The sequence below is a fragment of the Triturus cristatus genome, chromosome 4_1, assembly GCF_964204655.1.
Source record: "Triturus cristatus chromosome 4_1, aTriCri1.1, whole genome shotgun sequence".
In the NCBI taxonomy this organism is placed as follows: Eukaryota; Metazoa; Chordata; class Amphibia; order Caudata; family Salamandridae; genus Triturus; species Triturus cristatus.
In genome coordinates, this window is record NC_140585.1 from 377,883,676 (window position 1) to 377,955,764 (window position 72,089).

Genomic DNA, 72,089 nt, shown 5'->3' on the forward strand with positions numbered 1-72,089 from the left:
CTGGATCATGACCGCTTATAAGATCACCTGGTCGTACTCCTCCCTTCCTGATGCCCAGGGCAATAAAATAGAGGGGTGACTGAGCCTCTCCCCTTATGGTGTCCCCGTGTTTTTAGCTCAAGTCCTAGCAGGGGAGCAACATTAGGATGCTGTCTCCTATATGACGCCCTGCGTGCGACATGGCCAGCTGCATTTTGGTGTTCTATTGAGATCAAACCCAAATGACTCAGTACCGTAAGGCTAAAGTTAACTGTATGAAATAACATTACTCATCACACTGTATACATCTGTAACCACAATATTCTAAATTTCCTTGTGTGGATTTACTCTATGTAGCACAGTTATTCGCATCCAAGGTGTTCATGAATGTTGATTTACCAAAATGCCAGGGGTAGCGGAAGTGACATCACTTACTCACCTTTTGCGCCCTTTTGCCCCTCCCTCGATGTCACAGTATGTGACATCACAAGACCTTGGGGAGCATGATCTGCGTTCTGTTGCCCCTTTGCTTTTGGGGCACTGCCTTTTCCCTCCTCAAGCCCTGGTGGGACTGGAGTCCCACGGACCACACACGCCAGCACCTCCAGCATTTTAGTGGCGTCTACCAACTCGACAGGGGACTGCTAATCCCAGAGTCCAATGCTCCCGCTGCAGGTGTCACCAGTAAGGGAGCGGCGCTAAATCAAGATCGCGCATAAAAGCGCTGCCTCTCCCCCGTGGCGCCGGACGGACCTTGCCCGTTATTGACAGGAAGAGGCAGGGCAGGGCCACCCCTCTTCCACCTGCTGCTTCAGGAAACCCCTTCGGACGGAGAGGTACTGAGTGTTCGATCCTTCCAATTGCTCCCTGTTTTAAATTGCAGCTCAAGGCGAAAGACTAGAATTGGAACTGGCATACCATAACACTTAGGGCCTCATGTAGGTCGCCAAATACCGGTCGGTAACGGCCGATTTTCGGTAATTATACCGTTACCGACCGGTATTTTGGCTATTGGTATGTAGGGGGACAATTTTTGGATTCGGAATTTACCGAATCGGTAAAATTACCGAATCGGTAAAATTACCGAATCGGTAAAATTACCGAATCGGTAATTTTTCCGATTCGGTAATTATACCGATTCGGTAAATTCCGAATCCAAAAATGAGATGTAGGGGGAGTGTGTGGGTGTGTTTAGGAGTCGGTATTTACCACCAACTAATAGTTGGTGGTAAATAATTAATGTATGTGTATCAGCATTTTACAGCGCTTAGCAGTGTGCAATGTGGCAGACATACATGCCCTTAGGGCATGTATGTGTGCCACATGTGCACACATGGCCGAATCAGGGGTGCAACAGGGTGTCAATGTGACACCCTGCCACCCTTGCATGTTCTCCACAATTACCGAATCGGTATTTACCGATTCGGTAATGAGGCATACCTTCCCCTCAATGGGAAAGTATGCCTCATTACCGAATCGGTAAATACCGATTCGGTAATTACCGAATTGTAACGAATCGGTAAAAATTACCGACTCATTACCTACATACGAGTTACCACTTCTTAAATACCGATTCGGTACGGATCGGTATTTAAGAAGTGGTAACTGGTATGCTACCTACATGAGGCCCTTAGTATTTCCATTATTCTTAAGGTCTATCCATATGCTGATTGAATCCCTGTCTAAAGCTTGGTTATAGTATATACGGGAGAGCTTGTGAATACATTCTAAGTGCTGGTTTTATATTTGATAAGAATGGAGAAAAGAAAGACTATGGAAGGAAGTGGGGGCGGTGGTGGTACTGGTAGAGGTAGTAAAGGAAAAAAGGCCAGGAAGGTAGTTAGACATGCAGGTAGCAATTGTGTTTTGGATCGCAGCGACACTCTCATTGGTGAGTGTGAGGATATACTAGTAGCTGAGCCAAATGTGCAATCAGTTAGGGATAAGTCTCCCCATAGATCTACCCAAATCACTATTGGAAGCCCAAATCGCCATTCTGCCATCCCTGCTATGTTCCTTAAAACACGCAAGAAAGGGCACACTATCACCAATGACGAGAGTAAGCAGGGCCCAGGGAGGTCTGATGACTCCCTTACTAGTCCCCATAGTCCAGCTGGCAATAACCTCCAACACATTGTCCCCTCAATTATATGTACAAACAGGTATACGGCCTTGTCAAACACTGAGGGAGAAGAGAGGCCCCAGCCATCCGAGTCATTTTCAGCTAGTACTATGGGGATAGTCGTAAGTCACAACACTGACTCCCAGGATATGATCCATCAGGTCCACATGCTTCAGTCTGAAATAGGGACTATGAAAGTAATGATTGAGGACTTAATCAACATGGTTAGACTCTTATCGAAAAGGGGGTCCTCTTGTATAAATTGTGCTAATAACATGGCGAGCAATCCTTCTTCACCAAATCAATCGACCAATCTAGCAAGAGTAATAGCCCCCCCTTTCAAGGGTGGTAAATACAAGGATAGTCCTTTGCCCCCCGAGGTGACCAAGCCCCAAAAGTCCACACCACCACCACCCATTTCTAAGCATGTGTTTTATTCTAATCCAGGTATTTCTAATCATTGTAGTGCATAAACCACAAGGGATCTTTTACTACAAGGCAGAAATACTTATTCCTCTCAGCTTCAACATCCACAGTGTAACACTCTAACTGGGCGGGGGGAACAGAACGCTGTTGAGGCGCATAATACGCATAGAATATACATGGTGAATGTTACTAAGTTTGACACCAACAAAGGCACAGAAAATGCGGATTCACTAACTAATAAAGCCATCCACTGGATATGTCATGTAAGGGGTATCCGCTTTGTGATCAGGGAGGACATTATCAAGGCGCGAAAGCTCACTTCCCCGATTCATCAGACCGATTGTATTAAGCTCACTTTCAAAAGGGAGGATCTTGTTGAAATCTTTTAGCCCTTGAGTTTCGAACCTGCTTTCCTGATTAGTCATCCATCCAGTTTAGACAATCTCTCCCAAGTAGCCATCCTCAACATATCGCTGGTCAGATGCCCACTAGACAAATGGGATTCTCCACGCTAAAGAATAATGACTGACTCAGAGGAATGACCCGAGCACATCAAGGATAAACTAGAGACCCGAAAAACATCAGGGGTAGTCCTTCTATTATTAACCTCCCAAGTATAGATGTTGGTGGGTCTGCAAGGTTTTCAAGGACTATATAATTATGCCTCCACCTTTGATAGAGACCCAGCGTTAGACTAGTTGTATATCTCCTAACAATACAAATGAGCCACTATTAACCTGTCACATTTTCCAAAGGGGAACCCTACTATCGTGGAATATTGAAGGGATGAGCTCAAAGATTTCATTTCCCTAGTGGTATGCTTTTAGAGATTGTTACGATATTTGCCTTTTCAGGAAGCATGGCTAGTGGCACCACACCATTGTGCAGGTTATCTAAACTACCATATTCCAGCCATGAAAGGAGCAAAAGGTCACCCTTCAGGGGGACTGATAATTTGGGTCCGCTAAGATTTAGGCATTACCATCGAGGAGCACTCAACCAAGAATAATGACCTTCCGGCAATAAAAATGAAATTGGGCCCGCAAGAGAACGTAGACATCTATAAAATTTATGTGAGGGCAACCAGAGGGAGGAAGAGGGAAGTTTTAGCGGCTCTCGACGACCTCCTTGATCTATACTCAGTAGATACGAACGTCATTGTGAGGCGGCGCATATGGGCAACAGCAGGGTACCTGTACATCGCGGGCACCAGCGTGGAAATCGTCCGAGATCTCTCCCAAGCCCGCGGGGATGTCCTCCGACCGCGACCCCGATAACCCCGCCCCGTGTCATGTGTCCTTACAGGAACCAAACCCGAGACGAAAGACGGCGGAAGGCGTCACGGCAGACCCCGGAACTGAAAGTCCTGGACCAGAGAAAACACCAAGAACTCCCCAGGAACAGCGCGCAACTGCAGGAGACCAGGAGAAGGAGCAAGAGCAGGCGAGCCGGAGGGTTGCGGCAGGGCCGGTGAGTCCACAAATATGGGGAATAGTGGGAGAAGGGGCGGCGGGTGGTAACGCTGTACCAGGTGTGGGATAGGGAGGGCGGCGTTGTATAGCACAAGGGGCACACCTCCTAACAACCCTGACCCTCACGCTCCGTCTTGTTGCACGACCCCCCCCTTTGTCACCACATCTACCCCTACCCGGACCTTTTGCGACCTTCAGGCCTCACGTCTCTTTCCCCCCCCCCCTCGTCTTGCTCCTAGCTTTGCACATTTCCCCTTTGTTCACCAACCGGGTGTGGTGACTGGTGTCACTGAAACATAGGAAGCAACAGCTGACGGCTTCTCTTCTTGTCTCCCCCTCTGTATGAGCCTCCGCAAGCCCACCTTGTTGACAGGAGCCACCACCGGAGAAGACCACCGTCTGGAAGGGAGACCCCAAAGGCCCAGAAGGAAGAGAGACACTATCAAGAGAAGAAAGGAGTCCTCTTTATCCAAACCACCCCACCAACCTGTTATTCTTAATAAAAATTCTTAAAGATTGCACACTATATCCAGCCTCCGCGTCTGTGTATCCGGCCCACGCTCCCCTCACGCTTACAGGTGGAGTCAGAAGTGGGATTTGCCGGAGACATGGAGGCTGCGATTAAAAAAATGGCGGACAGTCAGGAGAGCCTGGTAAGGGCCATGGAGAGGTTCCTCACGGTCGTGGAAGAGGATCGGGACAGACTACAACAGACGATCACCGGCCAAAGCCAGACGCAGGAAACAGCCTTAGGTAAACTCGCCGACGCCATCAGCCAACAGAGAGGGACCACCACTCTCCCCTCCCTTGTCCTCCAGAAATATGTGAGCGAAGAAGACCCCGACTATTTCTTCAGCAACTTTGAAAGGATGGCCCTGGCAGCCGCATGGCCCGCTGATAAGTGGGGACAGTACCTCGGACCCCTGCTCTCAGGGGACTTACAAGCCGCTTATCAGTCCGCCAATATACAAGGTCTCACCCCTTATGAGGATATAAAACGGTGTATTCTCGAACGCCTAGGGGTAGACGAAGAAACATACCGCATGAGGTTACGACAGCTAAAAGAAGGACCCCAAGAAACCCCAAGAGCACTGTACTTCCGCGTAAGAGACTTAACCGACCGCTAGCTAAAACCCTCCACCTCTACAAAAGAAGAAATCATGTCCAAAATATACCTCGAACAGTCTCTCGCCTCCTTACATCCCCCCCATCCAGAGATGGGTACGTCAACACGCCCACCTTACATTAGAGACCGCGGTTGAGATTGCCAGCGCCTTTAGCCGTGCGCATGAGCTACAGAAGGGACGTGAAGAGGCCTCCTGGAGACCCGGAACCAGCGGAACACACCGACCAAGTCGAACCCCGACCCCAGTACCCCGGAAACCGGACCCTATTACCATAGTACCAGGACCCCCCCTTCTTAGAGCACCTGTATCCGGGCCCCAATGTTACAACTGTGGAGGACTAGGGCACATAGCTTGCTTCTGTCCTCAGAAAGAGGAGCCCATGGAGGTTGGACTCACCCGGAACTATTACTGCTCCCAACAGGAAAGCGCGCTACCCCCATATCGCTGTACGGTGGAGATAAACAGAGAACCCCTAACCGCCCTAGCAGATACTGGTTGTCTTCAGAGTGTTCTAAGACCACAAGACCTTAGCCGAGTACCAGGAACCATTGAGGGGTCCGTAGCTATACACTGCATGCATGGTGATACCAAACACTACCCTACAACACAGGTTCGCATCCAACACCCCACCGACCCGGGGTCCTCCTTGAAAGTAGGTCTCATCCCACGCCTGCCCGAACAACTTATCCTTGGGAATGATTATGCGCAGTTGAGTGATCTGATAAAAGAGTCAATCCCTAAACCAAAAGATTGGTGGACGGAAGCCCCCTTCTCCCAGGAAGAGAATCCCGATTGGCCCCCTGCCAAAGAAAGGAAGAGCCGCAGACAGAGGAGAAAAGAAAAAGGGAAGCCTAAGGCGGTCTTCCCGGTCCGGATCGAAGAACACCCCTGGCAGACAGACCGGGACTTCCACGCCACACAAAGAGAGGACCCCGTCCTACAAGAAGCATGGAACAAGGCACTAGAAAATGAGGACCCTCTCCAAGTAGGTCCCTTCTTCTTTAAGAAAAACGGGCTCTTGTATAGAAAGGGTGGTCCTATCCAACCCGCACAACTATTGGTTCTCGGCCCCTTTCGCGAGAAGGTATTATACCTTGCCCACAGTCACCTCTTGGGGGGTCATTTTAGTGACAAGAAAACCGAGCGGGCCATTCTGGAGAAATTCTATTGGCCAGGCATCTATCAACAAGTCCGTAATTATTGTCGGAGTTGCCCCATATGTCAGAAGAACAGTAGATATAAACCCTCCCGTGCTCCCCTACAACCTCTTCCCATTATTGACAAACCCTTCCACAGGATAGGAATGGACATCATAGGACCATTGTTACCGTCTAGAAGCGGGTGCTGGTACGTGCTTGTCCTCGTGGACTACGCCACCCGTTTTCCAGAAGCGATCCCCCTAAGACAGCCGGATGCCCCTAACATAACCAAAGCCATGATCACTGTGTTTTCCCGGGTAGGGTTCCCCAAGGAGGTCCTTACAGATCAAGGGACCCCCTTTATCTCGAAGCTCATGAAACAGGTGTGTAACCAGCTGGGAGTAAAACAAATACGCACTGCGGCGTACCATCCGCAAACGGACGGATTAGTGGAGCGTTATAACGCTACACTCAAGACGACGCTAAAGAAACTCCTTCTCCCTAGAAACACGGAGGTGGGAAGACATGCTGCCCCTCGCTCTATTCGCCATCAGGTGTAAGGTCCAACAGAGCACGGGCTATTCACCGTTTGAGCTCTTATATGGACATCAGCCCCATTCCTTTCTAGACATGGCCAAAGAGTCCTGGGAAGCCGAGCCACACCAAGCGAAACCCCTACTCGAGTACGTAGACAAGCTCAAAACCCACTTGGGTCAGATCCGCGCTATAGTCCGCCAGAATATGGATGAAGCCCAGACGGCCCAGAAAAAACAGTATGACAAGGAGACAAAAGAGAGAGCCTTCATAGTGGGAGATTCCGTACTTCTAATGATGCCCTCATCAGATCACAAACTGTTGGGCCAATGGCTGGGTCCCTATATCATACTTGATAAGGTGACCCCGGTGACTTATAGAGTCGAATTAGATCCAATCTGGGGTACCTCACAGATTTACCACGTGAATCTTTAAAAAAAATGGGTAGGGTCTCTCCCTGTCTTGAGCGGTCGGGAGGGTGGCGGTACCTCCCTGATGAAACAGTGTATCGATAGGGACTTACCCGTTGAGTTAAAAGAAGCCCTCCTAGACGCTCTCTGGCCCCTACAGGAGGCCTTCTCCCTGACCCCAGGTAGAACAACAGTGGTAGAACACTCCATCAACACCCAACCCAGTAAGAAAGTGCGACTCCGGCCTTACCGTATACCTGAGGCACGTAGGGCCACGATTAGGGAAGAGGTTACACAAATGTTGCACATGGGGATAATCGAAACATCCAAGAGTGACTGGAACTCCCCTATCGTCTTAGTCCCAAAACCCGACGGCTCAGTCCGTTTTTGTGTAGATTTTCGCGAAGTCAACAAAATCTCTGACTTCGACGTCTATCCGCTCCGAAGGGTTGACAAAATGATAGAGCGCATAGGGAATGCCAAATACATCAGTACCCTTGACCTTTGTAAAGGGTACTGGCAAATCCCTTTGCGGGAACAAGACAAGGAGAAAACGGCTTTCTCTACCCCTGACGGGTTATACCATTTTACTGTGTTGCCCTTTGGGCTACACGGTGCCCCCGCAACTTTTCATCGAGCCATGAACCTGGTGTTACAACCGCATGAAAAGTACGCAGGGGCTTACTTGGATGATATTATCATTTATAGCGAAACATGGGATCAACACCTCATTCACCTCAGTAACGTGGTTCACGCCTTAGGCTGCTATAACCTTAAGATCAACCCTGCCAAGAGCCACTTGGCAGCCCAAACGGTGAAATATTTAGGATTCCTTTTGGGAGAGGGAGTCATTAGGCCCCAGGGCAGTAAAATAGAGGCCATCACCCAGGTACCGTTTCCCAGACAAAAAAAGATCTCCGGGCATCTTTAGGCCTGCTGGGCTACTACAGAAGGTTTATTCCAAACTTTTCCCAAATCGCTGCTCCTCTCACCGATTTATTGCAGAAAAACATAAAAACCGAAGCCCTGATACACCAACCCACCTCTAGGTTGACCAAAGCCTTTGAAACCCTGAAAGCAGCCCTAACGACAGATACTGTGCTTACCAGCCCAGACTATTCTCTTCCCTTTCTCTTGCAAACAGATGCGTCAGATCAAGGGTTGGGGGCTGTCCTTTCGCAATGTACCGCACAGGGCGAAGAGAAACCGATCCTATACATCAGTAGGAAACTATACCCGCAAGAAAAAAACTACGCAGTCATCAAAAAGGAGGCTCTTGCAATCAAATGGGCTATTGAGTCCCTACGGTACTACCTAGAGGGACGGGAATTTACTCTTTTTACCGATCATGCCCCATTAGAATGGCTAGCCCGCAATAAGGGCCACAACGAAAGGGTATTACGCTGGTTCTTATCCCTGCAACCCTACAGATTCAGTACGAAACACCGAAAGGGCACAGAACAAAAAAACATGGACTTCCTGTCACGGTACCCCATGGACGCACCCCCTACAAGAAGGACAGCTAGGGAAAGGGGATGTGAGGCGGCGCATATGGGGAACAGCAGGGTACCTGTACATCGCGGGCACCAGCGTGGAAATCGTCCGAGGTCTCTCCCAAGCCCGCGGGGATGTCCTCCGACCGCGACCCCGATAACCCCGCCCCCGTGTCATGTGTCCTTACAGGAACCAAACCCGAGGCGAAAGACAGCGAAAGGCGTCACGACTGACCCCGGAACTGAAAGACCCGGACTGGAGAAAACACCCAGAACTCCCCAGGAACAGCGCTCAACTGCAGGAGACCAGGAGAAGGAGCAAGAGCAGGCGAGCCGGAGCGAAGGAGAATCGGAGGAGAAGTCGAGTCCAGGAGAAGAAGCAGACGAACCCGAAGGCGAAGACGAGTGGAGCGAAGATTGGTGGAGCCCACCGGAGGACGCTGGAGAGCGGCCGCAACCCCAGAGGGTTGCGGCAGAGCCGGTGAGTCCACAAATACGGGGAATAGTGGGAGAAGGGGCGGCGGGTGGTAACGCTGTACCAGGGGTGGGATAGGGAGGGTGGCGTTGTATAGCACAAGGGGCACACCTCCTAACAACCCTGACCCTCACGCTCCGTCTTGTTGCACGAAACCCCCCCCCTTTGTCACCACAACTACCCCTACCCGGACCTTTTGCGACCTTCAGGCCTCACGTCTCTTTCCCCCCTCCCCTCGTCTTGCTCCTAGCTTTGCACATTTTCCCTTTGTTCACCAACCGGGTGTGGTGACTGGTGTCACTGAAACATAGGGAGCAACAGCTGACGGCTTCTCTTCTTGTCTCTCCCCTCTGTATGAGCCTCCGCAAGCCCACCTTGTTGACAGGAGCCACCACCGGAGAAGACCACCGTCTGGAAGGGAGACCCCAAAGGCCCAGAAGGAAGAGAGACACTATCAAGAGAAGAAAGGAGTCCTCTGTATCCAAACCACCTCACCAACCTGTTATTCTTAATAAAAATCCTTAAAGCTTGCACACTATATCCAGCCTCCGTGTCTGTGTATCCGGCCCGCACTCCCCCCACGCTTACAGTAATTTTTGCGGGCTATTTTAATTCGACTTTTGAGCCGCTTGCTAATGATGAATGGCAACTCACAGAAGAGGAAGACGCAGAGTGGGGCATCCCAAAGCTGGAGCTTGCACCCATAAAAAAAATGGACGGATGTGGCCATCCAAGTTAATTCCATCTGCCTCGAAAAGGGACAGCGGGCAGCAGATGGAAGGTCCCCATCAGAGAGACTTGGGGCAAACACATTTAATAATGGATCCAGTGCCTGTCGTATAGACTACATACTAATTAGCCTGAAAGTATGGCACAGCCTTGTTGATATGGTCGTGAGGGATCGGATAGAGAGAGACCACCCCCCTGTGAGCGACTTTGGGATTATGGCGGAAAAAGTATCTATACAAAATGGGAGTGAATTGCATTCTTGCGATGTTGTCCCCACTAATGACATGAAGTACCTAAAATGGGGGAAGTTAGTAGAAAGGCCCAAATCTATAGCTAGTATTTTCAAGGAAATTGATTGTGCCCTAACTGAGCTAGAGATTAGTATAGCTAATACTGAAGTACCTGAGCTTGCTACTCAGACTCACAATAAAGTCTTTGCCCATTTGCGCATATATTTTGTTAAGCAATGCAAGCCTAAAAAAGTAATAAATCGGAAAGTCTGTAGCTGGGAATGTAGACAGGCTAGAGAACTACTAGGGAACGCTATCAAAGTAGGTGAGCCTGTCGCAGTGCGAGTAGCTAGGCAGACATATAGGAGTACCCAGAAAAAGGCCAAGCAAATTTGGGACGATAAAAGATGGCAGGACCTTAAGGAGGCCTGTGCCACGAGTGATAGAAAGCAATTTTGGAACATAGTAAAGTGGGACAGAGGAGGGCAACCGGAACAGCCTCAAAATAACGTGTCGCATGAAGATTGGGTTAATCATTTCAAACGCCAATACGCCCGTAGTGCCATTGAGTTAAACTCAGATGAACCTATTCACTTGCTGTATTCGGACGAGACTTTTTGTAGTGCCGATGTTAATGTAGCACTTGGATCTGTAGTTGGTGGTAGAGCGCCTGGCCCAGATGGCGTTCCTGCAGATATGTTCCTTTATGACAAAATAAGATGGAATAGGTATATTTTGTTGCTGGCTAACGCTGTTGCTAAAGGTGCACCAATACCTGACTCATGGAAAGGGGCAGAAATGATCCCTGTATACAACAAGCATTGGCATAGCCAGTAGGTCTCGCTTTTGGGACCTTATAAGTATTTAGCTATGCAGCACAATATCCTTGGTGCAATAACATCAACTGTTGCATGGCTAAAAACGTATAAGGTCCCAAAGGTGAGAGCTATTGGCTATGCCAATGCTTGTTTTTAGAGTCCTGGGATGCAGTTTTAAATATAGGCTGGTAAGAAAGGTGCCAACCCGAGGGGCAAGGTCTAGAGAGAAATAAGATAGGAAGAGAGGTGAGTTATAATGAGATAGCACAAATAGAAAGGTGAAGTACAGAATGACAGGTCAGGTAAACAAAGTAGTGAGGCAGAGAGACAGGTAGAGCCGGTGGGATGAAAAATAGAAAGATATGAGAAGTAGAGAGAAAAGAGGTGCAGATGAGGTAGAGAGATGAGGCTAATACAGAGGAAGTGCGAGGGAGGAGTAGAGAATAGTGAAATAGGGAGAGAGAGACAGAGGTAAGACAGATGTATTAAACAAGCGAGACATTGGAAGCAGAGAGACTGAACGGAAACAGTGAAGGAGATAGAAAGAGAGGTGAAAGCAAAGGGAGCGATAGATGGAGTGGAAGAGGTAGAGAGAGCATTGTAGAGAGAAAGAAATAAAATAATGGGAAAGGTGAGGGAAAGAGGACATCAATAAAAAGAGAGACATAGAAGGCCAATAGGTGAGGTAAATTGAGAGGCTAGATAGTGTATGAGAGGTGGTGAAGAGAGAGATGAGGCAGTGAGTTGTGAGGCAGAAAGAGAAATGAAGATAATAAGTGTTCAAAATAGCACAAAACAGTTTGAGTAAACATGAAATGATGCATGGAATGAGGCCTGGGGACATGCCCTTTGTTTATCTCATTTCCCACTGTGCCGTCTGATGTTCTCACGTGTTCTGAGTAAGCAGCGCCGTAACTTTTGCCTCCCCTTCCCCTGTCATCTTTTTAAGCCTCACACAGGGAACGTCACAATATGCAGTGTCGGCTTATACTGATAAAAAAGGACTTTTGAGTGACATTTTTATCCACCGCAAGCTTTTCTTGTTGCAAGTTGTTGCATTTTAAATCTTCTAGTACTTAATGCTGTTTTTTAGGTCTCGTCTGAGACAGCGCTTTAGCGCTGCTCTGGCGAGACTTATAGTAAGCGAGTTTTGGAAGTGCAAACAGTGCTTTTCAGGCCTCCAAATACAGTGCATGTGCCCTGGGCGCGCGCACCATTTGGCAGCCTGAAAAGCACTGCCTGATCACTTGCTTTGATGTCCTCAGTGAGCCGCGGGGCCACTGAGGACATCAAAGTGCACACCATTTGCCACCCCCTTGTTTTTTCCTTTGATCCCTATCTTTCCCTTCCTCAATCTCACCCTCTCCCTGCCTTTTACAACTGCGGCCCGCACCACTGCGCCCGCCCCCACTCCCCCCTCCCACTCCCTCCTCGTCAGCTTCAGTGCGCTCTTGTTCTGTGCCACTCGTTTTTTTCCTCGTTTTTTGTGCCTTTCTGCCCTCTGTTCCACTCGTTTCCCCTCTTTTTGTGCCTTTCTGTCCTCTGTTACACTCGTTTTCCCTCTTTTTTTTGTTCCTTTCTGCCCTCTGCTCCTCTCGTTTTTGTGCCCTTCTGCCCTCTGTTCCACTCGTTTTTGTGCCCTTCTGCCCTCTGTTCCACTCTTTTTTTGTGTGCCTTTCTGCCCTCTGCTCCTCTCGTCTTTTGTGCCCTTCTGCGCCACTCTTTTTTGTGCCTTTCTGCCCTCTGTGCCACTCGTTTGCCACTCTTTTTTTGTGCCTTTCTGTCCTCTGTTCCACTCGTTTCCCTCTTTTTTTTTGTGCCTTTCTGCCCTCTGTTCTACTCGTTTTTTTGTGCCCTTCTGCCCTCTGTGCCACTCGTTTTTCGTGCCTTTCTGCCCTCTGTTCCTTTCGTTTTTCTGTACCGGCTTGTTACCCAGGAGTCTGTGTAAGGCGCGCGCCTACAGACCGGTCCCTTAAAGTGACTGGCCACCACGTCATCAGAGACTTTATGTTCCTGTCTTGTCCTTAAGTAGACGACAAAGTATTGTGGGAGTTGTAGTTCTGGTTTAACTCAAATTGAACAATTTAGCTGCGGATCTAGATGAAGGAATACGGTGACCTTGCTTGCTGGGACTACATTCCTCTGCACGTCTAGTACACACTAGGAAACTGTCCCCCGACTTCCCAAGAAAAGGCCTCAGAGAGGACATGTGGTCATAGGACAGCCTTCATGGCCTGTGCCTGGCCTCCGAAGCTGGACCCTTCGAAGCACTGAGCCAGGGCCAGGGTTGGGGCGCAGAGGGGCTCTGCTCGCTTATACTCCCCCGGAGTGTTCATTCACTTTCAGAATGAATCCTCCATATCTGTAGTGTCACGTGGGATTCTGTGGGTGCGCAGCCCTGTGGATCACCCCCCCCCCACCCCCCCCCCCCGAAACGTTAATCCTTGAAGCCCGGGATGTCAGGGTGGTGTCTAACTGGCTGGCTTTGAGGCGCTGCCAGAAAGACACGTTGGCGCTAGCTGGAGAGTTGTGCCTGGCTCCAAGGTCCACCTGTAGTGCCACTTAGTGGGAACTTGAACCAGGCGCTAAGCAGCGGTCGGATACTGGTGCGAGCTGGCGATATGTGCCAGGCTCTCTCGTGACCCGCACCTGATGGCACCCCGGCATCTGCCCCTGGCAGTGATTCACGTAGCTCCATCACTATAAAGTTATTTCGAAAAATTGATCCCTTAAAACTTAGACTATAAAACAATCATCAGATCACAACATTTCAAGATTGTTGGAACGGGACGTCACGAAAAGATTTATAAGGGGGACGAACCCTTAGTAAACAGGAATTGGCCTGTCAACCAATCAAGAGACTGCAATAACAAGCGGCACTGAAAGCGATCGCTATTGTAAAATGTATGGGTGCGTCTGTAGCATAACTAGTGCTCATGTAAAGCGCTCTGATACCTCCGGGTCGAGTTCGCGCTATATAAAACTCCACCCAAAAAAAACAAGCATTTGCAATGCAATAGGTCTCGCATTGACGTGAGTTTGAGCTATTGACATTGCAAATAACAATGCCTTTTAGTTTTGTTTTCTTTTTATAAACCTAAATAAAAGGCATTGTTATTTACAATGCCAGTGGCATAAACTTGCGTAACTGCGAGACCTATTGCATTGCAAATGCTTGTTTACGTAGCTGCTTAGTATTAGAATGCATTAAAACTGAATATGAGTTTTGCTTGCTAGAAAGGCAGCCGCCTCACAAGCAAATAGCGTTTTTTCTTCTTTTTTTTCCGAAAGGGAAAATCAGTTTGATTAATAAAAACAGTGCTCAATGTCCTGTTTTTTAACGAGCACTTTAAGTGCTGCTGCAACTGCACATATTGGATGTGGGTTATCTATAAAAAAGACTAGTGCCATAACGCTGTGAGCTTAAATTCTAGCAAAGTGCGTTATGGGACTGAGTAGTTTTAATTCGCAGATAAAAACTATCACGGGCTGTGAAAATACGTACCTAATTAAGTCACAAAGTGAGCACATCTCGAAGTAAACACGGGCGGGACATCGAACTACGGATGGAAATAGGCTTCGTGGGTAAGTGGTTCTACACCACACCACACAGCAAGTGAGATTTTATGCACATTCCAAAAAAACATTGTTAAAATATCACAAGCCCCCAAAAATAATATACGTCACCTCTCGGGACTGCTGTGTAAAGAAAACCCTCCTTTCGGACTTTTAAAGTGTGTACTAAATTGATCTCGGTGAATACTTCCAGAAAAATCTGCCATGGCTCCACTTCTTGGCACTCTGAATTTAGCATGTATGCCAACACATGTGATGCAAGCCGAAAACTCATAATTTATGCCTGGTTCTGTTGTGGTGTGCACGCAGCCGGTGACGCTTGGTTCTATTGTGGTGTGCACACAGGCAGTGCTGCGTGGTTCTGTTGTGAACCCAGGCAGTGATACCTGGTTCTGTTGTGGTGTGCACGCAGGCGGTGACGCTTGGTTCTATTGTGGTGTGCACACAGGCAGTGCTGCGTGGTTCTGTTGTGAACCCAGGCAGTGATGCGTGGTTCTGTTGTGGTGTGCACGCAGGCAGTGATGCCTTGTTCTATTGTGGTGTGCATGCAGGCAGCGATGCGTGGTTCTATTGTGGTGTGCACGCAGGCAGTGATGCTTGGTTCTGTTGTGGTGTGCACGCAGGCAGTGATGCTTGGTTCTGTTGTGGTGTGTACGGTTCTGTTGTGCACGCAGGTGGCGATGCCTTCTTCTATTGTGGTGTGCACGCAGGCAGCGATGCCTGGTTCTGTTGTGGTGTGCACACAGGCAGCCATACCTGGTTCTATTGTGGTATGCACGCAGGCAGTGATTCCTTCTTCTATTGTGGTGTGCACGCAGGCAGCGATGCATGGTTCTATTGTGGTGTGCACGCAGGCAGTGATGCGAGTTTCTATTGTGGTGTGGGGAGGCCCACTTTGCTAGCTCTTTAACAACTGTCTACAATAGTGACCCGAAAATTAAACCGGCATTGTTGTGAAACACTGTCAAAAAAGTCTAGTTCTGTCCAATAGATGGCTACATTACTACACATGAAGTACACTGGACATACAATATCACGATTTAAGTAATCAATAAAAGGTGTCTGAAAGGTTCGACAAAACATGTTTTTTTAGATGAAAGTAGCCACTATAATGTATTATATTTAAAAGCAGAGGGAAAATATTTTGAGAAAAATAATACAAAGCTAATGACACCCATTCCACAGTGCTGAAGGCTCAGATATAGGATCATGCAATGTACCGATTTGTGCTCTCACTTCCAGGCAAATGGATGAGTGCAACACACCAGAAATACAGATCTTGAAAGGTAGACAGAACACGAAAGAATATTACAGAAATTACAAAATAGGCAACAACATATGATATTTTGACATGCGTGTATCTTACATTATCTGGACTCGATGGCTTCATAGCCTTTCCATACTGGGTGAGGAATCTGGCAGCAGAGTGACGCGATCTGTTGTGGGGGAGGGAGAGGGAATTGAAGCGGAGAGAGGCACGCAAGGCTTAATGAGCCTTGACAGGAACGGCTGCGCAGGTGCGTGTGCACGCGCACGTGCACGCAAGCTTGAGGCCAGGAAAAGCCTCTGGTAGCACTTTGAAAACCCCCTTACTAAAAGTTGAGCAAGCAGCGCATGCGCTGCTGTAGGCTCGACCTAAAAAGGGAAATAAATCTCAGCCAGGTAACTACAGGCCCAGTAGTTTAATAGAGTCCCTGCAAAAGACAATGGGGAGGTTAATTCTTAACAAGATACAGAAGTGGGTAGATGAGCATAGCATTTTATCTTCCCTGCAGGCTGGCTTCAGAGCATACACTAGCACCATCGACCAGGTGTTGCGTTTTATTTTGTTGCACTGGAAGACGGTGGTCCTGGGCAAAGGCAGCTTGTATGCTGCCTTTCTCGACTTAAAGTCAGCATTTGATCTTGTCCCCCGTTCTAAATTATGGGTGATTTTGCAGGCAATGGGGATGGCTCCTGAACTGCTATCACTTATAATCAGACTGCATGAGAATAATTATGCCAAAATTCGATGGGGCTCTCAGGGTATGGTTACTAGTTATTTTCCAGTAGAGAGAGGTGTGCGCCGTGCGCCAGGGCTGCGTTATGGCACCCACTCTATTCTCCTTGTTTATTAATGGAATAGTGAACTGCATGGATTCTACAACTCCTGATGCCCCATCACTAGCAGGTCCCTATTTTAATGTTCGTGGACAATACATTGATTATCTCAAAGACCCCAAGTGGTCTCCAACGGGCCCTGGTAATTTTCGAGGAGTTTTGCTCCACTCGGGGTCTGGAAATCAATGTGTCAAACGAAATGTATGTCTTTTAACCCACATAGTTTTTAAAGGTAGCATTTTAATGAACAATCGTCCATTGGAACAAGTCAAAGCGTTCACTTATCTGGGGGTTAACATACAGAGCGATTTAAAATGGAACCAACAAATTGACCTGGCAACACTAAAGCACTGACAATTGTCAGGAGTGCTCCAATTGGAGAATAATACCTCACTCACAGAACCACTTAGCCCGGTGCTCCAGGTATATAATATGAAAGTGATTAGCTCAGCCCTCAACGGAGCAGAATTATGGGAGTGTGAGAACTTGATTAAACTTACCACAGCTGAAAATAGGTTCCTACGCAAGATCACCAACCTCCCTCAAAGTACCCCAATGTGTTCCCTACTTTACGACCTTGGGAGAAAGCCTCTAGCTGATATTGCAAAGTTTATTTATTTATTTATTGATTGATTTTGTAGGGCACAACAGCTACCCAAAAAGGGTTTCCCGGCGCCTGGACGGAACTGGATGCAAAAGAAAAGTGTAGAGAAGAGGTTACTGGTTAAATAACCAGGTCTTCAAGGATCTGAGGAAATAGGTGTAAATGGTTTCTTTGTGAATAGCGAGAGGGAGAGTATTCCAAAGGGTCGGACCAAGATACGAAAAGGATCTGCCACCCATCCTGGCAAGTTTGAACCTGGGCACTGAAAAAGTTTCAAGAGTGGCAGAGCGAAGATGGCGAGTGGGGACATATGGGCAAACAAGAGAGTGCAGAAATTGTGGTGCTGAGCCCCTTTTGATCTTACACATGTAGCTCAGGGCTTTGAATTTTATACGATTTTCCACCCTGAGCCAATGTAGGTCCCGGAGATAGCCAGAGATGGGAGTGGATCTGGGGACTCTGCAAAGAAGTCTTGCTGCAGAGTTCTGTACCAGCTGCAGTCTACGGGTCACAGCCTTATTTGCACCCAGAAAGAGGACATTCCCGTAGTCCAGCCGTGAGGTGATAAGGGCATGGACCACTGTTTTCTAGGTGGCATTAGGTAGCATCCAAAGGATCTTCCTAAGCCATTTAAAATGGTGAAACAGATGGCTGTGACCTTGACTGCTTGATGATGCATAGTCAAGGAGTCATCGATATAGATGCCCAGGTTACGGACATGGCTGGAAGGCCGCGGAAGAGCACCCATCTCTGCAGGCCAATGAAGTGGGCCCCAAAGATCTTTCTCCTTACCAAGGATTAAGACCTCGGTTTTATCGCCGTTTAGCTTCAGATAGTTCTGGCTCATCCATGTTGCAATTCGCCTGAGACCCAGCTGAAGGCAGGATGTGGAGCAAGAGTCAGTATGTGAGAGTGAAAAGATGATCTGAGAGTCATCAGCGTAAGTAAAAAGGGTCAGACCGACCTGTTCGGCAATGTCAGCTAAAGGCCTGACGTACAGGTTAAAAAGCATACGGCTCAGTATGGAGCCTTGGGGTACCCCATAGGGTGATGAATGGATATTGGAACTATCAGTAGTGGAGAAAATCTGAAATGTACGGTCATCCAAAAAGGAGACAATCCAGTCCAGGGCTGAGCCACAGATGCCAAAGGACCTCAGTGTGTTGACTAATATGGGGTGGGAGATAGTGTTGAACGCCGCGCTCAGGTATATCAATATGAGCGCGACGGTATCTCCGGCATCCAGGTCAGGCGTAGCCTCTCTGTAACCCCCAGCAGAGTGGTTTCTGTCGAGAAACCGGCTCTGAACCCAGATTGAGAAGGGTGGAGGATTTTATTAGTCTCAATGAACTGGGAAAGATGGAAATGGATGTGTCTTTCAAGGATTTTTGAGAAGACAGGCAAAAGGGAAATCGGTCGGTAATTTGCAAGGACAGTAGGGTCAGCAGTGGGTTTCTTTAACAGAGGGGTAACCATGGCATGTTTCCAGTGTGCGGGAACTTTGGACTCAAGTAGGGAAGAATTTAAAACTTTCAGGATAACATGCATATGGGAAGGGTCAAGTTGCTTGAGAATTGAAATTGGTAATGGGTTATTAGGAGAACCGGACTTTACTTTGTCTAAAATAATACCGAGGGAATCCAAATTAAGAGGGGGCCTGGAGTCTAAAAGGGGGAGGGTGGTGCAGAACTCTGTAGTGATTTCTGTATGTGATAGAACAGTAAGTCAGATTAGGAGAAAGTGACAAGAGGTTAGTGGTAGTGGGTTGTGGTTGCAGGGGCCTACTCAAAAGAGAGTTGGCTATTTCAAGGTAGGTTTCAAGGTAAAGTTACGTCCTTTACTATACTGGCGTAGATTATGGACCACTCTTGAATTGACACCCTACTCCACGGGCTTTATGGATATAATAAAGGCTGATAACTTCCACCAAATCAAATGGTTTCGAGAGGTTAGAAATATTCTAATAAGCATTGGCCTTATAACACTATGGGAAGACCCAACCACTGCTCGCTTTCCCCTGAAAAAATACTTAAAAGAAAAATACTGGGAGATGGTTATGCACAAAACCCTGAGAACTAGCGAGTTAACATCACTCACAAGAATCTTTTTGGAACTAAAAGCAATCTCGAGATTAGAACTATACTGGGATACAATAGCTAATCTACACAATAGAAAGTTATATTTCCAGTTTCAGGTGGGCTCATTGCCTCTAAGAGCTTTCACTGCCAAATGGGCTAAATCCGGTGATAACAAGTGCCCTGTATGCCAGGCCCAAGTAGAGTCGTTAGCACATTTACTGTTTGCATGTGCAGCTTATGCCGCCCCTCGACGTGCATGACTGGTGCCCATCAGTAAATTGCTAGGCACTAGAAGGAGCGAAGAAGCTGAAAGAATCCTACGCACCGATACGTCAACTCCCATTACCATAGCAGTAGCTAAATTCCTAGGGTTGGCATGGGCCATAAGGTCGCATTTTTTATCTATATTATGTATGTGTATTTGCTGTTGTTCGTTTTGTACAAGTTCCAGGGGATTTAATGTTACTCATTATCCTAATTGTTAGTAGCTTTATCAAAGTGTTCGGATTAACTATTTTGGGCCTAAGTTCTGTGCTCCTTTGGACAAGATTCTCACAAATGTTCCTGTTTTCAGTACAGATTGCTGTTTTTAAAGCTTTTATCAAATCCAGTATGTTATGATGATTTCACCTAATTTCCCCAAACAGGTTCTTTATTCATGCTTGGCATTTTATAGAATGAAATATTTTTATATTATGCTTTTATGACTAAATTGTCGAATAAAGCTTGTTTGGAATGGAAATCAAACCGAAATGACTCTGTACCGTGAGGCTAAAGTTAACTTTATGAAATAACATTACTCAGCACACTGTATAAATTTCTAATCACAACATTCTAAATCTACTTGTGTGGATTTACTCTATGTTGCACAGTTATTCGCATCAAATGTGTTCATGGATGTGGATTCACCAAAATGCCAGGGGTAGCGGAAGTGACATCACCTACCTTTTGCGCCCCCCCTCGATGTCACAGTATGTGACATCACAAGAACTTTGATCTGGTGATATTACAGGAAGTGACATCATGTGACCTGAAGACACTGTGACATCACAGGAAGTGACACTGCATGACCTTTGCCTTGGTGTCTTTGATTATTACAATGACACCAAGGCAAAGGTCATGCAGTGTCATGCAGAGTCCCACTCTCGTCGCCAGTGTAATAATCAAAGATGTCTCGTAGACAGGTGGCTTAGAATAGGTTAAAGGTTTATTCCATAAGTTACAAAGTCCAAGTAAAACACCAGAAAGGCCTCTGCTAAGATCCTATGTGAGCCCCACCAGGAGCAGCCTCCCTGCTGCTCAGCCCATCTCTTCCAACTGCCAACTCCTCCAGTCCCACACACCAACATTCCAAGTGACATCACTCATGGCTGAGCAGCAAGGGACAGGACAGTAATGAGAAAGATGTACAACAACAACAATAGATTATAGCAGTTTGTTACAGTAATAATAAACAAATAAATATTAGAAGAAAGAAACAATATTAAAGACATTTGTTAATAAAATAAATATAATAAGACAACGGTCATGACAACAAAAAGAGAAGTAACAGTAAACATGAATTGTGACATACATGATGAGGAAAATGATACAGGGAAAATATTGAGTACTGTCTTTAGGAGACCACTGCCTTTTGATCTTTCAGAACAACAAAATGTTGCTCAAAGGTGGGAGAAGTGGACAAGGAGATTTGAGCATTTTTTAAACATCATACAGATGAGCAAGCAAAAGATCTGTTGCTTAATCTTGTTGGAGATGAAGTAGAGGATTTAATAATTACATTTCCAGAACAAGAACGAAACACATATAAAGGGCTTATAAAATGTCTAAATGATAAATTTGACCCTCATAGAAACTTAGACTTTGAGAGAGATAATTTCAATACAGCATGTCAAAAAGAAGATGAAACAATGGATGATTTTGTTACAAGGCTTAAAAAATTTGTAGCATTTTGTGAGTTTGACAAATTCATTAATGAGGAAGCAATAAGGCTGAGAGTAATACAAGGCTGTAATTTCAAGAAGTTCACAAAAAAGCTTTTAGAGAAAACATATGATTTACAAGAAACTTTACGTATGGCAAGAACAGAGGTGCAAGCTGAGAAACACGCCATGAACACGAAAGAAGGAAGAATAAAAACTTTAATGCAAGTGAGACAAATGTCAGAAAAAGTAAGCAATGCAAAAAAAATAGAGACATGTTACAAGGAAAAGAGAGTGTGTTAAAGGTGCAGATTTTAATTTCCTCATCAAAAATTATGCCCAGCAATGGGACAGCAATGTAAAGAATGTGGAAGATATAACCATTTTGCAAGTGTGAGTAGATTCAAGAAGGAAAAGAAGGAAAGCTGGACAAAGCAAGAAAGTGGAAACAAACAATTTGGCATAGATGGAAAAAGAAGAAATGAAAATATAAAACATATTAAAGGAATGGAAGGAATTGAAAGGGAAGAAGAATCTGAAGGAGAATTTGAACATAGTGAAAGATTGTATATGATGCAAGAAGGAAATGAAGTTCAACAGCTCAACATGATAAGAAAGGAAGATATAAAAAAAACAATTTCAGTTGATTTATTGGTAGGTTCTCAAAAGGTACCTTTTGTCCTTGATAGTGGAGCAACATATAATATAATGTGTGTAACTGAGTATGCAAAAATGATCAAAAAACCTTCTCTGAAACCTTCGAACGTAAGTGTTTTTCAGTGGGGAGCTAAGCTTCTTGTTTCCTGTTTAGGAAAATGTGAAGACATTTTAAAGCATCAAGATATAAGTAGCAAAGAAGAAATACATGTCTTGCAAGGGGAAGTCCCAGGACCATGCTTATTAAGCAACATAACTGCTCAGTTTATGCGGTTACTAGCAGTGACCTGTAATTTAGCAATCAATAATCCTATTCTGCGAAAATATCCAAAACTATTTGATGGTCTAGGAAAATTGAAAGATACAACAGTCACCTTTTACATAAATGAAACAATAAATCCTGTGACACAAACTCACAGAAGAGTTTCAGTTCATATGCAAGCAAAAGTTGAAAAATAAATTAAAGCACTTCTGGAACAAGACATAATTGAAGAAGCAACAGCCCCAACACCATGAGTATCTTCCATTGTAATTGTCCCAAAAAAGGACACTGAAGATATTAGGATTTGTGTAGATATGAGAATTCCGAACACTGCCATTGAGAGAGAGAGCTACCCAGGCCCTGATTTGAAGGATATGATTAGTCAGACTCCCAAGTATATTGTGGCATAGAATTGCAAATGTAGCGGCACAAAAATGTAAATTTAGCGGCATTATTGTGGCTCTTTATTTTACTCATAATCATTCCTTTTCAGCCTTAAATCAATGTAAACTGATTTAGCAGAGTATTCCACTGTGAAATAGGCATGTTTAAAGTGTCTGCGGCTCTGAAGAAGCACAGCTCCAATCTGCACCTTGTGAGAGGGGGCCCTATTTCTCCCTGGGGTGTTCTAGCACCCATGAATGCACCCCTGCCTCCTGGACCCGTCTAGAATGTGCCATGGGGTGTTACCACTGTAACTTATAAGTGTTCCCGTTGCCATTCCTGAACTCTGCTTTTTAACTTTCTCTGAAAGGTGAAAGGCTGCCACACCCAGATCTTTGCTGCAGGTGCATTCACCTCTCTGCTATCCTTGCAATGCAATACGTCAAGGATCTAGGAAGGAGGCAGCCTAAAATAAATAAGTAACCACATTACCTCCTCGTATGATTTTTACCCCTAATTAATGACAAAGTGAGGTCGCGGCGCCACACGGACGCACCCAGTTATTTCCCAAAAGTTGAAAAAGACCCTCCCCTCTTGCGACCCGAAGGTATTGGAGGGGTTTACATGAGCACCGGTTACGTTACACAAGAACACATTCATTTTTGGTAGGCGCAGGGATATTAAGTGATTTGCCCAGAATCACAGTATAGGGTACGGCAGGCTCGAACCTGGCTCCCCAACTTGGCACCTTTGGCCCTTAGGCATAGCATACAGTTGGCCTGTCTCTAGCAGGATGGGAGGGAGGAGTTTAATTAATTATGTTAAAAACGAGCTGGGAGTAATGCAATTACCAGTAACTAATTGAAGCATTGGTAGATGGAGCCGAATACTGAATGGATACAGGTGAGATGTAAGGGGAAGCGGCAGGAATTTACCTTTGCATAAAATGCACCGCCACTGAATGGCAGAGTACCAGTGTCCGATTGGTTGTTATTGACTGGTTTACGCCTGGGAAACTGATCAGCATGTACTTGTAAAAGGTAAGAATGAAAAAAGGTGAACAGGGGAGTGCACAGCATGCAACTTATGAAAACGAGACTATGCACAAAGGCAGAAAAAAACGGGACTGGAGGCAAACTCGAGAGCAAGGTTTTGTGCTGTAGATATAGTAATGAATATTACTTAATATGTTGCAAAAAATGAGTGTATAGGCCCAAAGATTTTCTCAGGAGCTGGCCACCGCTGCTGACAAACACCAAAGCAGCCAAATATCATAGCTGCCTCATGACTCTCTCTTCCACCACTCGACACTTCCTGTGTATCTGCTGTTGCTGGTTCTTATTCTATCCCAGCTTTTTTTTCCCTTTGTCACTGTTCTCCTATCTTGAAGTCTGGTAATGGTGATCGGCCCTATAGCGCTCACACTTCCGAAAATCCACTCTAAAGCACCATAGGAAAATGAGGTGACATAAAAAGAAAGGAGCTGCAGACAAAGGGTGAGGAGACACGAAAGAGCCAGTGGAGATGGGGAAAAAAGAAGGACTGGGGGAAAGGCACTTTCCGTTGAAGAAGAGGGAGAGCCCCCTTCAAAAAGCAGAAATGACAAATATGTCCAAAGAGTATCTGCTTCTCCTGTCCTCCACGCACTTCCAAGCTCGCAACTCCTCCTTAAAAAAGGTCACCACCAAAGTTGCCAAGTGGAGTTTTATGCCGTCCTTATTAAAGCTGGGCCTCATCGAGCAGTATTTCGGTACGACAGACCTGTACTGGGTGTTGGGATTAAAGGGGAAGACGTCCTGTGAAGGAGAGATCCGACGCGCCTGCCATCACGTCTCTCTGAAGGTGCACCCAACCGAATCCTTTAGGAACAGAAGGATGAGGCCACACGTAAAGTTTATGCAATTTTAAGTGACAAGGAGCAGCGGGCAGTCTATGATGAACAAAAAAAGATCACTACAGAAATGGGAATTTGTAATGTGCACATCTTCTCTCACAGCTTAGCCAGGAGGAAGCAGATATTGGTCGGCGGCACATAGTGACGTGTGCGCGCACAGCCAATAAAAGGGCATTGTTTGTTTTGGTATCTCCCGGTAGACACTTTATTGTAAATATCGCGGCCAATATTGCAAATATCGTGGCCATCGCGCTAGTTAGCCGATTTTGCTTTTTCTTTTCGTGAATCGCGAAATGCTAGAGGGTCTGATTAGTAACATCAATGGTGCCATTTTTTTTTCAAAACTTGACTTATGTAAGGGGTATCACCAGTTGGAAATTGACAATCAGTCAAGATATATTACAACATTTTCAACTCACTTAGGTTTATTCAGATGCAAACGTCTAAACTTTGGGATATGTTCTGCTGCTGAAATCTTTCAAGAAATAATAAAAAACGTCATAAGGCTGATACAAAATAGCATGAACTATAGTGATGATATTCTAGTTTTTGGTAAGAATCAGGAAGAGCAGGATCAAGCTTTAGTTGGTGTATGTCAACAACTTATCAAAGCTGGTTTAACTCAATCTCAAGAAATGTGAAATTAATAAAAATGAATTAACATTCTATGGGCATATATTTTCTCGTGAAGGTATGAAACCAGACCCCAAAAAAATAATCGTGCTAAATGCAATACAAAGACCCAAAGATATAACAAACTTGCGATCATTTCTAAGAATGGCTAGTTATTGTGCAAGGTATGTCAACAATTTTGCAATTTTAAGTTCGCCTCTCAGGGAACTAACAAGGAAAGGTCAGACATTTGAGTGGAATGTTGATTATGAAGAGGCGTTCAAAGAAATAAAGTCACAAATAACTACGGCAGCAAATTTAAAATATTTTGATCTAAATTTATGTACGGAATTGGTGGTGGATGCTAGTCTTGTAGGGCTAGGTGCAATATTGGTACAACACAAGCCTGGAAGAGAGACTCTGAGGTATATAGTTTCTCATGCCAGCAAAAGCCTTTCTGAATTTGAACAAAAAAATTCCCAGCCTGAAAAAGAAAGTTTGGCGGTTGTCTGGGCATGTGAACATCACCTCGACTTCATATATGGAAAGCCTTTTGTAATTATAACGGATCACCAAGCTCTCACATCCATTTTTGGGAATCCAAAAACAAGGATGCCACAGAAAATAGAAAGATGGGGAATGAGACTAATGGATTACAATTTTAGAATTATTCATAAGCCTGTAAAAGAGTATAACCCAGCAGACTACTCATCCAGACACCCTTTCGTTTAAAAAACAGGCCAACAGTCAGAAGCAGAGGAATATATCTGTTGTTTAATTAAATCATCAATACCTGGAGTTATTACAGAAAAAGAATTGATTGGAGCAACATTCTCGGATGACACTGTTCAGGAGGTAATTAAAATTATACATGAAAATAATTGGAGATTGATAAATGATGTAAGTCTGTAGTGATGAAGGTCCACACAGGAAGGATGTAATTCAGTAAGATTTATTTCATGAAGATAACAAGTAGTAGGTTCAGGACATAAAGTAGATATGTTGTATATCAGAGCCCCACCAGGAGCTGCCTGTCAGTTGCTCAGCCCATGACCAACTGTCACTCTGCCTCACTCAGTCCCAACATTCCGAGGCATCATCAGACTCCAACATTCTAATTAGTCAGAGCACAGCACTGGCTGAGCAGGGGAGGTAAAACACCTTACAATATATATATGCAGGATACTACAAAGTAATTTCAAACCAAGTGTGAAAAGAAGTGACATTTTGGCCTTTAAGAACATTCAGTTGGAACTATCAATAGCTTCTTCAGGAATATTACTTAGAGGAAATAAGATAATCATTCTAGCTGGTCTACAACGACAAGTTATTGACTTAGCTCATGAGAGCCATAGAGGTGTATCTGCTGCTAAAAACTTTCTAAGAGAAAAACTGTGGTTCCCAAAGCTGGATCAACAAGTGGAAGAAGTAATTCAGTCATGTTACATATGTCAATGTACCTCAAGAGAAAGAGGAATAGAAGAACTTCACATGTCAGAACTACCGGATGCTGTGTGGGTTAATGTGGCAGCAGATTTCTATGGATCTTTAGACTCATGACATTATCTGTTAGCCATAATAGATGAATATTCTCGGTTCCCTATTGTTAAAGTAGTATCTTCAACATCAACAACAGCAGTGCTTCCAGTTCTAGATGAAATTTTTTCAACGTGGGGAATACCTTGTATACTGAAAACAGATAATGGTCCTCCATTCAATGGAAATGAATTTCAGAAATGTATAAATTATTTAGCAATTGTGCATCGGAGAGTGACCCCTATGTGGCCCCAAGCTAATGGAATGGTGGAGAGGTTAATGGCCACCATTAAAAGAGCTGTACAAATAGCGAAATTGACAGACATTACAATAAATAAAGCATTATGTTGAGTACTAAGAGATTATAGAAATACTCCACATACATCAACAGGAAAGTGTCCGTCAGAATTAATGTTTGGTCAATCAAGACATACTCGTTTACCACACAGCAAATCCACCAAGAAATCATAATGAAATACTAAAAAAAGACAAAGAGGCGAAAGAAAAAATGAAATACTATGCAGAGAGCAGAGGAAGATATCAAAATCGAGAGTATCAAGTAGGTGATCTAGTACTAGTTCGTCAACAACAAATAAAGAAGTCACAAAGTAGATTTCATCCAATGCCAATGGAAATAACAAAAGTTTGTGGAACAGCATTAACGGTGGAAAATGAAAACAAAACTATAACAAGAAATAAGACATTCTTCAAGAAAGTTAACCTTGCTGAGCATGGAAAGATGCAACTAAATACTCAACAAGACAAACAATTAAACACGAAGTCTGAAAGGTTTCCAAAGAAACAGTTACGTTTAATTGAAACTTGCTAAATGTGTTTTTTTTTTTCTCGTTTTTTTTCAAAAGGGGGGAGGGGGAGAATGTAATGATGTGCATACATTGTGATGTAAGGTGTTCTAATATAGAAGGTTAGGGGTTTTGAAGGGATACAAGTTACAGTTACTGGTGAAGACTTGAGAGGCTAGGAAGCTGCTCTACATGCTTATCTAAATGCTCTAATAAAAGTATTACAAGCTTACTTTATGCCTGGAGTAAGTCATTATACTATGAACAAACATTCATTATTCAAATATATTAAATATGTCCTACATATGTCTGGAGATATTGTCATGCTGTACAGTTTTTTAAGCTTGTGCCAAACTACATATACAATAAAAAGTGTTTTTTAAAAAAAAGAAAAAAAATATATATGTCCTACATATAATGTCCCATCAGTGTCTTCAGTTGCAGGATAAAGATAATGCATAATTGGTTGAGAACCTATCAAAAAGTGTATAGCAATGAAAAGCATACTGACTAAGTTGAAATCAGCCAATATCAAATAACTTATATAATGAGAAGGTTGATAGGCCTATGATGCTTAGCAGATGTTTACTTTGTAATTCGTTTTAGAAACTAAGAATACCATATAAATAAATAAAAGTCTTAGAAAGTAGGTAAGACTGCTATTTAACACAGAAGTTCTCCCAGCAACCTTTTCATGACATGGCATACATACTTCCCCAGCTGTGCTGAGCCAGGGCACCTTCCCAGGTTTACAATCATTCATTTCCTCTACAGAAAAAAAGTGTGCATAACCAGTGGAGCATTTGTGTTGGGCAATAGTATGCTTGTTCCCATTGGCATGCTTAGTGTGTAAAGAAAAAAAGGTCAGTCAGATGTTACTTACAAGGACGAAGATACTGACTTTCATACTGACACTGTAAGATTGATGAGAAGAGAATAGTGTGTGTTAAGTAGTACTTTGATGGCTGGAATTTAGGAGGCTGACAGATGTGGCTATTATTATGAGGCTTCCTTGAAAAGAAGGCACTGACTAGGCAGTAAAAAGTCGCCTGACTGGGAGGATATAGAGAGGCCAACAGTTTGCATGTCCTGAGAGGAAATAATATCTGCCGCCATGAGTAGCAGCTGGTTTTGATCTGGTAAGATGCACATAGGTTTACCTGTAAGAGGTGAAACATATTTAAATAACTCCAGTCAAAGACTCATTTAGCCTGCCTGAGACATAGCAGCAAATTAGCTGCTCGGTCAAAAAAAGCCAAGCCAATAAGAGTAATGAAAGTCGAGCTGGGCATCAGGCATTTCCTCCTCTGTTGCAGGCATTAAGGTGCATTGAAGCAGAACCCGGTATTGTGAAGCTGTTATGTTCCCAATCTGGATGTAAGTGTACTTCATAGGGCAGCCCGTATGTGAGAAGTTGGCCTGATATATGATGTCACTAATTCTAGTGTACACCTTGTATCAGTCCAAACAACCCTTATGGTGATTGGTTGTAAAGTCAACCTTATAGACCAGCTATCCTAGTGGTAGCATGGACAAGAGCAGTCTTAGGCTAAACTCTGAATGGCATGTGAAGCCAGCTGTTATACCATATGTAATCCCTTGAATACCAAATGAAAGGACACCACAACAGATATATATAAAAATAGAATGTATTTATTCTAGTCAAACCCTCAGCACTCTTTATGAGATTCGAGGTAAGTACAACACAGTCTTATTTAAGCATACATTAAGTCACACAGGTAAGTAATACAGTTAGGCCCTAGGGGCCACGCAAACCATATACTAAGTAAGTGGTATAAGAACCACTGTCACGAACACAGGATAGGCCTAGGCCTAGGGAATCGCTGGGGCTACACTATACTACCAAAGGTTAGGAAGTGGGAGGCCCACGGGATTCAGGTGCAGAGTGGAAACACTCATGCGTAATGCGTAAAAGTCGATAGAAATGGAAGTTATTAGAAATTAACAGTTTTAGGACACTTCTGGTATAGCTAGGAAGTCGAGACTCGGAAACTAGACCCTTGGATAGTCAATACCCTTGTGAGCACCGAAGTACTCAAGTTACCTAGCCCACGGGCTGCGGGTGCATAGGTGTGAACTTGCGTCGGGTTTCGTCGTTGACTCCTATGGATGCCTGAAGGAAAGTTGCTGACAGGCAGTCAGTGAAGAGTGTCCGGTGGATCCCAAGGATGGAATCAAGAAGGAAGGATACCTGCAAGCAGAAGGGACAGAGTCTAGGTCACCAGCCAGGAGCCGGGAATGAACCAGGAAGGAACCAGGCGATGTCGTGAAGATGCAGGTGAAGAGGTGAAGCTTGTCGCAGCAGTCACTGGTATCAGGAGGCGTCGAGGACAACCAGGACCAGGAGGTGAGCTGTCCCACGAAGGCTCTTGCTGTCGGCGGCGTCGAAGTCGAGTCTTGACCCAACAAGCCTTGGCAAGCGGAACCCACGCAGGATGGAGGACTTGCTTCTGGTGCAGACCAGGAAGGTCTGGGGTGCTTCTCTTTCACAGAGGAGCGGGGGCCAGTCTGGAGGAGCCGGACCAGCAAGATGAAAACAAAGGTTCGTCGTCGCAGAAGTCACTAGCCAACGGGCCAGCAACCGGACAACACGTTGAGCAACTCAGGTGCAGAAGGGCCCCACGCAGAACACGTGAAGTGTGGGGAGCTGGTCTTCTTTGCAGATGGTGCTCAGGATGGGGGCTTCTCAATTCCCCAAGCACAGCCTCGAGGGAGCCTCGGAAGTCGCGCTAGTCAGGTACTAGCCACTTTTCCCAAGTCGCCGGTCCCACGTCCCTCGTCGCCTCCACGGGTCTCAGCTTCGCTGTAGATGTGGATCTGGCGAGAGGTGTCTGGACAGTCTCTGCAGTCGTCCCTCGTAGGATCAGTCGCAAAGCAAGCAGCGGTCGCTGGATGGTGCCTGGTTGCCCAGGGTGGTCACTCCTTGGCCACAAGGGAGATTTCTTCAGTCTTCTTCCTGAGGTCGAATGTCGAAGGTCCAGAGTTTCTGTACAAGTTGCAGATTCAGGTTAATCTAATTTAGCAGGGCTCAGCTACCTACTGATATACTGGGCTAGTGGGCTGGGCTACCTGCAAGGTCCCTCCTATGGGTGGGACCAGGAAGGAGAGTGGTTACACCCCCTTTCCTTTGTCCAGTTTCGCGCCAGAGCTGGGGCTGGAGTGCCCCAGTGCCGGTTTGAACAGGACTATGCATGGGACATCTTGTGTGCCCCAGGCATGTCTCATTCCTTTCAGCCCTCCCTGCCCCAATACACTAAAGTCTGTCTGGGGAGGTGCTAGCACCTCCCCAAGCAGGAAACCTATTGTCCAGGCCTCCCTGGCTGGGAGGGCTCCCAGCTGCAGGAGGTCAGACTCGTGTCTGTGGCAGCAGCATCCATTTTGTGATGCTGAGGCTTTGGTCAGAGTTAAACAGCAAAGTAGGATTTTAACATGTCTCTCCCTCTAGAAGGGGGGAATAATATCCTCATCACCAGAAATGGTATAGGGGTATTATTCCAAAGTGTTAGACACCTTACACAACATGTTTTGATTAAGCCAAATCATAGTTACCATAACCGCTTAAGATTATAAGGCACTTTAAGAGTATATGGTAGGCTATATCATAGAACAGCTATAAGGACATGGTTCCGAAAGCTGCAGACAGGCTCAGCTCATGCTAGAGCACCATCTCACATGTTACCAAGCACTCTTCCTCCAGGATTGTTAAGGCCTGCCATAGGAGTGGCTGATAGGTACACAGGTGTCTATTTTAAGGGTAGATATAGGTATACTATATCTAAGCAAGGGGTGATTACACGACCTTGCCCCAGCTGAGTGATCAGCCAGTTGTGTCTGATTGGAAGGCCAGACCAGGGGTGGCATAATACATGCTGCAGCCCCTGGGAGGCCTAGGGTACACCTATGCCCTGGGTACCTAGGGTAAACTGGACAGGGTCCAATAAGGTGATCCTTACCAATTGGTTATGTACCTAGGGTACATGGAGTCCATTTTAAAGAGAGAGCAGACAGCCTGAGGCCCTGAATGGCAGGATCTCAGGCCAACTAAGTCGAAAAACCAGCTAGACACTAGGCAAAAAGTTGGGGGTAACCATAGTCAGATATCCACCTTCCTACACCGTACACCACAACCTTTTAAAGACAAATAAACTTATTTTTGAGCCAAGGCAATTCTAACCCGAACCTGTGTCATGCTGTTAGGAAGAGCCCCCTCTAGACTCTGAAAGTGAGGATACTGAGGAGGAGTAGTGGTGTGTACCTCACCAAACCAACACTCTGCTTTATTTTCAGCCTACCCCGCGAGAGATTCAAATACTGGAGAACAGTATCCATTCCCTTTATCGTCTCTAACACTTGATCAGCATAGCTCTTTTAAATAGAGAGAGCCTCAGAAGACAACGGCTCTTCACCAGGACATCATCAGGACCACTCGACCAATACAAGACGGTGACTACACGTCAGGGTCGAAAGACGCAAGCCAAGGGGAGGAAGACGCCAAATCCAGAGAGTGAAAGACAGCGATGGACAACGAGCAAGAACTGGTCTTCATGGAACGTCGCAAACTCACTGAAGGGGTCAGAGGAAGCAGCAGCCAGGCCAATGAGTGCAGCGAGACCGGGATACGTTCCAGCAGTTCAACGGGCCAACCCATCCACGAGGCATCCTGCTGCACATGTGCTTGAGCGTCTCTGTGGAAAGATCGGGAGGAGAAAGGGTATTGTAGAAAAACTTGAACGGGCAACTTCGAAGTCTGAAGTACGTTGTAATACCTACTTTCACTTGAATGAGGTCCCTAAGAAACAACAAAGAGAATAACTCTATTTAATAACCTTTACACTCAAACACTTTACTTACACTGGTGGCGGTTATAGATTAGTGGGTGAACTCCCTCACTCCTGTTCCTGATAAATAAAAGGAATTAAGTGTGGATAGAACACTTACACGTGCCACTTTCTTTTGTTTGAGGGAGAGTCGACTTCGATTCCCTGATTTAACAAAAAAAAAATCAGGAAATGAAAATTCTGAATAAAAGAACAGATAATCATAAATGTATCATGACTCCAACTGTTAGATTCCGAAAGCCTCAAACGTGGTGTAAGTAACATCTGACTGACCTTTTTTTCTTTACACACTAAGCATGCCAATGGGGAACAAGCATACTATTGACCAACACAAATACTCCACTGGTTATGCACACTTTTTTTCTGTAGAGGAAATAAATGATAGTAAACCTGGAATGCAGCCAGCTCTCCATTAGTAATTTGTGATGGAAAATTTAATATAACATCTCATTAGAGGACAGGAGAACTTAGAATGGGCGCTGGAGCGACAGATGAACTCGGCCCAGGCTGACCGAGATGAATTTAAGGATACTATGTAGTCACAAGTAGAGTGCCTTCACAAAGTAGCAGAAGATCAGGTCCAATTGACCTCCCGAATTCAAGGGACTCGCGGTTGTAACTCAGTAACTCCTAATATTGCCCTACAGAAGTATGTCCCAATGGAAGATCTTGATAAATTCCTTCTGATTTTTGAAAGAGCTGCCAAGGCTTCTGGCTGGCCTGTGGGAGAATGGCCCTTCTTTTTATTTCTCCTTTTACCCTGGGAAGCCCAAGCAGCCTGTCATGTGGCAAACGCCACAGGAAGTACCCCGTATGAAGGAGTCAAAAACATGCTACTGGATCATTTGGGCATGGATGCAGAAGCCTACCAGGTTAGGTTTTGCAAGGGGAGAGGATAGGAGGATAACCCTAAGACACTATTTTCAAGCTAAAATCAGCTTCAGATAAATGGTTGAGGCCAGCAGTGAATAGCGAGGAAGATATCATGAAACTAATATACCTGGAACAATATTTAGATGCTCCTCCCTTTCCTACCCAACGCTGGTTGCAATAACATATTCACCTTACCATTGAACAAGCACTCATCGTTATGGCTACAACCTTTTCTCGTAGTCAACCCCAGTCCTCTACCTGGGAAATGGAGAAAACAAGCCGCACCAACTCTACTCACTGAAGAAATAAGAAGAATACGGTAAAACCCACAAGTGAACCCCCAAAAGTCCGTAACTACAAACCGGAAAATACCGTCTATAGAGGAACTGTGTTTTGACGCGGCGAATGGGGCCATATCGCCCGATTCTGCCCCCATAAGAAACCCACAGAGGAACCAAGGGATGTTAGCTGCATTCCTAAGTCTATTCTTTATACAGAAGAATTTGGAGCCTGCTGCTATGTAAGTGTGAATGGTACATGGGTCACTGCACTGTTAGACTCAGGTTGTCTTCAGTCTGTTATCAAGGAGACCTCATTCATCCGTCACAGATTCTCCCATGCAAAATAGTACATATATGCTGTGTTCATGGGGACGTTAGAACCTATCCTGTGGCAGAGGTCTCCAATTCCCCTCCCAATGGTCCAAGTTCCACGGTTAGAGTAGAGGTACTAAGGAATCTCTCTGAAGATCTCATATTAGGGACCGATAATCCTGACTTTTTGAGGATGTTCCTAAATTCTATTTGCAATCAAGGCACCCAAGGTACGGAGAAAATTCAGGGAAAGGAAACACCATCCACGCTCCTAAGTTAAGAACCTTGGATCCTAGATAAAATATTTTACCATGCACAAAGCAATGATTCCTCACTTCAGAACGTATGGTGGGAAGCCCGCCATAATGAAAGTAATCCCTGAGACAATTATCTCCAGTTTTGTTTTAAAACGGGGTTACTCTACAGGATAGGAAAAAAGTGGGATCTTCCCCAATTGTTGGTTCCCCTTATTTTCTGGGACCAGATCCTATTTTTTTGCTCATTCTCACTCTATAGTAGGACGTACCTATACTCTAAAGACAACTCAAAATGTGGTAAGGCATTGTAACTGGCCTGGATTCTATGCCAATGTTAAAAGATCTTGTCAGGAGTGTGAAATCTGTCAAAGGAAGAATCCGTTTAGACCTCCTCCTGCACCTCTACAACCTCTTCGCATCATTGGGAAACCTTGAAAGAGACTGGATATGGATCTAATAGGGCCACTATCCATATCAAAAAAGGGAAACCAATATGCTTTGGTGGTTTTTGATTATTCCACCTGTTACCCCGAGGCCTTCCCTTTGAGAGCTCCCACTACTACTAACATAGCAGACAAATTGATTGAACTCTTTGCAAGGGTAGGTTTTTTGATCAAGGAACCCCCTTTGGGTTGCGCCTAATGGACCAGGTTCGTAAAACCCTAAACCATTCTCAGATTAAGACCTGTAAATATCACCCTCAAACAGATGGTTTGATAGAGAGGTAGAATGGGACTCTTAAAAAGATATCAACCAACGAGGGAAAGAACTGGGAAAGATTGGAATTATTACCTCTGGCCTTATTCGTTAGTCAAAGCCAAGTTCAGAGCAGTCTTGGCTGCTCATCTTTTGAGTTATTATATGGGAGACAACCCAGAACCCTCCTTACAATGACAAAAGAGCCCTGGAAACAGGAGAAATCAGATGAGGCGAAAACCCTCTTAGAATACACCCAAGGTCCAAAGTTAAGAATAGGGAAATTACGAGAATTAGCTCATTCAGATCTAGAAAGAAGTCAAGATAGACAAAAGACTTTCCATGACAAAGGAAAAAAATGGAGACATTTACAGATTGATGACTGGGTCTTAGTTCTGCTACCCACATCTACGGTCAAAGTGAAGGCGGAATGGAAGGGACCATACGGGGTAGTAGGTAATATAGGTAATACCACCTAATGGTACAAATCCCTCCCCGAAACGTACAGACAGACCTATCACATTAATTTGTTTTTTAAAAATGGTTAGGACCCCTACCCAAAATTAACCAACTTGACCTACCAACCTCAAAGCACTACTCCTGTTCCCTTAACCAACTGCTGGTGAATACTTCATTAACCACCAAACATACATCTTCACTTTATTCCATTTTACAACCCTATTCTTCCCTTTTTTCAGACTTACCAGGTAGACCAATCTGATAGAACATGCTATTAACAATCCTCCAGGGAACGTAGTAAAACAGCGACCCTATAGAATACCGGCAGCACAAAGGGGAGCCTTTACTGCTGGGTTAGCGAGTATGTTAACAGTCATTGGCATAGCCAATATGTCTCGCCTTTGGGACCTTATAAGTATTTAGTTATGTAGCACAATATCCTTGGTGCAACAACATTAACTGTTGCATGGATAAACACTTATAAGGACCCAAAGGCGAGACCTATTGGCTATGCCAATGCTTGTTTTCTTGCATGAGTGCCTTTCTGAGGTGCCGCTGCGGCAGCACGCAGCCCTTCCCGTCTTAATGGCTCCTGTGGTGAGCTGGACAGCGCCCAGCAGCACGTCAGTGTTTGTTTCACCGCACCTGCCCCATTGGTGCTCGCTCAGAGGCACCACAGCATCTCTCTCTTGTTTTCTGATCACCTGTTCCTGTCAGCGCACTTTGTGAAGAAGCACCCCTTGCCCTCGGCGCACAGTTTTACAGGTCACACACATCTCCATTGGCAGCCTTTGACAGTAAGAGCCAGTGTGTGATGGACCTAGTGCAAGGGAGAACATTTCCCCTGGCTGCTGCTTGAATTATAAAATAATGAAGAGCTTCTTTAAAGGTCCTTTAGTCTGCTGTGGGCGTGGTGCTGTCAAGATTAGTTGTGACTAGTATGAAAACTGGTACTGGTGTAGAAACTCTGGAATTTGGGAGTTTGGAAAATTGGAAGTGTGACATACATCATTGTATGGAATTGAATTTATATATATTTAGAATAGTACATCCGATGAAAGAACAGACACAGCAGTTCCACACCCTAATGGATGTCAAGTGTTTTATAAGGCCTTGGTAGTCTGTAGTCCCGCCCACCATGAAGGCGTTTAATACAAAAATCGTGCCTAACCTTACTTAAATAGCTGTCCTATGACAAAGCACTGCAAAAAAGGAGAGAAGTCATAAAAGAGGCAGTTTGGGAAGAATATGTTTTCCTTACAACATTTCACAAGTCTAGTGTCCTTTTGATTGGAGCCGAGTCTTGTAATTGTGTACATACATGCGAGCAGGCCTGTAAGATGGTGGAAGTATGTCACACATGTGCCTCTAAATGCCTTTTAAGGTCCTTTAGCTAGTGACATGCTTCTACAGCTGGGTTAATACCGTATCCACCACATTTTAACATCAAGAAATTACTTCTTTTACCCTTACTTTGAGAATCTGGTACTCTTTACTCAACTATCTCTCCTTTATTTTTTTGTCACAGTTCCTATACATGTCACTTACATTAACTTTCAGTTTAGTGAGATAATGTTGTATTGTTTTGAAAACTTCCCTGGCAGCTTCATTGTAACCTGTGTTTTGTATTTGTTAGATTGAGTTACAGAAGAAAACAAGCGCGGCCACGTGGCCGCAAAAGGAATGTGAGGTATGCAGCTGGCACCCGGCCGCCCTGCTGCTCGCACCCGAGCTCCCTAGGCCAGAGGAGAGAGAAGGCGGGACATGCACCCGCCTTTGGCCAATTGCGTTCTGTCTTTCTTAGAAAGACACACGCAAAGGCCAATAGTGTGTGACTTTAAACTCGGATCACACGCACAAGCGTGTGGTCCGAGTTTAAAGTCCTTACTAGAAGCCTCACAGCACAGCGCATGCGCGCTGGCTCAGGCGAGATCTGAAAATGGGTGTTATAAAACCTTCTCAAAGGGAGTGGTCCTCCCCTATTGTTCTAGTTCCAAATCTGGGTGGTTCAATCAGGTTTTGTATCAATCTCAGGGCTGTTAATGCTATTTCTAAGTTTGACTCTTATCCTTTGCCAAGGGTAGACAGACTAATTGAGAAACTAGGAAATGCTCAGTTACTTTCGAGCCTTGATCTCACCAAGGGTTATTGGCAAGTTCTCCTTCGACAGATAGATCAAGATAAAATGGCCTTCAATACCCCTGACGCCTATTTGAGTTTACAATTCTCCCTTCTAGTCTCCATGACACCCGCGCCACTTTCCAAAGACTAATGAATAATCTACTCCAAAGTCGCCACGCCTATTTGTTAGCTTACCTTGATGACACTGTGATATTCAGTCCATCCTGGGAAAAAATCTCGCCTGTTGCTAACAGATATTCCAAGCCTCACAAAGGGCTGGATTGCATGTAAACGTCAAGAAGTCTAAGATGGGATTTAATAAGGTCATATGCCTCGGTTTCTTTCAATGAAATAAGTTAATAGAACCACAAGAGGAAAAGATAAATGCCATTCTCAACACCCCTCTCCCATCTTCCAAAAAGAAGTAAGAGCTTTTTTAGGTTTATTGGGCTAGTATAGAAGATTAATTCCCCAATATTCTGAGATCGCAAGTCCCCTTACAGATCTGCTAAAGAAAGAAGTAAAGGCTAGAGACCTTATGAATCCACCTGTGAAGGCTAAAGAAGCATTCCAGCAACTTAATAGGGCTATTACTTCCAGTCCCATCCTAGCTTCCCTCAATTTTGACAAAACATTTATAGTACAAACTGATGCATCTTAAGTTGGTGTAGGGGCTGTTCTGTCCCATATATCCAGGAAGAGGTTGGGGTGGCCCATTTTATTCATCAGCCAGAAACTATACCCCATGGAAAAAAATATCCAATAAATGAGAAAGAATGTCTCACAATCAAATGGGCGGTAGAAAAGCTATGTTACTACCTTGAAGGAAAACCATTTACCTTGTACACGGATCATGCTCCTTTGCTCTGGATGATTCGCAACAAGAGTAACAAACCTCGGGTACTTTGTTGTTTTTTGTACCTATAGCACTTTGTCTTTGAAGTCAAACATCGAAAAGGTACTAAAAATGGGAATGCCGACTTTATATCCCAAATTCCCCATTTACCCGAGTGGGAAAATCCTCGAGGGGGGGTTGCATCAGGAAGAGCACCCTCTAGACTCTGAAAGTGGGGTTACTGAGGACGAGTACTGGTGTGTACCTCACCAAACCGACACTGCTTTATTTTCAGCCCACCTCGAGAGACACAAATACTGGAGAACAATATCTATTCCCTTTATCGTCCCCAACATTTGACCGCCGTGGCTCCTTTAAACAGAGAGAGCCTCAGAAGACACTGGCTCTTCACGACGACGTCATCAGGACCACTGGACCAATACAAGGTGGGGACTACGTGTCAGGATGGGAGGACACAAGCCAAGATGAGGAAGACGCTGGACCCAGAAAGCGAGAGACAACGAGCAAGAACTGGTTTTCGTGGGACCTTGCGAACTCACTGAAGGGGTCAGAGGAAGCAGCAGCCGGACCAACGAGTGCAGAGAGACCGGGATAAGTCCCAGAAGTTCAACCAAACCATCCATGAGTCATCCTGCCACGCTCCAGGAGGAGCATGGCTCACACAGGTGCATGTGCATCGGGAGGAGGGAGGGTATTGGTAGAAAAACCTGAACGGGCAACTTCAAAATCTGAAGTCATTTGTAGTACATACTCTCACTTGAATGAAGCCTGTAAATAAACCACAAAGAGAATAACTCGGTTTAATAGCCTTTACACTAGAACGCTTGACTTACACTGGTGACGGTTATAGTCTAGTGGGTAAACTCCCTAACTCCCATTCCTGATAAATAAAAGGAATTAAGTGTAGATAGAACACTTACATGTCTCATTTTCTTTTGTTTGAGGCAGAGTTGACGCCGATCCTCTGAAACCGCTGGGTGAAGATGATTCCAGAAAAAGGCATACAAAGACTTGTGATTTGATTTAACTAAAAAAAATCAGGAAATGAAAATTCTGAATAAAAGAACAGAGGGTCATAAATTTATCTGGACTCAGATTGTTATATTCCGAAAGCCTAACACATGCTTGGCCTCACAAATATAAATGAATGGGAGTGAAGAAGTATAATCTTTATTACATTTGGAGATAATGCAGGAGTGCATCATACTCACACATAGTTAGCACTCAAATATACACTGTCATGACTAATGTACTAAAGAGAGGAGAGTTGTATACACTAAAAGGTATTTTTGTTTGAAATATATGTATTTAGAATGTGTTTAATAAAGTTGCGTGACAAGTTGTGTATTATCACGACAGGTTAAAATAACATGATATGTATTGTGAGATACTTAATTAGGATGTGTGCATCTAATGTTTAATGTTTATACACCTAATTTAACTTAATCAAGAGCAGATTCATTTGCACTGAGAACTGAGGTTTTAAATTCATTGCATTTATTCGATCTTTAAGCAGTGTATTCATTTTTTTAGAAAGGCGCACATACTCTGTAACCCTGTGCACATGTTGACTTAGCAAACCTAGGCCTTGAAAAGAAATTAGTTCAGTTGCTTCTCACATTAAGACTTGAAATGTAATTGCGATTCTCCTAATACCAAGACAAGAGAATCTGGATTTTATTAAAGACATGGAGGCTAACATTATGCATATTTATTTTAATGCTAACTCCAAGCAGCCACTTAGAAGCAATACATCATAAAGTGAAACAGTTCTAGAACAGAATCTTCTTCATGTATAATAGCCATGATCATAGAACAGTCTGCCTCTTTTAAAAGTGATGCATTAGTGTAAGAATTCTTAAATTAACTTTCCTTTAAATTTTCTTCTTCTTTCCTTTTATTTTTAAAGTCTAAGCGGACACAAACTATGAATATTGAACGAGGGTGTCACTATTATTTCTGAACATCTTGCTTCCGAAAAAGGCGGTGACGCAGGACGAATTATTTATTTTTAGTTATTTGAAATGAGAAAGTGTATGAGTCTTCTGTTGATATGCAAATGGGAAACTTGAGACCTCGAAAGAGGCATGTTAATTGAATTTTATGTCAATACAATAAAGGTTGTATAAGATTTTCAACAATACATCAATAAAGGCTGTATTAAAATATTGCCTATTCCTTAACTTATTGTCCACCCATGAGAAGGGACAGGGTGAGATAATGTTAGCTTTCACGTCTTTAATGAAATCCAGATTCTCTTGTCATGGTATTAGGAGAATCGCAATTTAATTGCAAGACTGGAGGCTACCAATTATGCATGTTGGTAGCTTTGTAACACCACATCTGACATATGTTCGAGTGGTTTACAATAGTGTTTTGCAAAGGTCTTTGCATTAGACCAGTCAGCTGCCATAAGGATGTCGTCTAATTTACCACCTAACTAGAAGGATTTACTTGCCATAGCCCCTCGAACAGAGTGTGCTTGGAATTGTTTGAGATCAATACCAGCTAACTGCATGGCACATTTAACCCATCTCGCTATTGAGGCTGAAGTTATGGCTTTAAAAGGTTTCACAAAGGATATAAGTAATTGATTCACACATTAGTGCAGTGTTTGCTCATTCTATACTTGTATTCTTTCATGCAATCTACAACACCCATTTTTTTGCAAGCATCGAACCTTGGGTAGAAACATGTATCCGACATAGTTTTAGTTCTTCTGATAATCTCAAATTTTACTCCAAACATATCATAAACTCTATTACTAACCTCTAACGCTTTAACATCTGAAACTCTGATGCTAGAGCACCTGGGATTTGCATCCAGCTGAAGTATTTCTTTACTTGGAAGGTCAATCTGCTTGCAAACAGATCTATCGCTAATGGGCCCCAGATTTGATGGAGAGCTCTGAATGCTTTCTCGATGAGTTTCCAATCGCTGTGGTCTAAGAGGAACCTCGAGTTCCAATCCGCAGAGACGTTTGTTTTTCCCAGTAGGTATTCTGCTTTTATCACATTCTTGTGTTCTAGGTAAAACATCTAGAGTTTTTTGGCTATGTTCTGATAGTTCTGCTGATTTTTTACACCCCCTAATCGATTTGTATAGGCTACAGCTGATATACTGTCCATTTTCAGAATAACGGATCTCCCCTGAAGGGAATGCTTGAAGCTCATCAGGGCGTATAATCCTGCTGTCAATTCTAGATAGTTTATATGATGCGATCTTTCTGCATGTGACCACAACCCACCTGTGTTCTGATCGAGTAGGCAAACCCCCCAACCATAGAGGCTCATATCTGATTCTGGTGAGCTCCCAAAAATGTCCTTGCCAATTCAAGCATCTAGATTCTATATCCATCAAACCAGTTCTGATTTGGCTTCGTGATCTAATTGTATCTGATCTTCATACCATAAACCTGATCTTAGTGTTCTCGCTTTTACTCTTTGAAGAGCTTGGTAGTTCAGAGGTCCCGGAAAGATATCTTGTATCGAGAAGGAGAGAAGGTCCAGGAATCTGGCTGGTTCCCTTATGGTTAGGGTTTCTTGTTTTAATACAAACTTTATTTCTTTCCATATTTTCGCTGTCTTCTTTTGTGGTAGTAAGAGAAGGCATTTCATTGTACCTACAGCGAATCCTTAGAATTCCAGAGATCTGGATGGGATCAGTATGGATTTCTCTCTGTTTAATATGAATTCCAAGCTTTCTATGAGGTTTCTACTACACTCAGATCCTGTAAGATCTGCGAGTCGTGTTGGGACATGATAAGGATGTCGTCCATATAGACAATCAATCGTATCCCTCTTTCTCTTAGAAATGACGCAATAGTTCTCATTACTTTTGTGAATGACCAGGGGGCAGATGATAAACTGAAGCGGAGAGCCTGAAATTAGAATAGGTCGTGGTTCCACATGAATTGGAGGTAGGGTTGATGTTCTTTCGCCATGGGGATGGTAAAGTAAGCGTCTTTTATGTCTAATTTCACTAGCCAGTCTTTCTCTAATAGCATATACCTCAAAAGATGGATGCCTTCTATCTTGAAGTGCCTGTAGACTAGGACTTTGTTTAGTTCTCTGAGATTTATAACAGGCATCCATCCTCTGTCTTTTTTCTGAGCAAGAAATTAAAGTACTTACAAACCTCTTGCATTCCAATGGAACTTCTTTAATTGCCTCTTTGTGTAACATGGAGTTTACTTCCTCCTCTACTATTCTTCGTAGTTCTTTTGTCAGTGATAGACTTCTCAGGTGTAAAGTTTGTATTGGGGGATCTGAGAAATCTATTTTGAAACCTTGGATGGTTTGTAAGACCTAGGGGTCTTGTGTGATTGTTTTCCAGACCTGTGAAAAGAATATGAGTCTGACTTCCACATTTTCTAGGCAAAAAGAAGAATGAGGGATGAAGATACTCCCTTTGAAAGTTGTTGGGGGGTTGTCCATGTGGTCTGAAACCTCTGGAGCGGGATGCTCTTCCTCTCTGGGGGTAGAACAGTGGAGGGTTGGTTGCTTGGTGAGGTCTACTGAATCCCCTGTGTCTAAAGTAGGGCCTTGAAGTGGTTCGGAGGAGAACAGAGTTGGAGCGACTCATAGATACAGGCTTATCAAGGCTCTATTAGGTGAACTTCAAGCAGCGGGAACGGCTATCTACCGATTCCTGGGACTACAGGTCATTTCAACATACTCGTATGTGATTGTTTTATGGCAGAAATCATTTGGAATATTTATATGCACTTCTATTGTTTGTTAGCCTTGAGAAAGTCCTTTTTGACGAAACACGTGTCGGCTGCGCGTTTCGCCTATATTGGATTTGTTGATACAAAATAAAAGGATATATAGAAGGAAATTGGAATCGATTTATGGACTTCTTTGCTTCCACTATGGTGGCGAAAGCCTGATACACAGAGTTGGATTAAGTTTTGGTTGTGCCTTGTCATTTGTGTAAGATGTATTCTATGGGGTAGCGTTATTCAAGAGAGGCTAAACTGTACTTGCGATCGTTCTGCAGCAGCTGATCGTCAAAGCGATTTAACTGTCAGGGGATTTCTGACGTTGAAATCACTGGAGCAATCAGCTGCTGGCGTCTGTTTCCAAGGCAACCTCGTGAGCGTAGTGGGTTTGAGTAGGCATGGCTCTGATTAGCTTTTTATTGGTTTTTATTAGCTGTGTTCCTTGGCTACGGGTCTACGAAAGGTGCTGACGAGACCTTTGCTGAGGTTCTTTTCTCTGTTTTTGCTGTGCCTCTGGGAAGGGATCAGGGCAGAGACGGTGAGAACGTTTGGCCCCTGTGGTCGTGAGCGTTTAGGTACTCAGAAGGAACAGAGAGAGGAAGTCTTCAGAGAACGGAGCAGTCGGAAGTGAGTTGGAGCACAGAGCCCTCGGACCTAGAGGCCTTGAGGTGCGGTGAGATAATGCGATGCAAGGGAGGTTCCTGAAGCAAGGAACTCTGCTTGGGGTAGGATCGATAGCACCGGGGTTAAAGTCCCAAGGTAAGGTAGGAGAACGGGGAGGGTGGAGGGGATTGGAGGATGAGCTGATCTTCATAAATTGGAGGTCAGGTAGTTTGCAAATAAGCCCTGCAAAAAAGGTTATTAGTAGGACCTGAACATAATAACACGAAGAAAACAATATGAATTAATTGCTCTCTTAAAAAAGGTCAGAGACAAGACAAGGAAGAGGGTAAAATAGTACTTATCTGCCTGGAGCCGCATTTAAAAGAGGCAGACTGTTCTATGCTCATGGCTATTATACATAAAGTAGATTCTGTTCTAGAACTGTTTCACTTAATGATGTATTGCTTTTATGTGGCTGCTTGGAGTTAGCATTAAAAGAAATATGCATAATGTTAGCCTCCGGTCTTGTAATGAACTCCATGTTTAGCCTTCATTATGGAATGTATGTTGTGGAGTTGTTTTCTATTGCAGGTGTGGAAAAACCCCATTATTTAGAATAAAGGAAATAGTGCAAAGAGATAGCAAAGCATGAGAAGGAGGAGTCGTCCAAGGGAATCGCGGAAACAAGCGAGGAGAGGAGTTCTCATGGGAGAGGAATGGCCAAGAACGAGAAGAGATAATGTACTATCTGGATGGGAAAGGCACTGAAAGTATCCAGTTGTGCCAGAGCTATGGAAATTTCCCAAGAAGGAGCCACATGAGAGTGTTACATCGACGACAGATGATATTATGTGCTGTGTTTAGTTAGGGAGAGAGTCCATCTTGGATTTCCTTAGGAAGCAAAACTGTGCTATTGCTTACATGGCTTTAAGCTACTTGACCCATTGTCGGAGATTTTCTATTGAATACTCTGATGGCTGACACATTTTTCTTTCCTTATTTGATTATGTCCTTACTCAAATGCTTTAGATTAGGGTTGCCATTTTAATGTAGGGTAAGGAAAGTTAGGTTACTTATGCTCTTTAAAGAGAATCATTTGATGCAATTTAACCTTCATTTCTTCTTTCTGATTACCTGCGTCATTATTTTAGAGTTAGTCATTTGCTTTGTACTATGTAGGGTATATTTCTTAGGGAGACTTGGACTTACTCTGATCTTTTTGTACTTTTATACGATTATATTGAGACTACTCGATATTGATTTGTTTTTTCTTCTATAATTAAGCCCACTAAACTCATATCAAAGAGTTGAGTGGATTAATCTATAGCCACATTGGCTGTACTGTATTGAAATGATAACCAGTGATTTGATTCCTTTCACCGCTCTCTCTACTAGAAAGATCTGTCCCCTCTGTAGAGAATTGTTTAAATGGGCCTAGACAAATATCTCCCATGGTCATGATTTCACTCATCTCAGTTTTTAAATTGAGACAATTCTTGCTCCTCTAGTTCTGCATATGCTTTCTTACATAGTTGGAATGTGACCCATTGACATCCAGAGACCACCTTGAATTCATGAGGATCAGGATAACCTCAGAAAAGGTTGCAAATTACTGCAAGTAAGCAGGTTTGGGTCACACCATGCAAAGTGGAAGTGATACGTGAAAGAAACAACAACTGCCAGACTTCATGAAACCGAGAAGTGGGTTGTTCTTAGAAGGTATTTTCTGAAGCCAGATGAAGTTTCATTAGAGATTCTTAAAATATTGACCAAGAAAGATCGTATCCTATTCAGACTTTGACTTTTTAGCAATTAAAACTTCATTCTCGTAGCTGGAGAGAAAACTGGTCAGATATTGAAGAGTTAAATATAATGAGGGAGAGAAAGCTATGTAATTCTCACAGCTGTGTGAAAGGTAGAAACTGCATGACCAACAGCATGCTGGGGAGAACAGAGAGGATCATCCCTTACCCTATTTTCTTTTGTCTCACTTCTGTATAGTTTGGCTCTATCCTAGCCACCAGCTGAGTGGACTGGTAAATGTGCTTGGCTGGTAGGGGGCTGCAGAATGTATGAGGATGTATGCTATGAGATGAAAAAAGAATAATTAGTGGTAACTCCATCACTAATAGGTGGAGGAATCAACAGTGACCAGTGTATTTCTAAACACTAGTCATGTGCTGATAGTGTTACTCCATTCCGGTGAAACGTATTTAGCTTAACTTGACAGGAAACTATAGTGTTTGTGTAATTTCATTGCAAAAGTGAGCATTTCCTGGTCTTCAAGTAGGCCTCAACATCTAGCTAAGATCAAGATCAGATGTAATCCTGATCACTGTGTAAGACTGGAGTGCACAGCTGATGATTACTCTCATTTAGTTATTCCTGAAAATACCACAGGACACTTTAAAGGAGCAATGCAGCCTCTGATTCAAGAATTAAACTGTACAGCGGATCACACTAAGGACAACAGAGGGAAAGAGTTAGAAAAAGAATAAGACAAGATATGCGAGAGATAAGAAGTATGTGAAAATGGTAAGTTGCGACCACTGGCTACCAATGTTTGACGATCATGGGTATTTAGCCTATTGACTAGTTTAGGGTTGCCACGAGAGGAAATGAAAGGCAAGATTGAAAGACAAGACCTTAATTTCTAATGTTCAGGTAGACCAAGTCAGCATACTCATACATGTACAATCAAGTAACAAAGTCTTAATGTGATGCATGACCAGCAGGTTTTTATGAAAACTGTATCACTTTTGATATGGTTTGTAGAATGTTCAGTCTGTCTGTAACATATGCATGGAAAGGCAGCTCCAAAATAATATAAATGAATATTAGTGAAGTATTACTGGGGTGAATTTGATTTGAATATTCTGCCAATTATGTAATTGATCAGCTAATTGGGAGGTTCAGCATTTGTCTTTCCTTTCCTTTTTTTGAGCTTTAGCTTCCCCAAGGACACCTTTTTGCCATAGAAAAGATGCAAATGGAGCCCCCCCTCTCCAAGTTCATCCCTCTGAAACATGCAGATTCTTGGTGGTCTTCTCAATATCTTAGTACTGTCACTGACTTGTTTGAGGCAGTTTGCTCCCATTCAAACATGCATATATATCAGTGCATTCTGGGGTCTGTATTTCTGACAGGTCAATTCATCTAATTGAATCATCATACTTGAAAAAACGGTGTAAATGCAAAGTCTAGCACTATCATAGTTGTGTCCTCATGATGTTCAGTATTACGCCTACAGTGGAAAACATGCAGCTGAGACCTGGCGTAGGGGGAGGAGGTATCACCCATACCTAAGTGATAATAATTTACAGCACAGTGTTAATGTTTATGTGTATTTCATATTTGCTATTTCTGTAGCACAACCATAGCTGGCTGACTAACAAAGGAGTGATATACACAACAAAGGCAACTAAGAGTGCATAAATATAAGACGCAGGGGATCAATTCCAAGGCCAATCCCGGGAGGACATACAGTATGCTGCTGCCTTGTTAACTTATATAACAGTCCTTAAAAATGTATGCTACCAAAATGTGGCAAACTAAATTCAATTTAAATAATGTAGGTAAATGTGGGCGTCCTTACCTTGAGAAAAATAGCCTCAGACTCAGAGACCGGTTGGAAATGCCTGTTTAATACCAAGATGTCAAAGGTATTTCCAGTAAGATCACGTGATAAAGGAGAAGTAGGTTTGCGGTCTTCCATAAGCACTTGAGGGGTGCAGCAGCTATTTTAAGGACATTTTTTCTAGGGATTCTAAATAGGGGATCGTTTCTTTTCCCTATATATGTTTCACTTCTTTGTTTTACTGGTGATACAGCCTCACACGAAGTTTCACAAAATCAATAACGTAGCCAGTGTGTCATGGGCCCTAAAGAAGGAAATGCCCCCCCGGCTGCTGTTTGAATTATAAAATAGAATAATAAACAGGGTTCAGTAGGTCCCTCAGGCATCTGGGCCCTGGTGCCACTGCATCTGCTGCACCAATCGAATTTACACCTCTGCACAAAATAGGCAACACAATGGCAGCTATGCACTCTGTAATGGCTTTTATTAAAACAAATTGTACGTCCTTCATTTCTTGAAAAAAGTTAATAATGAATTTGAAAGGCAATCATTTTCATTCAACACACACCTTCACTTCAACTTCAAATTATGGACAAGGGCCTTGAAAATGACGGCAACCAGGTACCCCGTGTATCTTGAGGTGGCCTGCATAATTGTCTCATAGCTTTGGGGGTATCATAAATATGAGGTGGCTGTTTTTAAAAACCACAGTCTGTGATGGTGCCACCCGTAGTGCAGCAAGGGTGCCATGGGCCCGGCACAATCAAGGAAAATGGCCCTTTTGACTGCTGGTGGGGTCGTCACTGCACCTGCGGCACCAGTGGTAGCTACACACCTGAGGGCCAGCCCCCGTTCCTGCGTGATTTAGCTATTCAACCCCAGTCAAATGGGTTGTATGTCGTTACAACGCATTCCGTTGCAACGCATGCCTTTACAACGCATGCGTTACAACGGAATGCTATTTCCACGCATAACCTTTAGAACGAATATTCCTTTACCACGCATACCTTTACAACGGTTTTCGTTGTAAATTTATGCATGGTAAGGGCATACTCTTGGTAAAGGTTATTACCATCCCCTGTACCCTTACGTGACCCCCCAGCCCCCAACCCTTCTTATAATTATCCCTGCCCTGAACGCTCAATCCTTATATATATATTTTTTTAAACTAAAATTCCCCTTACCTCTTCACATCGTCTCCTCTCCTTAATCTTCCTTGGTGACCTCGTACATCATAAAAAAGGAAGCTGAAGTTTCTTTCCGTTTCCTCTAAAATGACGCCGATTGCCTCCACTTCGCAACGTGAAATCAGGTGCGTTTTTTTGGGGGGGGGGAACCCCCCTTTTTTTCCCCATGCTTTTTATTTTCATTTTTTGGGGGAGACCCCCCAAGCCATCTTTTTCTAACTTTAGCCTTTACCACACATGCCTTTACTACGTATCTCGTAGTAAAGGTATGCGTGGTACAGGCTTTCGTGGTAACCACGCATGCGTTGTAATGTATGCGTGGTTAAGGTTTGCGTGGAAACGGCCGCGTTGTAGTGGCCGTTTCCCAGTCAAATGTGCTAAATCATGATTACAGCGCTCATTTTAACTGGTAGTTCAAACATTGCAACCTTTGTTATGTTCTTTAGCAAATAGAGATATTTTTTATGCCATCCTGGGAACAGAAATAATTTGTTGGCTCCTACACATATGTCTAACAGAGAATGGAAGCTAGTCTTCCATGATGGTAAGAAAAGAAAGGCAAACATTTTCACTTTTTGAAGTACAGCCCACAGAAGCAGTTCTTTGCTTAAGCTGCTCAGAGAACAAAAACAGTTTGGATCGAGAATAAAAACAGTTCTGCAGTTGTAAAACAACCATTTTGCTTTAGAAAGTAAAAAAATAATAATTCTACAGTGCACTGCATGCCTTAAGCTAATACAGCACCTGCCGCGCTGCAAAATCACTGTCCCAGTCCCAGGCCTGGCCAACATCTACCTTTGTGTGCATTACCAGCGCCGTGCAGAGATCTGGGCTGGATGAAGAGACACTGCAGAGCCACACCGAGACACGTTGCCACTGTGCCATGTAGTGGCGGCCGGTGTATTGATACAGTGTCGGGGCAGGGGGAGGACGGGGGGAGCGCGGACAGAAAAGACAAAAAAGAAATAAATAAAAAACACTTACCTGCATCGTTGCATCGCACCACTCTCGTTTGCAGGCACAGGCTCCCAGAGTGCTGAAGCAAAAGACACACAGTTGATGGACGGAATGCAGAACAAATCAAAACATTCACCCCTAGTCAAGAGATCTGGGTTAAATCCATCATTCTTTTGCTCACCGTGCCACCCCAGTTTAGACCTGGCCAAATGCAAATCAGTCTTGACCCTGTGCCTCAAGGGAACAGTCCAGCCCGAACTGCCAAGCCAGGTCCTCCCTGGACCGGAAACAAGCATCCTGGGACCGGTTTCGGGCTTTCACCCCTCATCAGCCAGGATAGTTTGAATCCAGTGGCACAGTGAGCCAGAGACCCACGTCTGGGCATACCCGGTGCACTTAAGGCCAAAAGACACACAGTTGATGGACGGAATGCAGAACAAATCAAAACATTCACCCCCAGTCAAGAGATCTGGGTTAAATCCATCATTCTTTTGCTCAGCATGCCACCCCTGCTGAAAGCAGCGGTAGGATTGGCCTGAGCGCCAAGGATTTGCGCTCCCAGTGAGACTGGGCCTGTGCCTGCTCTCACCAACCCAGCAACACACCTGGGGTTTGAGAGAGCTTCAGTACGCATGACGGTTTGGCCAGCCTGAGACAGCCGGCTAAACCGTCATGCACACTGATAACAGTGCCCACCACTCCTCCTCAGTGCCTGTTATCCCCTGGCCCCACCCTCAAGACTCCACAGTAGGAGAAAAATAAAACGATAATAAAGATAGTGGAGGAGCAGCTGCTGGTGCCATGCTCGATGTTCCACTGTTCTTGCTGCAAGTTTGCCAGTTAAGGAAACAGGCCTCAGTGGGCCCCGCATTCATTCAACTCAATGCAGTGACCGCGCGCAGTGCTTTCTGCCCTTTGTGGACCAGCTGTACATGGGCAGAAGACATGCTGCAGGTTCATGCAGTGATACTACTAGCGCTGCAAACCGATGGCGCAGGCCTGCAATTGTACAATTTGTAGGAAAATATGTCCCAACATAAACAGAATGTATTTTCTTTTTATCTCTGTGCCAAAACATAAATGCTGTGTACTGACAAAGAGTAAATGGGAGCGAGGGGTCGCAAGCAAAGCAGCAGTGGTCGAAACAGAGGGCCTAGGTGGCAAAGTTGCAACCCCTGACGACTCCCAATTGACGTCCGTGAAATTGTTACCAATTCTTTACTAAATCTTCATTAAGAGTATTTGATTGTAGCCAAAACCAGACAACGAATTTCGTTCATTAAAAACGTCTTCAGGGCTACAAGGTATACATTAACAAATATTCAACATAATTGTTTCACATAAAAAAAAGCACTATCTACAATTTCAAAACAATTATCCACTTTAAAACCATAGACCCATAACTCCTTCACCCCTCCTGAGGCACAGCCGGGAGATAGCCTTTGCGTATTTTGCACAATCATTGTTTTTAAAAATACCTGTAACCTTTTGCTGCTATACTGTCCAGTATCTGCCTTCCTGGTTCCCCTGCCTGAAAGCATCCCCAGCAGCTGACCTAGCGCTGAGAGGGAGAGCTCGCGGGAGTCTTGGCAGGCGCCATCGGCCACGCTGAAGCGAGGGACACGCCCCCCTCGAGGCCACGCCCCCTTGTGCGTATAAACTGAGCGCTGACTTGCGAGCGCGTCAGAATACCTTCACCCCTCCTGAGGCACAGCCGGGAGATAGCCTTTGCGTATTTTGCACATTCATTGTTTTTAAAAATACCTGTAACCTTTTGCTGCTATACTGTCCAGTATCTGCCTTCCTGGTTCCCCTGCCTGAAAGCATCCCCAGCAGCTGACCTAGCGCTGAGAGGGAGAGCTCGCGGGAGTCTTGGCAGGCGCCATCGGCCACGCTGAAGCGAGGGACACGCCCCCCTCGAGGCCACGCCCCCTTGTGCGTATAAACTGAGCGCTGACTTGCGAGCGCGTCAGAATACCTTCACCCCTCCTGAGGCACAGCCGGGAGATAGCCTTTGCGTATTTTGCACATTCATTGTTTTTAAAAATACCTGTAACCTTTTGCTGCTATACTGTCCAGTATCTGCCTTCCTGGTTCCCCTGCCTGAAAGCATCCCCAGCAGCTGACCTAGCGCTGAGAGGGAGAGCTCGCGGGAGTCTTGGCAGGCGCCATCGGCCACGCTGAAGCGAGGGACACGCCCTCCTCGAGGCCACACCCCCTCCCTGCCCTATAATAATGTGTATGCACCGGAAGCGCAGCGGGCGCGACAAATGCGCGCCGAAGGCGCGCATAAGGCAAGCCCGTCTGCGCTCGTCCGCGCCGAGTCAGGGCCTGGGGCCAGTCCCTCTGCCTCCCAGTCCCCAGAACCTATACACTACAGTGCTGAAACCCTCCACAGTCTCAGGACACCCACCAGCAACTGTAGTCGACACAGCTATCAAGCTGACACCCTGCCGCATACTTGTCCTAAATGCCACTACTCCCTCAAACCCAAATTAATTATGGATCCGCTACACGACTTCCGTATGTTCTTACTGAACTGCCGCTCTCTCCCCAAACATACAGCTGAAATCGCGCTTCTAATAGAGGAACACACACCAGACATTCTGTTTCTAACAGAAACCTGGTTATCCCCTGAGGCCGATCCTGCGGTCATAGAAGCCCTCCCACCAGGCTTCCAAATCTCCCGCCAAGACCGACTTACAGGGAGAGGAGGAGGCGTGGCGATAATTGATAAAAAACGACTCCACTGCCGAGTGGTCTCCGAAACTATTACGGACTGTGAAAGTCTTACCTTCACCATTGAATTATCACCCAACAGTTGCCTTTCCGGCACTCTTATCTACCGCCCTCCCGGCCCTCCGAAGCAGTTCCATGTCAGTCTACCACTTAGCGTGGCTGAACGTCTTATTAGCACATCCAACTTCATCCTGCTAAGTGACTTTAATTTTCACTTCGAGTCATCGTCAGACCACATAGCCGTGACCTTAGCAGAGGATCTAGCAGCCCTGTAACTCCTCCAACGGGTCACCTCTGCCACCCACGTGAAGGGCCATTTGCTGGACCAGGTCTTCAGCAACTGCCCTGGCCTTCTTACCAGTCCACCTATTCCCCTGTCCTGGACGGACCACTTCCTGATTCCCATTAACTGGACTGCGTTTAAAAACCCTGAACCAACACCTACCACTAGACTCACGAGAGCTTGGTTCCACCTAGCAGTTGACAAGTGGACCAGCAAACTTGCTGAGAGTCCACCTATGATTAATGACAACCCTGTCCTAGCTAATCAGGCCTATATCAACTGGATCACTCAATCTCTTGATGTTGTTTTGCCCAAAAAGAAAATCACGCTCAAACGCTCCCACAAAACTGCCCCGTGGTATACGGAGACTCTTAGAGACAAGAAACGACTCTGCCGGAAATCGGAAAGACGTTGGCGATTTGACTACTCTTTAGACAATAAAACCCTCTATCGAGAAGCCATCAGTGAATATAAAACACTGATAAAAGCGGAACAAGCCTCATACTTCTCCACGAAAATCCTGCTTGCTAAATCTAAACCCAAGGAAATTTTCCAAATCATTAAAAAACTAACTAAACAGCCCCCTAGCCTGCAGGTGGACAAGTCCACTACCCACTGCAATAATATAGTTGATTTTTTTCATCAGAAAATAAGCTCTATCTACTCTGCCTTTCCCTCGAAAAACCCTACCCCCCCAACCCCCTCTCTCCTTCCCGCTATCCCCCCCCCCAGTAAACAGCCACCCACGTTGACTCACTTCCCTCCTCTGGATCTCGCCACTCTTGAACCCTTACCACGAAAAGTAAAGTCCGGATCCCCTGATGACCCTGCCCCACCAGATATAATAATGGCAGCTTCGCAGACCACCCTACCTATTATTAGGGAGGTCTTAAATGCCTCCATTTCCTCTGGCACGGTCCCTACCGTATGGAAGCAGGCTATGGTCAGAGCCTTATTAAAAAAGCCTAATTTGGACTCTACCAATCTGAGCAACTTATGAGAAATATATAAATCAACAACTTATAAACTTCCTGGAAGATCACCACCTATTGGACCCCACCCAGACGGGCTTTAGACCAAAACATGGGACCGAGACTGCCCTCCTCATGGTCACCGAGGAAGCCAGAAAAATCCTGGATCAAGGAGGATCAGTGGCAGTGATCCTCCTTGATCTCAGCGCGGCTTTTGACACGGTCAGCCATGACATTCTGCTGTACCGTTTATCCCAGGCCGGGATTAAGGACAAAGCCTGGTCTTGGTTCCAGTCCTTCTTAGAGGATAGATCTTTTCGTGTGTTCGAAGGCGAGTCTGTGTCCACCAGCAGACCTTTGAAGTGCGTAGTCCCCCAGGGCTCTTCTCTGAGCCCTGCTCTCTTCAATCTGTACATGAGGCCACTGGCTGATGTCGTCCACCCATTCGGGATTAAGATCATCTCCTATGCGGACGACACGCAGCTGGTGGTCTCCATGTCGCAGACAGCTAATCCGCCTGCTCGGGGCGGGCTCAGAGAGTGCCTGGAGGAAGTGAAGACCTGGATGGCCCTATCGTGCTTAAAATTGAATGGGGACAAAACTGAGCTTATGCTTCTAGGCCCCTCTGATCTTAGTCTCCCCGCCTCCCTGTGGCCGCCTAAACAGTATCAAGAGTCTCGGAGTCTGGCTGGACAGATCTCTGTCCTTCAATGTACAATCCACAAAACTCTCAGCCACTTGTTTTGGCATCATGAGGATGTTAAAGAAAATTCTCCCTCTCCTCCCCCTGGAAGCTAAACAAGCAGCCGTACAAGGTCTAATTCAGTCACGCCTTGATTTTAACAACGCACTTTATCTTGGTGCTCCTGACTCCACTCTGAGAAGGCTTCAGACAGTCCAGAACTTCGCAGCACGCATCTTACTCGACCTTCCCCGCAGACAGTCAGTGAGGTCCGGACTGGTATCCCTTCACTGGCTACCGGTGCGCCAGAGAGTTACGTTTAAAGCTATGTGCATAGCTCACCAGGCTTTCTGGAACACTGGCCCTAGGATCACGCGGGACCAAATTACCCACTACATGCCCAGCAGAAGCCTACGCTCTAGTCAGACTTTCCTTGCACTGGCCCCCAGAATTAAAAGAGCCCGAACCGGAGGTAGAACATTCTCCCATAATGCTGCCAGAGCCTGGAACGGCCTCCCGTTGCATCTCAGAGCCAACTCCAATCTTACGGCCTTTCGCAAACAGCTAAAAACCTTTTTATTTCATTCAGTGTAATTACCCCCTTTTCTCCCCCCCTGGGCCTCTGTGCGGGTCACTGGCATTCTAAGCGCTTGGACGCCTCCGGGCAGCATTTCGCGCTCTACAAATGTACATCCAATCCAATCCAATCCATCATGCACTTAATTTCACCTAGGCTATATACATTAGAGCCAATACCACTTAGAATAGGACCATCACTCAAACATTTCCTATTTTAGTGAACAAAAAAAGGTGCAGCTCATCATTCTGTCTCACTAAATAATAATATTCCATTATAATAATAATCATTAAGAATGAATCCTGTTTTTAAATTAAAAAGCATTTCTATATATCATAATTGTATTTCAAAAGAACTGATGATTTACTTTGTTAAATCAATACCTCATTTTAAGTCATCCTAGTTCCACATATATGTTATCAGGTATGTGAGCAGTATATTTCATAGACTTGATCCTGTAAATACAAAATATGTTGGAGGAGCCATCATGTACTAAATGAGATTATCAAATCTTCACACGATATTATAACCCAAATAGATATTCTACAAATATTAACCAAGCAAAATTCCATTTTGGGTTACCCCAATACAAACAAGCATTGGCAAAGTCAATAGGTCTGGCCTACTCAAGATCTCTTGACTTAGCCAATATTTTTTCCTAGCCATATTGTACAGCAGCACAGCTGCTGTACAGCATGGTTGAAAGTAAAAAAAGGGCTATGATGCATCCAGGACTGATAGTGTCATAACGTTTTTTTTTTTTAAATTCACGTTCAACCATGCTGTACAACATGGCTAAAAAAAATCACTGACAAAGCCAATAGAGCTCGGATAGGCAAGACTTATTGGCTTTGCCAATGCTTTCATATTAAGGGTATATCGTTGTTGCTAGACCTGAAAGTCTTGGAAGGATCTTCCACCAACTTTTTTCGCCTTCCTCACTTTATTATCTGTAACCTTTCTTGCTAGCTGTAGGAATCTGCGCACTTTAGCGCTGCTAATCAGTGCTAAAGTGCTTTTGCTCATTCCCCTAAAACATGGAACATTGGATCATACCCAATTGGCATATTCAATTTACTTTTAAGTCCCTGGTAACGTGCACTACAGGTGCACAGGGCTGTAAATTAAATACTACTAGTGGGCCTGCAGCAATGATTATGTCACATACATAAGTAGTCCCCTAACCATGTCTCAGGGCTACCATGGCAGGGCCTCCGTGTGCAGTCCGCAATCCTTGTGACTTGACAGGTAAAGCTATTTGCCAAGCCTAGAACCCCCTTTTATTACATATAATTTGCCCCTAACTATGGCCCTTGGCAACCCAGAGGGCAGAGTGCTATGTAAGCAAAGGGAAGGACATGTGCTTGTATGCTTTACATGTACTAGTAGTGAAAAACAGCCTATTTCATTTTTCACTAAGGCGAGGTCTACTCCTCTCATAAACTAGCTTTGGGGATTCCCTTACGTGCATCTAAGTGGTAATTTCTGATACCAGAGGAGTAGCTTTATAGTGTTTGGTATGGGTGGAATAGTAGTGATAAATACGCTTTGCTGGTGAGGTTGAATTTAACACTAATAGTGTAGAAATGCTACCTTCAGACAGTTGGCCTTTTTCTGCTCTTAACTTTGCTCTATGTGACCTCCACCCTGTCTCCAATACCTATCTAGACGAGATGACAGATCCCATTTGTGCATTCCTCCTCGATAGCTATAAACCCAGGAAGGCCAGGGGTGGCTTACCACCCCTCTGCATAAATCTGCATTCCGATGGCCGGCCTGGGCAGATAGGAGGAAAGGAGGTTCACACCAGGACATCATGGAGTAAGGACATGACCCCTCACAAATGGCTGGTGATCCCTATAGACAGGATTGGCTGAAAAGGGGTGATTGTGCACTTGAAAACCATTCTTTGAAGTTTCTCCCACATCAAAGGCACATTTGGATGTAAGGACAGCAATTCTGACCCTCCCACATCAGACACTTCTGGACCTACACCGAATCTCTGTCTGAAGAAATGTGGTACTGCTCAAAGGACTTAACTGGACTGTGTTTCTGGAAGGACAGCTTTCCGGCTTGTTACCCTGCTGCTCTCTGGCTCTGCTGGAAGGAAAGCTGGACTCTGCCATCCCTCCAAAGTGATCACCAAAGGCTTGTTAACTGGCCTTGTGTTTCTGAAGTCTCAGAGTCTGCAGTTCTGCTGGTGCAGCTGGTCTCTGCCTTTGGTGAGCTCTACCCTTACCTGAGGTGCCCCCTCGAAGTTCTGGGCCACAGACGTGGGTTCTGCAGCTAAGTTTCTTCCAAATACAATGCGACGTAGTGCACAGCTCCACAAAACCCTGCCACACAGCCTCTCGGAACTGACGCCAGATGTCTCATAGCCTCGCCGTGCAGACTGCGCCCCAGGATCCAAGGTACTTTGTTCAGCAATTTCTATTTCTATTTTCTATTTAGGGGGTTTTATAAAGCGCTTGGTGACGCCCAGCGGCGTGTCCCCGCGCTGAAGAGCAGATACTTACTGGAACCTACCAGAGTGGAATACCCTACTGTTCAAATAGTGCAGTTTTAAGCTTGGCTCTAAAGATTGGTTCTGATGGTTCTAGTCGCAATGCTTTGGGTAGAGTGTTCCATCTAGAGGCTGCAAGATACCTGAAGGATCTTCCGCCCATCCGTGCTCTAGATACCTTGGGGATAACCAGGAGTCCTGAGCCGGACGATCTCAGGGAGCGGACCGGCTCATAAGGCGTCAGCAGTCCTTTCAAAGGGAGAGGAGACCTCCCGTTGATGATCCAATGGCATGTGCATAGTGCTTTAAATTCTACCCTGCTTCTAATCGGGAGCCAATGCAAAGACCGGAGGGCCACTGAGGATGCGGCTCTCCTAGGTAATCTAAGCACTAGTCGGGCAGCGGCGTTCTGTAAGACCTGTAGGCGGCTCAAGTTCTTCTCCAAAGTCCCTAAATAGAGAAGATTGCCATAGTCCATCTTTGATGTGACTAGTGCATGCACCAGGGTTTGACGAGCGCTTACAGGTAAAAACTTCAGTGTCTTCCTAAGACTTTTAAGGGTCCCGAAGCATGAACCGACCACCCGATTAATCTGGGGGCCAAAGGTCAGGTCAGTATCGAACCAGATGCCCAAGTTCTTTGCTTTCTGGCACGGGATAGGTGTTGGACCTAGGCATGTTGGCCACCATGCCGACGTCCACGCAGATCGGTCTCCCCCCGCCGTGTCGTCGGCATAAGACACCATTTGAAGGCCGTGACTCTCTACTAGGGTGGCAATCGGGGCAACATAGAGGTTAAAAAGTGTTGGACTCAGGGACGAGCCCTGTGGCACCCCCTGGTCCAAAGCAATTCGCTCAGAGTAATGATCTCCTTGCCTCACTTGGAAGCCTCGGCCTGTAAGAAATGAATAAATCCATTTCAGCGCTGCCCCTCTCACTCCACCTTTGTTCAGACACTGCAGCAAGATGGAATGTGCTACAGTGTCGAACGCCGCGCTGAGGTCTAAGAGGATCAGAGCCATGGTTTGTCCCTCATCAGCACCTTGCCTGAGGGTTTCGGTAGCCCTAAGAAGGGCAGACTCCCTAGAGGATCCCTGTAGTTGGCCTGCACTCCATTGCGGTCAGCTGGAACTTTGGATTTGCAACAGTCCCTCGCAACATGAAGTAACCATTTTACAGCTACCTGCTTCTAAGCGATTTCTTGCATTTATTTCTTCCACCTCCAATATCTCGACTTCTACTTGATAAATTTTGATCATTTTGGTCTTGTTTTACTCAGATAAATATTCTCTATTTTTCTAAACCATTGTGGAGACTTTTTGTGGTGTATTTACAGTGTTGTTGCATGAGTTATTGCACAAATACTTTACACATTGCCTTCTAAATTAAGCCTGCCTGCTGTGTGCCAAGCTAACAGAGGGTGAGCAGAGGATAATTTAGGATTGTGTTGGGACTTACCCTGACTAGGATTGTGGTTCCTACTTGGACAGGATGCATACCTCTGCCAACTAGAGACTCAATTTGGAACAGGTGTTATTTTCAACATGCTGTAAATAGCTATTAAGGATGAAAGGCTGAACTGTCCCTCCCAGAATTCAAATGTATGACCTGCAGATCACATTAACCGTATGTAGTGAGTACTGAAAACTCTAAAAAAAAACATTGCTAGTTAGCTCTAACCAAATGGCACTCATTTCTCCAGCATTGGAACTGTTCCAGATCACACAAAGCCAAGATTAAATTACAATCCTATGTCTCCAGCGTCTATAGCTTAATCAAGTCTACCTGATATTTCAATCCAGATGGATACTAAAAACTTTTAGGAAAAAAAAGGGAGAGGACACAAAACTCACAGCATATGTCAAATCCTATTTTGTTCAGAAAGAATGATCAATGCAATTTCATGAAACTTTTTGTATTTCAGTTTATTAGCACTACAGCAATCCTTGATGAACTCCAGTCAGGTGAACGTGTTTTGATCAGTGCGTCCAATGCAGTTTTGCAAAGCTTTTATTAGCATTGGGGCAATCCTCGATGAACTCTCGTTGGGTGAACGCATTTGGATCAACAACAAGACCACTCAGGAAGAAATGCAGACAGCAAGGGCAGAAACAAAAGAAAAAAATTGTGCGCTTAAACAAACCTACATGCACAAAAAGGCAAGACTACATGTAATAGGGCCATGCTTCATGGAAGTTGCTGAGACATAAAAAGGAGGGACATATAACAAGCATTGACCACAGAGAAGCAAGCCTTTTCAAAGGACACGCATAGCAACAAATAAAAAGCAGTACAACTTGTCTCAAAGAAGGCAAGACCAAAAAGGAACTCAAGGATTCATATTCTCACATGGAAAAAACAGTATTATTATTTGTAGTCAAGATATTTACATCAAAGCCCACACCAATTAGTCTACACAGATAGACAGATGTAATGAGCAACTTACATGTTCATAGCAACGTTCACATCAATAAAGTTACACCAAAGAACAAATCAAGTGGGGGCAAAGATGCTAATATTGCCACAAAACAAAAACTATTTGCAAAAAAAAAGTTGTTAATGACCCTTCTAATGTGCATATCAAAATTGCAAAGCAATCTAAAGATCAAGCGAATACTGTTTACCAAAAGCCCTATAACATTTTATGCAATTAAAAACCCTTTTCTTTAAACCAAATGCAAATGAAATTCTTTTACATACATGCCGTTCAATGAGGACTTGCCACACATAAACGCTACAGTACCTACTGAAGCAGAGAGTGCCTATTACCCACAATACGGATACACATAGTGACCATAAATCTAATACCAGTAAATATTATACCACAAATATCCTGTTAGAGAAGGACAAACACACAAGAAAGTAACCTCATACAGTAAGAAATGCCTCTTACCCTTGATACGGATACACAAAGAAAAATAGACTGACATGCTCTCAACATTAAAGCACGAACCATTGATCTTCTTGTTTAAATAGCCTTGGCAGAGAAACCAACCCTCAATGTGCCTAATCAAAATGGTGAAAGGGCTCCTTAATGTGCTAAATAGCTTAAAGATTCTCAGTTCTCTAAAATGTCCTTATTTTGGATAAGAGGCACTCTCTGAAAATGCCAGATGAAGGGTTGTGAAAATTATAGATCTTGCCAGTAAGAACATCATCTCAGAAATGTTGGGAAGAGGGAGTTGGTCCATCACCACTTCCTTATTCAACTCTCTTAAATCCACACACAGACAAAACTCCCCACTGGACTTTTTAGCTATGACTGTCGGGGCCAACCATTCGGTGGAGTCCACTGGTACAATCACCCAGGTTTTACACAATTGGTCCAATTAGACAGTTACTATATTATGCAGTCCCAGTGGCAAATATTTCATTTTTGTCTAAAGAGCCTCATACACCCTACACCAGTTCTCTGATCTTTCAGTATACACTGAGCATTGCTAATTACACCAAAAATAATGATTTTAGGAAATTATATATAAATCATCAAGTTTTTTACATAATAATAATACCATAAAATACCATAAAATAACGTAATTGTCTTCATATAACATTCATTATAATACACAATCACAATTTTTCAAACATACATGAGTGTTATGTATAAAGGTTATGTCAAATATACATACATAATATATACTGCAAAACTGTCACACAGCGTTTCAGTGGAATTGTTGATTTACACCACCTTCTTCAGGGTAGGCTTATTTTATACTGCACAATATTATAAAACAGTGTATCATTGCAATGCAGAATCAATTAGACACATAGTTATACATAGAGTAAACCCTTCCCTTTTCTTCTTCTTTTTTTCCTTCCTTTCTTATTTTTTAATTTTTTACAAGGTTTGTTATTCTATCAGAATGTCATACCAGCACATTCTTAGTCTCGTCCCCTCTCACAGGATGATTCAGACATTCAGTATTGTACATGCTAGTTGTACATGCTAGTTGTTATACTGCCATATCTGATAACAATTAACCTGTTGGGGTAAATTTTCTCATGTGATGAAATTATACCTTCATCAACTATTTATACATGGAGGATGTTTACTCACTCGTTCTCTCCCTACATAGTTTAATTGAGTTCTTACAGTCTATCTAACTTGCAAATGGCATACTAGTACCTGGATTCAAATCACTTTCCTCTTTTGCATGTTAGGAGGGTTTAGCATCTTTGAGATGTCTTTCTTTAGAGTGTTAGCTTTGTATTATGCTGTTTTCACCTTTCCTTCGTTTTGGTTTGCATGCTGCCTGTCACGGTTGCCGTCACCACTGACCCAAGATGGCGGCTTGGGACTGCGCATGCGCGAGGAAGTCAGGCAGGCACAAAAGCCTGACTTCCACCGGATATCGCGCTTTGCGTACGAAATTTCCCGAACTTCTGTTTCCTGCTGCTGCATCGGCGTCTTGTCCCTTGTCCTGTACCCGGCAAGCCTCGCTACTTGGACTTCTACGGACCTGTTTTCCCCGTGTGGTCTCTCAAAGTGGAGACCTCAGCCATCTGCTGACCGTGCTGCAGCCGGTTGCTCAGCCCTGCAAGTAATTGGTACCGTTCTATCCTTTGGCCGGTTTCCAGAGGAGGGGGTTCTGTGGGCAGGCAGAGCGGGGGCTTTGGGTTCCGCCCGTCGGCCGGATTCAGCTGTTCCGCCGGCCGGCCGGACTACGGGCTGGTCGCTCTGCCTGTCTGCCAGATTCCCTCTACTCTGTGGTCCCGCCAATCTGCCCCAATCTCCCATTTACACATATTGCTCTTCACGGCTGGCAGAAACTTGGATCACTTGGGGCTGACTAACCTGCTCTTCTGGTGTATGACTCATTGCTACAGGCTCTTTAATCTGCCCTGAAGAATCTCACTCAAATCCTGCTGTATATTACCATAGGCGGAGGCACAGACTACCAAGTGGACTTTGAGTAACGGTAACAGCAAGTATTCGCTGCTTTTTTATTTTTCTTTATACTTTGGTCTTCTTTTTCTGAAGGTAGAAGATATTATTTCATTGTAAAGAAGAACAAGGGTCAAGCCTTTAGTGTCCTAAAGATGGTTAGGACCAATGAGCTCCTTCACCAAGCAGTAGTGCAGCCAGAATGGTGAGCATGATTATTGTTAGCAAGAGTCTACTAATATAACACATAAGGAATATAGTGTATGATAGTCCCGCTTCCTCTACTTCTTTTCACAGCCCAGTGTTCTGGATTATTCTACCGCTTCCTCAGATCCAATCAGGAAGAAGGGAGGATTAAGGTACTATAAAGAGAATGTGATGTGATGAAATTATACCTTCATCAACTATTTATACATGGAGGATGTTTACTCACTCGTTCTCTCCCTACATTGTTTAATTGAGTTCTTACAGTCTATCTAACTTGCAAATGGCATACTAGTACCTGGATTCAAATCACTTTCCTCTTTTGCATGTTAGGAGGGTTTAGCATCTTTGAGATGTCTTTCTTTAGAGTGTTAGCTTTGTATTATGCTGTTTTCACCTTTCCTTCGTTTTGATTTGCATGCTGCCTGTCACGGTTGCCGTCACCACTGACCCAAGATGGCGGCTTGGGACTGCGCATGCACGAGGATGTCAGGCAGGCACAAAAGCCTGACTTCCACCGGATATCGCGCTTTGCATACGAGATTTCCCGAACTTCTGTTTCCTGCTGCTGCATCGGCGTCTTGTCCCTTGTCCTGTACCCGGCAAGCCTCGCTACTTGGACTTCTACGGACCTGTTTTCCCCGTGTGGTCTCTCAAAGTGGAGACCTCAGCCATCTGCTGACCGTGCTGCAGCCGGTTGCTCAGCCCTGCAAGTAATTGGTACCGTTATATCCTTTGGCCGGTTTCCAGAGGAGGGGGTTCTGTGGGCAGGCGAAGCGGGGGTTTTGGGTTCCGCCCGTCGGCCGGACTCAGCTGTTCCGCCGGCCGGCCGGACTACGGGCTGGTCGCTCTGCCTGTCTGCCAGATTCCCTCTACTCTGTGGTCCCGCCAATCTGCCCCAATCTCCCATTTACACATATTGCTCTTCACGGCTGGCAGAAACTTGGATCACTTGGGGCTGACTAACCTGCTCTTCTGGTGTATGACTCATTGCTACAGGCTCTTTAATCTGCCCTGAAGAATCTCACTCAAATCCTGCTGTATATTACCACAGGCGGAGGCACAGACTACCAAGTGGACTTTGAGTAACGGTAACAGCGAGTATTCGCTGCTTTTTTATTTTTCTTTATACTTTGGCCTTCTTTTTCTGAAGGTAGAAGATATTATTTTCATTGTAAAGAAGAACAAGGGTCAAGCCTTTAGTGTCCTAAAGATGGTTAGGACCCATGAGCTCCTTCACCAAGCAGTAGTGCAGCCAGAATGGTGAGCATGATTATTGTTAGCAAGAGTCTACTAATATAACACATAAGGAATATAGTGTATGATAGTCCCGCTTCCTCTACTTCTTTTCACAGCCCAGTGTTCTGGATTATTCTACCGCTTCCTCAGATCCAATCAGGAAGAAGGGAGGATTAAGGTACTATAAAGAGAAACAGAGTGGTTACCTACAGTCAGGAAAATAAGTGATTGCATTCAATGTCATCTAACTCATTCCTTCTTTCTTTTAGTTTTGTTAGAAGAGGGTCTCCTGGAAGGTGAATTACGCAAGAGATTCCTCCCCTTTTTTCCTTGTTTTGTCTCCCTTCTTCCCTTGATCACCATTGTGACTTAGAGTTTGATAGGCGCAATAGGTGGTTGGGGGAGGTTGCGGATCTTGTCTACAGTTCCTGGGCGTTTCTGCAGAAATATAGGTGAGCTCCTGACAAACCTGGCTGAACCTGACACTGCCTGTATGGCACATTGTTTACAGCTGGGAGTTTGCATGATTTTCAGCTTGATAACACTAAGACTTGTGTTTTTTTTTTAGAACATCTTTGAACATGTATACACCTGTTTTGATCAGTGTATCTTTTTGTCTGCTCCTACGTATTAGTATTTATACTCCTTTATCAGTATTCATCACACGTTGTTTGGCCATGTGCTGTGAGAAACTCGGAATGTCTGTGAACAGAGTTTGGTGATGTGCAGTATCTAAGTCTTCCATACACTAGATTGGTAACAGGTGTGTTGACTGATTGTTAATCCATGAAGTGACTGGCATCTTTTGGTACATGACACCAGGGTTTATTCCTTGGAATGAAGACTGAAACTGGCATAGATGGTTACTTTTAGTTGCTAAGATGATATGTTGCATATTCTGGGGCAGATTTACAAGCCCCTTGCGCCACTTTTGCGTCACTTTTAACATGGGAAAAGTGACGCAAAAGTGGCGCAAGGGGCTTGTAAATAAGCCCCTCTGTTTTTAGGCATTACTCTGTTGCTTTATCTTGATGTGTAATAGGAAGCTTTTGCTGGCTTGGCAGCAGAGGTCCATTTTTCAAGTTTCACATGTATCTTGTTTGTCTTTGGAGTAGTGCACTCTCCATGATTCCTGTGGTTAATCCAGTTGTGTCAAGAAGATTTCACTTCTAAGATCTCCTGTCAGCATTCATGTTCTTCATGACGTGGATTCATGAGTTCATCTGGTCTTATGGGCTGATTGATAACCAGGGTAAAGTGGTCTCTCCTCTTAAGGTCAGGTGTGTTGCCTTCCTTCCTAGGATCACTGAATCATTTCTTTAGACTTGTTAAGTTCTTCTTTATCAGCCAGTGTTGTAGGCCACTCTGTGATTTTTTTCTGAGGCAATTTCCCCTAAGCCATGATGTTTATTGTTCATCCGGCCTGAGTGGTGATATATTATGGGTTTGAAAGTGCTGCCACAAATGGCCAAAAGAGGTGTCAGATGCAACAAATTGCCCCAAATAAAGCCATGTAGCTAGGGGCAATGGCTACCCAAACTGCAAATATTTCATGATTCCTGAGCATCTACCGATGCTGGATAAAGATGGAAAGACTTATAGCTGTGTTAGCTATCTTTATAGTACAAGGGATGTGAAGAAGAAGAACAAAGTTTTAGAACTGTGTTTACTTGCTAGTAATCGAAATGTAACGGTCAATCACGGTTGACAGTTTGATAGACATGGATCACCCTCATAGTATATTCACTGTGAAGAGAAAGAGTAATGGAAATAACCTATAAGCAGTTGGAGCATTAGCTCTTTAATTGGAATCATCTGGTTACCCTTTGCTTACACTCTTTGAGTGCCGCTAATCACAATGAAAGCTAGTTATGCAGCACAGAACAAACACAGCCCTTGACCACTCTGTGGTCTTGCTTGCATCAGGGAGCTAGATTATGCGGTAAACAACAGTTCTGTCCTCCCACATCGATGCACTAAAAACAGTCTTTGCCCTTTGCTCTGTCTCACGCGGTGCCTCATTTGTTCACACTTTTTTTTTTAAATCACCATCTGCCACTAATTGTCCCCCAAATCTTTTTATTGGTAATACCAATAACCCATGTAAAGATGACATGGAAAATATTTTATTCAATTTGTAAACAAACAAAAAATCAAAATTCTAATTTTAATGGAGAGGTTGGAGCTTTTCTAAATTCAATTTTGGCCACTCATATTCCGTACTATATTCTATTTGATGCATTTGCACTGCTCCCACATACCAATCTAAAGATACTAACTTAATTGTTACCCTTCAATTTCAAATTCCTTCACATTTATAGAACATTTTAATTTTTTTAGTTTTACATTTGCTTCTTTATTTATATACACTTTATAGATCTGCAAATATTATTTAATTTTATAAGCAGTTGCGGACCCTTGGGGTCCTCGGACCACAGGTTAACATTCACTGATATAAGGCATTTCCATCTCAAATGGTCCGATTTGCAAAATAAGATCATTTGCAACCCCAAGACAGCCTTTAGCTATATATAAAACTCAAATTGTGATTCAGTACCGAATCACAATGTGGGCTTGCAACTAGATATTGAATTGCTATTTGGAATGGGTGTGTATAGGGCATGCCTTCCAAACAGCGATTCACAATGGGAGTTTGTTGGAAAGTGGATTACTGGTTGAGGGGGTGAAACCCTACTCAAGTAGCAACCACAATTCCTGTCAGCGTGAAGTCACAAGCAAACACCAAATTAGCCCGTGCGTAACCTAAGGCAATGTGTAAAGTATTTATGCAGCACTTCAAACAGTAAAAAAGTGAAAACACGGCACATGAAAAATCCAACACCAATTTACAAAAATAGAGCGAAATGTAATAAATTATTTGAGACCAAAATGACAAAAGACCAATCAATAGAACCAGAGATATCCAATTTTAAAGACTTAGGTGAAAATAGAGCCTAAAAGCACAAAGTGCCAACTGTGGTTATTTGGTCACGCCGGACTGGAATAGGGTGACCAAAATGGAGCATGGGCCAGATGGAGGGACCAAGTTAGGCCTGCGGACCAAAGTACCTTAAATCCTGGTTTGCGGAGCATTTCGAGGTCCCACCTCAAGGATGCATTGTGCAGTGGCGGTACCAAGGAGCTGCGATGCGGAGTCCTGCATCATTCTTGAGGATGGTTTTGATGTAGAGCTTGAGATGCAAAGTCTTATGTTGAGGATGCATCGAACAGCAGCTGTTACGAGCGAGCTGCGGGCTGTGATGCGAGGTCCTGCATCTGGGATGCATCACACAGTGGCAGTTCCGAAGAGGCATCGAGGAAATGTGTAACACTGCATCAGTTTTGCTCACAAGACTACAGCTGGGCTGGCAGAGCACATTCAGACACACTTTCAAGGGTCCCGGACTGGATTGCCATCACTTGTGGGGTGGTGGGGTAGAATTCACAACAGACAGAACTTCAGATGCTAGGTTCAAGGTAGTTGCTTTCTATGGGCTCTGATCAGGAGGCCAGCCAACTAGCCCTTGAAGTCATTCTGGTTGTCCTGGGATCAAAATGCAGGTCCAGTACTTCTTACTCAGGCAGCAGTATAGAAAGGAGAATATCTCTAGTAGGATAAATGAAGAGAAATATTATACCAAAAAAACTTATTAATTGTTATCAGTAGAGAAGGTTTCCATATGTTTCTTAAACATTTTTACACACATCATTTTTTTTGTATATTGGCCAAGGCGTCATTGGTATGCATAATGAGGCAATCATCATAAATGTAAGCAATTTTCTTTTACTTATGTCTTGAATTTAGTCAGAAAAAGTCAAATAAGGTACATAAAGATTTTCGCGCAATTGAAGGCAAATACACAATGAAATATCTTTATTCAATCAAATATATATATATATAACACAATCCTTGCAGAATATATAATGTACAAAAGGAATCCGTTATTTACGGTTTGGGTACCATCATCAGGTAGGCTGTCTAGGCAGAAAAAAAGGAAGGGAGGACCAGATCTTAGAGTTATCTGTCAAATGTCTCTAGAGAATTAGAGCAGTGATCTTTAGTAGAATTAAAACTTTGTTTCGCAGGTCTTGTAAGGCAGGCTTCTGGGATTGGTGGCCGATGCATTTTGATGTTCTGTTTCCAGGCCACTTCAGGTCTGGGCAAGGGTATTTATAATGCATCCTGGACCAAATCACTCAAGAACTTGTGTCATCGCCCACTTTCTCAAGTTGAGGGACTACAGTGAAATGTGATTTATCCACTGTACTACTGTAGCAGTTTATGGTAGCACCAAAGCTCATTTAGTTGATTCACTCAAGTTCTTTTTTGTTTTAAAACACACTTTATTGATTTTAATTTTGAACCTTTATATTCATGAATACATTTTATACATCATTGTATTGGAAAGCACATTTTCATACATTTGTAGGCTTCAATACTTTACAGCTGGTAAACTATACTGGGTTTGCGTGGTTTTAGCCATGTATTCACACTTCGGAGATATGTATTTAAAACAGATATTTAGTAACTGGATTTATTGCAAATGTGTTCCCTTAACAACCCATCCCCCCTCCCTCCACCCACCTATTCTGGCTCTTCTCGGGTTATTTACTGCTATACTATTTGTCTCGGTCACCTTGGTGTTACATGTATGGCATAGTTTGTGTTCACCGTGTAGCTACATATCCGATCTGTGCCTGAGTTGGGCCCAACTATACAGTGTCCAGTCTATAGGCGCCTTCTATGCTTCGGGAGCTGTAGAAAAGGGTGCAGGTTCTAGGGCTTTGAAAGCTTCTAAGATGAGATCCCATCCCATACAGATCTGATTCTTTCACAGTCCCCGGGCCTCTTCCCGTCTGATAGCTGCGCTCTGTGTCCCACCCCAGTGCACCACCTCATCGTGCCAATTGTGAAATGCTGGAGCCCTAATCGATTTCCATCTCATTGTTATGGAGCGTTTAGCTATGAGTAAAGCTGGCCTAGGAAGCGGTGTGGCACTTTTTGGGATTTTATGTGCCGTTGCAGTCCTATTATGCAGCTTTCAGCAGTTTCTCCTGTATGTAAACCTGTCACTGTTTCTATATTGTGCCAGACTTCCGCCCAGAACTCACTAAGGATTGGGCGGGACCATAACATGTAGACAATGTCGGATTCTTCTATTTTACATTGGGGGCAGTGGTGTTGTGTAGTCGGGAACATACGTTGTATGTGATGCGGTGTAAGAAAGCCCTATTTAAGATGATGTATTGTATAAATTTAAATTTGCCATTTCGTGACACCATTTTGGGGTATTCTAAGATGCCGGCCCATTCCTTATCGGAGAATTCCCTCTCTATGTCCCTGGACCATTTGTTACACAGCTCAGTAAGGGAGATCTTAGCATGCACCCAGGTTCCTTTGTATAGCCATTTTATGAGGTGCCGTCCTTCTCCCATTAAATGCATCGCCTGTACTAGTTCATGTGTTGGAGGTTCTTCCCTGGTAGGGGCCCAGTGTCTCTTTACATAACGGAAGTATAGCAGCATGTGTCATATATAAATTGCTTGAGACCCTGTTCTCCTGAGTGAAGTTCTCGTGATCCATAAGGATTCCGTAGTTGAAGAGCTCTTTCTCAGACCAGCTGAGGGTGTTCGTTTAGTGATCAGTCCGTTGTGCATGGGGAGTCCTAAAAGGGGTATATTATTGGCGTATGGGAGGCGTTGGTGTATTGTATTCCTTTTTTCCAATAGGTAAGTGCTGTGCGTAATAGCGTCCGGGCATCCTAAGGGATCCTGCTTCGAGGTAAAAGTAGGGTGTGTAGGGTTCCCCAGTTAATGTCTTTTATAGTATATTCTAGTTCCTTTAGGTTGCGGCCAGCAACCCAGTAGGATAGCCACTGGAGTTGGCTCGCATAGCAGTATGCGCGGAAGTCGGGTTAACCGCCCTCATCTGTCTCCAGTTGTAATTTAGTATGTCCCACCCTTCTTCAGCCAGTCCCCTAGATCAAATCCGATAATAGTGTGTTGAGTGTTTTAAAGAGGGAGGTAGGGTCTCGTACCGGTAGATTGGTGAAGAAATATAAGACGCGTGAGAGAACCACCATCTTAGATATGGCTATACGTCCCGTTACTGAGAGCTGCAGTGAGATCCAGAAGGTCATCTGGGAACGGATCGCCCTGATCGCACTGGTCAGGTTACCTTCAATTAGGTCTTGTGGAGCTCTATAAATTTGGATACCTAGATATTTGAACATGTGCTGCGCTAAAGATAGGGTATATTGTCCAAATTGAATCGCATCTGGGCGGTCGCCATCGCGAAAGAAGAAAGTGTGCGACTTCGTATCGTTTATGGGAAGTCCCGAGATGTGTTCAAACTAGTTGGCGTCGGCTCCAGGGTGCTCATCAGGTCGTGTGCGTATAATATTAGGTCATCCTCGTATGCTGATAGCACATGTGTGATGTTTCCTAATTTAATTCCCATTTGTCCTGCCTCTTTCCTTAATTTAATAGCTAGTGGCTCCAATGCAAGCATAAATAATAGTGGCGACAGGGCAGCCTTGCCGTGTGCCCCTGCCTACTGGGTACATGCATGATATATGACTTTCAGTACGGACTCTAGCTGTGGGGGCCGTGTGTAGGAGCCGTATCCACTGTACATATGCAGGTGATATACCAAACTTCCCAAGGGCCTTAACCATGTAATCCCATTTGAGTGTATCAAATGCTTGTCTCAGGTCTAGAGTGATGCATCCTGCATTTATATGTTCTACGGGAGTGGTCTCCATGACGGTGTACAATCTCCTAATGTTCCGTGACGTGCTGCTTGCTGATACAAAGCTGCATTGGTCCATGTGGATTAATTTAGGCAGGTATGGAAGTAGTCGGTATTCCAGTACTTTGCTCAGTATCTTGTATTCTGTGGCAAGGAGTGATAGTGGGCGGTATCCTGAAATATCCGTGGCAACTCGTCCCAGTTTAGGCAGTGAAACCACTAGCACCTGCATGGTAGTGGAGGGTAGGTGTCCTACTTCTATTGCTTTTTCTATAACTGCTCGGTAGCCCATCTAGGCCAGGTGCCTTGTTACGCGGTAGCTCTCTGATAGCCTCTTTGATTTCTACTCTCGTAATAGGACCTGCCAGATCATCTTGGGCCGCCTTGCTAAGTTGAGGGTAGGTCAGTTCATCTAATAAGGCATCTATGGATACGCTCATCGTCTGTGCGGAGGAGTTGTATAGGGTTTCGTAATATGTCCAGAATGCCTCATTAATTGCTTGTTGAGTGTTTACAGTCCTCCCTTCCGGTGTACTTATTTCATGTACAGTGGTAGGTGGAGGTGCATCCCACAGTATCTTTGCAAGGAGTGCATCAACTTGTCAGCCTCTGAATGTTTTATCTGGGTGTATGACCAGTTTATGACTCTGAGACTTTCTAGCAGGTCAGCTTGCTGTATGTTCACCTCCTGCAGTGGTGTTGCTTTTGCAGGGTCTCTTGCTGCTTCTTGCTCTAGTGCATTCATGTTACTTTCTACTGTTTTAAGACTATTATGTATTTCCTGTCTTGCCCCTGCTGTGGTGCTGATTGCCGTGTTCCTTATAACAATTTTAAATGCATCCCATTCTACGAGGTTCGAGGAGGAGCTGTTTGAGTTCTCTGTAAAATAATTGGTAATGGCGGTGGGCAGAGTACTTCGGAAGACAGCGTCCTCAACATTTGGGGCCAGAGTTTCCAGGTAGGGACTGGAGTAGGGATTCTTCCCTAAGAGAGTGTGATCTCTAATGAGTTGTGGTCTGAAAAGGTCTTCCCCAGGTAAGTGGTGTGAGTCACTTGTGTAGTGATGGGAAAGGAGCATAGTATTCTATCAACTCGTGTGTGGAGGCGGTGGGTCGGGGAAAATAACTAATATTCTCTGCTAGTCGGATTCTTCAATCTCCACACATCTCCCAGTGCCCACCCATCAGTCCGTCTGCACAGTGCCTCCGCTTGGTTAATAGACCCAGCACCTTGAATTGTGGGGTGTGAGCGGTCCATTTGGGTGTCCATCACTGCATTGCAATCCCCACCTAGTATCCATGGGTGTGCTTCCCATTCTACTAGTATGGCGTTTAGGCTTGAGAAAAATTTGTCTTGTTCGAAGGTCGGGGCCACCACTACATGTGTGCCATCTAATGTACCATGTAGTATACTTGATTCATTCAAGTTCTTGAGCGATTCGGTCCAGGATTGGATTCTAAGGACCAGTTATAGCATAGTTTGGGCTCAACCATATTTTTTGTACTTCTGGCGATTAACAAACTGTTAAACACGAAAGATTACCGCTTTTGTTTCCACTGATTTTGGAATTGAGCAGCTCTTGAATCAAGTAAATGGGCTCTAGTGCACCCCCTTGCATTTCATATATTCGTATATTTATGTATTTGGTGCTCGCACAACTGTACATATTAATGCAACCCTTGCATATCGTAAAATGCCCTTTGTACATTCAGAATTTGTCATCCGAACCTGGCCCAAAATCCATGTTAGATTGACTAGTTAATTACATCTTCACATGCAAATTAAGGCAGACAGATTTATATTTGAATCTTAAATGAAAATAATATTGTTGCCCCTGACCACAATTTATAAAAAAAAATAAACAATATTGATTTTTGGGTAGAGAATGTTCTCTTTCATCATTTTTCAACATCATAATTTTCTTCTCTAGTTTTTTTAGTTCACTGACAGTTTATGCCCCCACCTATTTTTATTATCATTGTCTACTCCCTCACTAGGAGTTTGTGAGCCAAAATGCAATTTCACATTTTTTCAGCGAAATAATCATACTTATGGAGCCAAAAAATAAAGGAAATCATTTAATTTTATTCCAATATTTTGCTTGCAATATTAT